The sequence below is a fragment of the Lupinus angustifolius genome, chromosome LG08 (assembly GCF_001865875.1).
Source record: "Lupinus angustifolius cultivar Tanjil chromosome LG08, LupAngTanjil_v1.0, whole genome shotgun sequence".
Lineage (NCBI taxonomy): Eukaryota > Viridiplantae > Streptophyta > Magnoliopsida > Fabales > Fabaceae > Lupinus > Lupinus angustifolius.
In genome coordinates, this window is record NC_032016.1 from 19,152,809 (window position 1) to 19,224,897 (window position 72,089).

General features: G+C 32.7%; 7 protein-coding genes across 13 annotated transcripts; 2 read left to right on the forward strand and 5 right to left on the reverse strand.

The window, feature by feature from the left end:
- LOC109355007 (protein CHROMATIN REMODELING 35-like) lies at positions 2,907-9,875 on the reverse strand. Its single transcript, XM_019597892.1, has 6 exons — positions 9,755-9,875; positions 8,477-8,985; positions 6,459-6,743; positions 5,596-5,748; positions 3,422-5,157; positions 2,907-3,194 (listed from the first exon to the last, which is right to left on the reverse strand). Exons 1-6 carry the CDS (start codon positions 9,807-9,809, stop codon positions 3,191-3,193), a joined length of 2,742 nt encoding a protein of 913 aa, XP_019453437.1. The 5' UTR covers positions 9,810-9,875; the 3' UTR covers positions 2,907-3,190.
- Positions 12,822-19,101, forward strand: LOC109355008 (SUMO-activating enzyme subunit 2-like). Its single transcript, XM_019597894.1, has 11 exons — positions 12,822-12,925; positions 12,999-13,088; positions 14,480-14,563; positions 14,644-14,862; positions 15,537-15,638; positions 16,125-16,583; positions 16,704-16,933; positions 17,668-17,761; positions 17,856-18,035; positions 18,106-18,203; positions 18,439-19,101. Exons 1-11 carry the CDS (start codon positions 12,887-12,889, stop codon positions 18,761-18,763), a joined length of 1,920 nt encoding a protein of 639 aa, XP_019453439.1. The 5' UTR covers positions 12,822-12,886; the 3' UTR covers positions 18,764-19,101.
- Positions 20,382-23,560, reverse strand: LOC109353460 (probable receptor-like protein kinase At4g39110). The gene has a single exon (XM_019595750.1). The coding sequence runs from the start codon at positions 23,374-23,376 to the stop codon at positions 20,776-20,778; it is 2,601 nt and encodes an 866-aa protein (XP_019451295.1). The 5' UTR covers positions 23,377-23,560; the 3' UTR covers positions 20,382-20,775.
- Positions 24,427-32,208, reverse strand: LOC109355009. The gene is made up of 5 exons (XM_019597895.1): positions 31,865-32,208; positions 29,572-29,618; positions 29,435-29,468; positions 25,312-26,250; positions 24,427-25,032 (listed from the first exon to the last, which is right to left on the reverse strand). Exons 1-4 carry the CDS (start codon positions 32,178-32,180, stop codon positions 25,334-25,336), a joined length of 1,314 nt encoding a protein of 437 aa, XP_019453440.1. The 5' UTR covers positions 32,181-32,208; the 3' UTR covers positions 24,427-25,032; positions 25,312-25,333.
- On the forward strand, positions 44,290-45,347 carry LOC109355010 (proline-rich protein 4-like). Of its 3 annotated transcripts, none has more exons than XM_019597897.1 (3): positions 44,290-44,468; positions 44,560-44,831; positions 44,868-45,347. In XM_019597897.1, exons 1-3 carry the CDS (start codon positions 44,360-44,362, stop codon positions 45,054-45,056), a joined length of 570 nt encoding a protein of 189 aa, XP_019453442.1. In that variant the 5' UTR covers positions 44,290-44,359; the 3' UTR covers positions 45,057-45,347. The 3 variants fall into 3 exon arrangements, with proteins under 3 accessions (XP_019453442.1, XP_019453443.1, XP_019453441.1); XM_019597898.1 differs by having other exon boundaries at positions 44,560-44,672; positions 44,895-45,347; XM_019597896.1 differs by having other exon boundaries at positions 44,560-45,347.
- On the reverse strand, positions 52,043-68,708 carry LOC109355011 (repetitive proline-rich cell wall protein 1-like). Of its 5 annotated transcripts, none has more exons than XM_019597900.1 (3): positions 68,534-68,708; positions 67,897-68,391; positions 52,043-52,264 (listed from the first exon to the last, which is right to left on the reverse strand). In XM_019597900.1, exons 1-2 carry the CDS (start codon positions 68,631-68,633, stop codon positions 67,913-67,915), a joined length of 579 nt encoding a protein of 192 aa, XP_019453445.1. In that variant the 5' UTR covers positions 68,634-68,708; the 3' UTR covers positions 52,043-52,264; positions 67,897-67,912. The 5 variants fall into 5 exon arrangements, with proteins under 5 accessions (XP_019453445.1, XP_019453446.1, XP_019453449.1 ...); XM_019597901.1 differs by having other exon boundaries at positions 52,043-52,260; positions 67,890-68,391; XM_019597904.1 differs by lacking the exon at positions 52,043-52,264 and adding an exon at positions 66,111-66,176 and having other exon boundaries at positions 68,096-68,391.
- On the reverse strand, positions 52,266-52,785 carry LOC109353964. The gene is made up of 2 exons (XM_019596315.1): positions 52,612-52,785; positions 52,266-52,486 (listed from the first exon to the last, which is right to left on the reverse strand). The coding sequence occupies exons 1-2, from the start codon at positions 52,697-52,699 to the stop codon at positions 52,266-52,268; spliced, it is 309 nt and encodes a 102-aa protein (XP_019451860.1). The 5' UTR covers positions 52,700-52,785.

Here is a 72,089-nt window from a genome sequence, read left to right on the forward strand (position 1 = left end):
CCGATTTAAATTATAATTACCTACGCTAACTAAAGTAGTGTGTTTGACAACATAACATTAGAAGATTATTGGCATATTAGATTGAAAAAGTAAAGATCTGGTATTTAATAAATGTTTATATTTCCTCTCAACAATATAATTCTATTGTGGAGTTTCAGCAAATGAGTTTTGATTAATTATGCTTAAATCTTTGTAGAAGAAATAAAGTGACTGCGACCGGTTCTCGACTCGAAGCGAGGAGAAAGACACAATATGAGTCATAATCTCGCTATTGAATCCCAAAATAATTAAAACATTTGTTATTATTTTTTATATGGTAAATCTTAGAAATTTGTTTGAGTTTAATTGAAGTGGAGGAATTAATAAACGAAGAATCAACATTGATTGCTTACGCTCTTCCCACTTCGATATATAGTGGAAGCAGTACAAGTAATTCCAACCGGTTCTCGGTTCGAAGCAAGGAAAAAGATACAATACGAGTTATAACCTCACTACTAAATCTCAAAACAATAATTTGCTATCAATATTTCAAACATTTAATTAATGATAAAATGTAAGTAAAATTTATCACATTTAATTATATTGCTATTAGAGATACACTGTAATCCTTGTTACTTAGAACAAACAATATGCTAATGTGATTATAAACTAGTATTATTATTGTAATATTTAACATGGGCCCTACTTGGGTGAATGAGTTTGTTTGAAGAAAGTTGGTCTTTCACATGTACTAACACTAACAGGCCCTAGTCTATCAAGCATGTATACTAAAATAAGCTTCAAACAACGGCACATTAAAGCTTAAAAGCGCCTTGTTAAAGAATATGTTATCGTATAAAAAATCAACTATCTCTTCACTATCAAGTAAGTCGTATATAACAAGTATGTAAGCTTGGCTATCCAGGTATAAACTAACCTTCAAAGGGCCCATAGAATATGCTTTGCTCATTGTATTTTGGATTAAGGGAAACTAACACAGGAACTTTATCAAAGTCATACAATACCATGAGATCCTTTGAAAAATCCTTTGCCATAGAAAACCATGTCTTATATGACAGCAGAATCTTATTGGTGCTATCAGTGGACTCTTTGAAGCTTCCCTGGTTTTAGCCCAAACGTGACACATAGTTGAGTTGTGAGAGATGTGGAGTTTGCGGTGGCTTTGATCTTGAATGTGCATGAAGTGAGACATGTGATCTTTGAGGAGTAGAGTTTTAAGGACTATGGAGATTGTTGGAAGTAATGCATTTTAAGGTAGTTTTTTTTTTGTGCACCATTACTCCCCTCCCTTTTGTTGAGCATTAGATTTTGGGGACATGTATTGGAAGTTGGGTGTGCGTGGTTGTATTGGAGGGAAAGTTGGTGCTATAGTGTTCTCTTTTTAACTTAAAAACCATAAACCACTCCCCTAAAAATAAGGTAACTTCTTTCCACCATCACAAATTGTCATTCACTACTTCAATTTGGTAACAGCTTCTCTTTCATCTTTTTTATTTAACTATTTGTAATTTTTACTATTTAATTTAATAAATTTCGAAATAATAATTAAATATAAATATATTTATTTATTTTAATAAAATTCCTGATGCTAAAAAATTAGTTTTAGGTTTTTGTGGGCCGAACAAAAATTGGGTACTCACAGTACCAAATTGATGAAATTAGAACAAGACCTATAGTTTGAGCTTTGGGTTTCATAAAAAATAATAGTGTATATCTCTTGAAATTACCTACAACAATAAGAAAATACATATGGCTATGAATATAGGTAAAAATAAGAGTACCTCATATATTCATGTGAATGACATTAAAAGGTTCTTTACTCTTATGTGTACTACTAGAAAAAGGTGATTTGGATTGTTTGGCCATATGATAAAAACCACACACTTTGTTTGAACTAAAATATATATAGGGAAATACTTTACATACATTATGTAAACCAATATGAGAAGGGTGACCTAGGGGAAAATGCCACAAATGAAAGAAAAGAATAATATGGTTAAAAACATTTGCAATGTGAAGATTACATTTATTTAGCGGCGAGGGTATGTTAAGTACATACAAGTTACTCTATATTTCAGCACACTTTGATTGTTTCGCTTTATTTAAAACTTTTGAATTTATCATCTCAACTTGTGAACTTAATCCTTCTACAGTGCCATACTTTGATTTTTTTAAATTGGTGATAAGGTAGAAATTGATGTTTGAAATAGCAAGTTTATATCAATGTATGCCATAAGAACTAAGAAGTACACATCTATTGTATCCTCTTCCACCTACTTCTTCATATGTTGTATGGTATACCTCTCTGATGAAGGTTTAAAGCCTTGTTCATGTTCTTTAGCATTAAAGATCAATTTACTTTCAACTTGTACAGCAGGAGATGAGACTTTATTTATGGAATGCAATTGTTCCATCAGAGGAATCTATGACTTGGTAGTATGAAAATGGTGATTTAATCCTTTTACAAAACAAATTCCTCTAAATCTTCACAGTTTTGATCTTACAAAATCTCAGAGTGCAGTACAGAATCCTTATTTTCATGCTTCTATTTCAACCTTCCAATAATGCTCTTCTTTAATGGTGCAACAAAACAAAGAAATTGATAGACCGGTGAAATCAAATGAAAATTAACAAGTTCAACTTTCAATTAAAAAGAAATTGGAGAAATTCTTTCATATTACCAGAGATATTGTTCATTATAATCCAAGTTAACAAAATCCAAAAGAGCTAAAGCTTTTGTATTAAAATAAAAGTTTTAGTTTATCTTTTTGGCTATCAAGCTAAAACCACATTGAATGATTGCCTGAACATGCATAAAACACAGTAATCTCAAATAAAAAGGATAGTCCAATGTACTAAACTCCCACCTAGTAGAGTCTGGGGAGAGTAGAGCAATCTTGAATAAGTTGTTGTAAAATTTCAAACAAAAACAGCTAATCAGCTGAGGCCATAGAGACACATGATTAACTAGATTGCTGGCTTTAGTATTAACAAGTTAAGAATTTTTAACACTATACAGCAGCAGTTTATCTTTAAAGACATGGATGAGTCACAATTAACTAGCTAAAGGGATATCAAATTCAATTTAGTAATTCCTACATTGTTCTGAACCAAAATCCAGTGCCAAAAGTACTGATATAACAGCAAAAGACATTTGCATTCCCAAGTCCATTGAACATAATGCCACATTCTACCTGACATGTACAGAAAAAATAAATGTTAGGAAAGAAACACAGTAATGATATTTTCACACACAAAAACTATCATTCTTACATCACTTTTTAGTAAGGAAACAAATAAAACACACTTTCTCTCAAATAAGATAGGAATGAAGTAAATATTTCGAGTTGCGAATATTGTTTTTGAAAAGTGAATGCCATACGAAAATATAAAAAGGTACTACGCATGAGTGATTGCTAACCTTTTATACAAAGCTTTAACATCTTCACCTAAAATCGGACTTTCAAGAAAAAGATCTCCACATTCTTTCACAGGAACTGTCTCAACGTCAAAAGCTCGATCACCACAATACTCATTCCATTCAAACCACATTTTTGAAATTAATTCCTTCTTAAAACAAGTACTGTGATCATCTTCTTCTGGAGAATCAGCAGCTATCAAACGATATACAAAAACTTTCTTTTTCTGGCCAGGTCGAAATGCACGGCCGATAGCTTGGCGAGTAACTGATGGGTTGAGATGAACATCCACAATAATGATACGGGATGCCCCAACCAGTGATATGCCTTCTCCACATGCTTTGATTGAGCCAAAGAAGATTTTGGCATCAGGTGAATTGTTAAATTTTTCCATGGACAGCTCTCTTTCTTCAGTGCTTGATTCTCCTGAGATGACAAAGATTTCTTTCCCGACACTCCAACCCTTCCATTTCATAGTTGACCTTTCTAAATATTTCAAAGGTAAGAGATATTGGCTAAAAACCAGCAGCTTCTCCCCAGCCGATTCACATAGGTTCAACATGTTGCGAAAGAATTTTGATTTCACGCCATCTTTCACATCCAGTTTCTCTATCGTATCATCCAGTTCCTTTGTATTATCAATTTTGCTATTTTCACTACATTTTTCAGCTAGGGGCTTCAATTTAGGATGAAGATACACAGCACTGCCCACAGAACTAATCTTAAACTTCCTGGATAACTTCTTTAATTTCTCAGTTTCAAGCTTCTGTCTAGGGGTAAGATTGAGCACCACAGTAAATTCAACAAGACCGGGAAGCTCATCAAGAAAATCTCCTTTATAATAGTGAAGTACCTGGCTAGTCATCTCACGTAAATCTTGTATGACAGCTATTTTCCGTCTAAAATCTGGGTCCTTTTGCAATGTGTCTTCGACCAAATCAAAGAAACCTCTTTTACCAGAAGGTATATGTACTCTACTGAAAATGCGTTTGACAATAAGCCTCGATGTTTCCATCTTCAAAAACTTCGGCCTCACAAGATTTAATATGTTAAAAACCTCCTTGACATGATTCTGATACAAGGTTCCTGACAATACAACTTTTCTAGGAGTTTGTACTTTGGCAAGGGAATGTACCATATCAGTATTATCATTCCTTGGATTGTGTCCCTCATCTAAAATGAGAATTGAAGGAACCTTAAGCAATATCTCTTGGCAAGCTGTTGATGAGCTGTTATTTCCATTCTCACATATGATCGAAGAGAACTGTTTATATCCTAAGAAAAGGATGCTTTTATGTTCCACCCACTGTTTCAACACTTCAAGTTGCTGAGATCTACTGTCTGCCTTCACAGTGTAAAAGTCATAGAGCGGTATGTCCTCCACTTGCCATGTCTGGAACTCCTTCTTCCAAGTCGTTAGTATCCCCTTAGGAAGCACCACTAGAGGTCTAGCATTAGGATATTTGCCAAGAAAACTCTGCATGAAACTGATTATCATGAATGTCTTCCCAGATCCTGGAGCATGTGCCAAGATACAGCCCCCAGGGTGGTCACCCGCAAGGTTTCTAACAAGAAAATTGAATCCTTCGACTTGATGAGACTTCATTTGTTTCATATGCCTAGGGTGTGCAGAGATATCAGTTACCAAGAGATCATCCTCAGCAACCTTAATTCCAAATGCATCTTTTTCTTTGGTATTCCATGAATCAGATACATAAGTTCTAGTACTCCTTTTAACCTGCAATGAAATAAAGATGAAAATAATTATAAAAAAAACTAATTTTGAACACATTAGGTCCCCAACTATGAGTAGCATTAAATCTTACAACAGAACATATATAATGAGAATTATCAACTGCTATTGTTTTTAAAAGCAATTAAGCGCATGATACTACAGGCTATCTACTTGTTAAGTGTTATTTATATTTTTTGTTTAGTAAATCGATTCCTCAGTGTTTACTGGAAAGTAAGCTGAATAAAACAAAATAAATCACCAAATCATTCCAACAAAATAAGAGGTAAGAGAGACCACAAATTAGCACAAGAGTTTCTGTAACACAAGAAGTTTAACATTTTCACATCTCATTCTCAACCCCTGCACAAATATTTCATTATGCGTCTAATTTCAAGTTCCATAATTGTGACGAAACCTTTAACACAGAGATGAGAGTCTAACCTTGTACTGGAACTCAAATATGGTTTCGATTCCTCTGTCGATAACCCCACAAACGCGACAAACGTAACCAAGATCATCTTTTAAAACAAAAGAATGATCACAGTCCTCATCCTTTTCGGGTTCTTCATCAGGCTGAGGGTTCACAGAAACATCCTGTAACAAGTACAATTAAAACAAATTATGGCATGAGAAATTCTACAACAAGCTATTAGTGTGTGCAAATAAATTAGTGGCAAAAGAACTCTAGGTGATGCTATAAGTCAAAAAAATAAAAGTAACTGATATACATGGCTAAGTAGCCTAACTCTGTAGAAGGCTGCAATGTAAAGTACAACACATGAGTTGAGTCAGGTTTTAAAAACAGAAAAAAATGTTCCTAATACAGTAAAAGCTAAATTATCAAGCTATGTGCATGATTAATAATTCACAAGGTTTCAACAAATAAAATTACATTCAATATGCATCCGCGCACCGTGTCTCACATATACATTAAATAACTTGTACTAAACTTGGCTAATAGAAATGGGCAAAACATTTTAAGTGTACATCTACAAAAGTACTAAAGTCTACTACATAAATTGAATAAATCGGCAATTTTAAAAGTAACAACCCCATTTGATGAAGGGATGGCTCTTCATCTATCAATTTATTCCCCCCATACTGGTCCATTCTTATGTAAATATTTTCTCTTATCTTCACAAGAAAAATGCTTAGACTCAGCAATCCTTAACATGATACAATTATTATTAGGGATGTGTCACAAACGAAATGACATGAAAAAAGTGCACAAATGAGTAGATGAACGGATTGAATGAAGCCAGCAATTTTTATTGAAATATGAAAACAAATTAAAGCAGTCATACTTTGGAGCATTCTATTGCCATTGACATTTCCCTCCATATATCATCTAGTTCTTCATCTTTTGTATCAACCTGGTCATCTTCTTCCTCCTCAACACCAACATAAACACCTTTATCTCTGCTGATGTCACCTTTATCTTTGCCGATGTCACCTTTATCAGCAAGATGTTTACCTTTATCTCTTCCTCTGTCACCTTTATCTCTTCCTCTGTCACCTTTATCAGCTAAACTAGTCTCAAATCTTACAGCTTCATTTCCTTCACTGTATCGAGTGGGAGGATGAGACTCCTATAAAGCGTTGTTGCACAAAGAATAGTTAAGGATGCCAACAAAAACCCCACATTATTAAAAAAAGGGATAACTTCAGTGTTGTTTTATGTGTTTGTGGTGGTGTTCTCCAATAAGAATATGACAAGTGTCATAGCTGTTACACGTTATATTTTCATTGGTAAACCGTGACACATGTCTTGTTTTTATTAGAGAACACCATCACAAGTACGTAAGTACCTATGTAACAGCACCCAAGTTTTGTCCACAAAAAAAAAGTATCTAATCATGAAAGGTAGCTACAGATTTAAAACCCAGATACAGAGAATCTTATAATGAGAGGGTGAGCTTGGCACAACAACAAGATTGCTGCTTAGTGACCATGCGATCACGGGTTTGAATCCTAGAAATAACCTCTCCACTTGCGGGGGTAAGTCTGCTATATCTACCCTCCCCAGACCCCACCAAGTGGGAGCCTCATGTACTTGGCCACCCTTTTACAGAGAATCTTACAAAGGAAGGTAGCTTAATATACATGTAATCCAAATGAAAAAAATGTACAAAACATGTTCTGGAAATCAATTGAAAACCCATATATATGATTCATCTAGCAGCACTGAGGGTATGCTTGAGAGTAAGGAAAAATTAAAGAAAAGTAGATATAGAACACCATTTAGTTTAAATATAAATCTAGATACAACCTTACTTTCATTTTTTACCTTCAGACTTATCATTTTAACAACTACTAAGCATCCTATAAATGACCAAAGTTCCAGGAAATTGTATGATGTATTGGAACGTTAAAGATTAGCAAGCCAGGCACTTATTACAGAACTTGAACACTTGGAAAAAAGTCAGACTTGGGTAAATCAGGTATCTTTTGCAGAAAAAATGAGCTATGATATGCTTTAAGGAAAACCCACTAACTTCCAGAATACAATAGAATGGTAATCACAGTCAACTATTAAACTTGTTGGGGAAATGGCTCTAAAAAATGAACAAGGTTCAGTAGAGAAAACTCATGAAATGGCTAGGAGAAATGCAACATTCAGGCACTGCAATAACATATCACTATAGTTTAAAGAATAAGGTAAAAGTTGTGTACTATAACGTATATGTGGCTCACAAACATAACATGCCAAAAACATTTAGTCAGCCATATGTGAAAGTTAGATCTTTAAAAATATACACATTAACTTTTAAAATAGTATAACGACATCTCCAAAAATACATGTGGAACTAAGCTATGGCTTTAGCCTTTTCAAAGGAATAAAAAATATAAATAATTCAATAGCAAGTGCGACAACTACAACCAAGCCTTAATCACATTAGATGTGATCGGCTACATGGATTGAATGACACCATAATGCTCTATCATAAATCATTTTTTTTCAATAAGTAAATGTATTTTAGATAATATCAAGTAAACGATATTTAACAAGAATCTTCTGCCTCAAATGTTAAAATGAAATACTATAGTTAAATCTCCCTCAGGGTCTGTTTGCGAGCTGAATTTTGGAGGGAATAAAAGGAAATGGAAGGTTTGAGAGCTATAAAATAGACTTAAGAGATGGCTCTAAAGTCTTCCATTTCCTTTCCCTCCAAAACTCAACTTGCAATTGGACCCTTAGAGGGAACATACTACTGAGTACCGATACATTACACGTCAATGTAAAAGCTCATCCATACTAGTATCCACTGTTATAATCAGTGTTGATATATTTAAAGAATCACAAAACCAATGAAAAACTTACAGTCATTCTCACTGCAGGAGAAGCTTGTTTCGGCAACACAACTTTATGAAATGGAAGGGATGAAATTTGATCTCTATCATCCTCCTCATCTGAATCAATAATCACAACAGACAATGGTGCTGAAGGGACATTCTTTTCAATGTGCTTACCCTCCAAATCATTGACATTTTTCTGTGCCAGAACAGCAACTTGTTGACTTTTCGGCGTATGAGTTTCTTCATCATGCTTCACTGCCTCTTTCAATAAGTGATCAAGAAGCGTAGGATATTTAGCAAAGTAAGTCCCCAGTATTTGCATTTTTCGAGCTAAAAGGGCCTCTATATCCTTTGTTACACTTCCAAATTTCCCACTGTCAAAACAATTAAGGAAGTCAGATACTGCGAACGGATTGCTGTAATCCACAACATTTGACAATTTCCCGGGTGTCTTATGCTCAGTCCTTTCATGTTCTGATGATGGCGGACTATTGCTCGATAAGTTTAGCTTTTTTTGCCCATCAGAAGAGAACCCTGGTTTCAGAAAATTAAGCATTTTCAGATAAACTGTACATAAGACAGCACAAAATATGTGAATAAATACATAATTTTTTTAATGGGAGAGATGACAGAAGCAATATACACAGTCTAAAAATCCTTACCACCACAGTTACATTACAATATCCACAATTGTTTTGATATATCCATGAATATAAGCAATGGAAGTCAAACCCAACATTAATTTACAGAAAACACACTGCTTTCCATGAACTAAACAGGATCACGGTTTTTTTTTTACATAAATCATGCAAATAAACAACATAAAAACAGAAAATGAATCTGAAATCACAACCAAAATACATTATATTGAGAGGAGATGAATCATTTTTTCAGATAAACTGTAAATTAGACAACATGCAATCTACAAATAAATACATAAATTTACTAATGGGAGAGATGACAGAAAAAATATACTCATAAAAACTTGGACATTCACACTAAAAAACGAGCTCATAGAAAAACCTATATTGTAAACATAAAGTCACAACCTTTTTTGCTATATCCATGAATATAAGCAATCCAAGCCAAACCCAAAATTAATTTACAGAAAACACACGGGTTTTCATGAATTAAACATAACCGCAATTATTTTACATAAACCATGCAAATAATCCGCAAAAAAAAAAAGAAAATGAAACTGAAATCACAACAAGAAAAATACATTACATTGTACCCAATCATCAAACTAACGGCAAATTCAATAAAAAAGGAAGAGAATTGGGAAGAAAAAAACGAAGAATACCAGTTGAAGCGGGGCGTTTAGCCGGTAAAATATGAACATTGAACGGTGACTCCATTAATTGGTATCGAAGAATATGAGAATCGGAATCGTAATAGGAATCGGGAGAGAAAATTGAAAGAAGGGTGTTGGAGAAATGAGAGTGAAAAAAATTTGATTGGGTTGTGGTTATGATTCGAGAGTGAGAGTGTTGAGTTTTTTTGTTATTGTTGTGAAGAGTTAGATGAGGTTTATATTTGTGAATTTGTGTGAAAGCTAACAAAATTGGTAATAGAATAGTAGTGCTGCCTTTTTCTAACACTGTAGCAGTCGATTACACCTAAAGGGTTTTTCACTTGGTGCTTCCTCAATCCTCATAGATTTCTTGCCTTTTTCACACTTTTTAATCAAAAAATGGGCTTTTAGAAACAGATAAATGGTTGGATAAGGTTAGCCTAAATGTTAATCAAATTAATTGTTGAACTTATACATGTCAAAAATAGGCGGATCTAATCAGGTCGGCCCACTAAAGTTTGGGATTTTATAGGATTTGTGTATTATATTGGTTATTTTTTATTGAGTCTAAATTTTTTAATCTAAAATGATCGGATTATATTACAATTGGGTTTAGGTTGAGCTTACATGATCAGATTTGAGCTATCCATTTTTTCCTTTTTTTAGGATGTAGACATTATGTGAAGATTGTTTTATAATATATTGTGTTATGAATTTATAATAAAAATAAATATTAGTATTATGAATATTAAAATAAAAACATAATAAAAAACAACATAATTTTTTGTTTACCATATAAAATTTCATACAACCAAATTCAATTCCTATGATTCACAAAGGATGTGTAGATAATAAGCATATAAAAGATTTTGGTACATAAAGTAAAGAATGATAATAATATATTATAATGATGATATAGAGTTCGTTAGGAATTTAAGTTATACTACCTTTACTATAAATTACCATGAATTTATTTTGATATTGTCCAAATATTTATATATTAAAATGAAATCACAATTATGTAGGTTGGGAAATGAAAGTCTAATGGAAATGAGAAATTTAATAATTTTTTGTGTTAAAAATCATAAAACCACAGTTGACATCATATCTTAACTCAAACACAATATATTAGGTATACGAGTTTAGTTGAATTGGACATAACAAATGTGTTAAAATATATATATATATATATATATATATATATTAATATTAAATAATATATATTTTTTAGACAAAGTTTGAATATACTACAATTTAAATAATTATTTTTTAATATTATGCGGATCGGTCTGCTACAACTCGCTTAGGATGAATTTGGGTGACAATTTGATAAACATAAATTGAATTCTGGTTTTTTAGCCTGGTCCGATTTAACCTAACTCTATGTAAGCTAATATGAACCCATCTAAGTAGCTCATTTTAGCACACCTAGTTGAACTTGAATATGACCTCAACCATATATGTTTAGTTCACTCTAAATTTTAATTGGGGTAACTATTTGACTTGGATAAGACCCCATTACCTTATAAACCATTTATTCCACCTCTTTAGGAAAAATCATCCTAAAATTACATATTTTTGTGAATATATAAAATAATTGAAAATGTTAGATATCGATAACCTATAAAATGATATGCATATTGTGATAGTAAATTATTTGCCCAAGAGTGTGATAAATAACTACTAAAAGCAATTGAAAAAACATTGTTAAAAAGATTAAATTATATGAGTAGATAGGTTCTTGAAACCAAATGTATTATCTTCTTTATATGAAACTCAAGAAAGATTTATTTGTACTTATCTAAAATATTGATCGAATTTATTTTTTAAACCTACCCATAAATATGATGTAGCTAAATCATATATGAGTTTAATTAAAACATTGTGTAAATTGGACGAGCGAATAGGGTATTATCACTAACCTGATGACATATTATACAACACTACTCCTAAAGTATCTTGTGGTGCGCTCCAACATTAATTTATTTATTGATCTTTGATATTCTTCTTTTTTACTTATAGTTCACTATCCAACGTTGTTTGGATGATAAATTAATTTGGTTTGGAGTAATAAATTGTTTTTTGAGTATAATATTAACGTATTGACGGTGTAAAGAATTATACATCATCAGTGTATCATTCACCATTCATTTGGATTAATTTTTTTGAAAAGTCAAACATAATTGAAAATGAATGGTAAATAATACAGTAACAGTGTAAAAATCTCTTACACTGTCAGTGCATACATTTTTTTTCTCTTGTTTTTTTCAAGAAATATCACTTTAACGTATTAACATCAGCAATTGTCTTTATACCTTAGTCAGTTTTGTCTAACCACTGGTCCAATTTTTTATTAGTTTTGACTTTTGATATTCTTCTTCTAAAAAGATGAAAAAAAAAATATATATGTTGACCACTTTACCCTTAATCAAGAACACAAATTTAAGTCTTATTAATTGAGAAAATTGTCACCACGAGAACTAAACCAAAACCATCATATAATATATATATATGTACAGTTCATATTTGGATTAAATTTTTTTTTGGCAACAATCAATTATAATTAAAACATTAATTTTCTTTTTTGTTCTTTAGATTGTGGCAATACACCACGTTCGATTCTCAGCACCCACCCTACACGACACCACACCCACCCCTTTTCTATATAAAAAAATGTTGCGATAATTATACCAGACGGTCTAACCAGTTTGATCATTGACGGATTTGAAAACAGTAATGGTCTATAGTTTTAATTGAATGAAGGTTAGACAATTTTGAGTTAGAGAAATTCCGAATTGTGTTAAATATGGTTGAACCAAAATAAATCGAAAAGTGAACCAGACAATTCACTTAAAAATTTAAAAAATACACAATACTAATATGTTGTTTTGTTTTGTTTTAGTCTTATCCAAAAAATAAAAAATTATTATTTTAATATAATTACACATAAATGAAATCATTATATCCGACTAGCTAATTTAATCATTTACATCGATTAAAGCGCTCTAGTTTCATAACATAATTAAAAACACACACTTTTGTTTTATTTTTCCTTAATTAACTCTTGTTTATGTTTTTTGGTTTTCAACTTTCAACGATTCTTCTTCTTCCCCCTCCGCATTTACTCGCACAGCCACACCAATGGCTTCTTCTCACTCTCATTCTATTGCAGATATTAAGGTAAACAAACCCTTTTCTTCAATTTCACCCTTGTGTCGTTTTAATGCCTCAGATGTCGTTTTTGCATTTTCAGGGAGCAAAAGTTCTCATGGTCGGTGCTGGTGGAATTGGCTGCGAGCTTCTCAAGACCCTTGCTCTCTCTGGTTTCCGTGACATACACATCGTGAGCAACCTTTTCTTTTTTGTTTGGGTTTCAAAGTTTCTTGCTTTTTTGAGGGTTTGTTATTACTATTTTTTGAAATTAAACGTTTCGGTTGCTTTGCTAGGGTTTTTGTTTACTTGGGGTTTTCAGTATTTTGTTAAAGCTTATAGCTTTATTGTTGCTTGAGATGGGTGTTTCAAAAATTTGGCGCCTTAGTGTTGTTACTTTGTTTTTTTTAATATTCTTTCAAGTGAATGATTTGTTTGTTAAGTTAGGGAAGTGTTTATGAAGGTGATATGTGAGTGGTACTTGTGCAATGTATAAATCGGTGAACTGTTTTGAGCACTTAATTTAAGTGTTTGAATTTAATATTGGATTTTTTTGTTTGGTTGAGTTGGTAGCTTGCCTTTTGATTTGGTTGGCAATTTCTGTGTTCTGCTTTGAATTGCCAAACTGAGTGTTGGTGGCGACATTTTTGGTAGCCTCGAGCATTTTTCTGCTTTGGCGCAAGATGTATTTATGTGAAAAGAGCACATGGTTGTCTGTCTTGTGTGGGATAGCAATTTTAGTGCTTACAGTCTGTTGGGTTTAGTTGCTTTTGTGGTAATAGTGATGGAACTAGGTATTGGTTAGTAGGGTGGTTGTCGATCTTGCTATTTTGGTTGGGGATCTTGAGTTTTAGTTATTATAGTTGTAACTTGTAATCTACATGGATCTTTGAAATATTGTATTTTGAGAGTAGTTCATGTTTGTGACTGTGGTAAGGAAGGTGATGGTATAAATATATCGAACATGTTATGACCGTTAGTCAGAAATCAGAAGTGAGGGTTGTCCGTTGATTGAAATGGCAGATCTGTTGAGTGTTGGAGGATGTTTTATTGTTTTAAAAAGAATGAATTTCTTTCTAGACTGTAAATGGAATTGCTAGGAGATAATGCCTTTATGTCATACATATTTTGAACAAGGATCTGTAATTTATTGCTCAAATCTTACCTGTTTGAATTGAGGCATTATTGATAGCCAAAGTTAGTGATGTCATTTGGTTTTGCAATTCTTTTCCAGAGATCAGTTATCCTATAGTTTAGAGAGCTGCGGAGTGGTTTAAAGGATTAAAATTGTTTGAAATCTGTCTCACATGCTGGCACAGGAGAAATTTCTTTCTAGAATTATAGTGTACTAATTTTGACTTGTTAGTTATACTGTTAGTAACCAGTTAACCCACCCTGAGTGGGAGCTGTAGTATTGGGATCTATTCATGTGTGAGTGAGTGAGTTTCGTGTATATGTGATTTGTTAGGAAGGGGCTCACTAAAATATGCGGTTTGCACATCATCTCTTGAATTATCTGCATGGTGTTAAGAGCTAAGATGTTTTTTGACACATTAAAATGCCTCTTTTATTTCCAATGTGCAGATTGACATGGACACCATAGAAGTCAGTAACCTGAACAGACAATTTTTATTTCGACAATCTCATGTTGGGCAATCCAAGGCTAAAGTAAGTTAATCCATCACTGCTATTAACGTTCACTGGTGTTGGTTTTAGTTGTACATCCATCTGATGAAGTTCTCAACCAGGTTGCTAGGGATGCTGTTTTAAAATTTAGGCCTGATATAAGCATTACGTCATACCATGCGAACGTTAAAGATCCCGACTTCAATGTGGACTTCTTTAAGCAATTTAGTGTTGTTCTAAATGGACTAGACAATCTAGATGCACGCCGACATGTGAATCGCTTGTGCTTGGCAGCTGATGTTCCTTTGGTTGAAAGTGGAACTACTGGGTTCCTTGGACAGGTAATTAATTATATTTATTGGGTTGTTGATACATTTTTTTTCCAATAATAGGTTGCGTTTCAGCAGTATTAAATATGTTTTCCTTATCTCTTTACAGTTTTGCATGGTATTTAATGGGTGCTTGATAACTAATTCGTTTCCAATTTCCATGCTTGATGGTTATTTTCATATGCTTAAGAGCAGCCTTATTGACTTAATGTTGATTATCTGGGCATCTTTATAACTGTGGTTGTGAAGACCGGGTGTTTTAACTAACCAATCACTGATTGTGTCTCCCCCCTAGAACTAGATGAGGAATATCTTAACTGGGAAAAGCAAAATCAAATTTTTTTGGCATGCTAAGCTCCAAACTTTTTTTTTGTTCAGTGATTATCCTGTTAGGTCTCAGTGAAGGATCCTTCTTTACACTTTGTTTTGAAGTTATCTCTGAACTAATTTGTGGTTACATGATTTTGATTCCTAATCTTTATATTATTTAGTTTTAATTTGTTCCATTATATTTGAGATCTTTACCCTTGGGGAAGTGCATGTTAAACTTGCTTATGACTAACATTTCATTACATTTGGTGGTTGCACATGATGTCCACTTCATTATACAATTTTATGGTTGATTTTGTGGTATTGTGTGATGCAGCTTTTCCAACGTATTTTTATATAGTTTTAGTTGAAAGCAGGTCACTGTACATGTCAAGGGAAAAACAGAGTGCTACGAGTGTCAGCCTAAACCTGCCCCCAAGACATATCCTGTTTGTACTATCACAAGTACGCCGTCTAAGGTATGAGTTGGCTTTCATTTCTGTACCATCAAAGCTATGAGTTGTATCATATGGTAGATCGTTAAAGATGAGTTGAGTCTTTACCGTGCATATATTGACTTTGTTTGCCCTCTGTTTTGTTAATTCCTTTTGCTAGCCATTTTTTTATAAGCCTATTGTTAGGCAATTAACTAGTTTGTATCATGGGACTAGAGTATGAAGCTGTAGGACACTGGGTCATTTGTACAAATTTGAGGTTGTGTAATGTGGATTTTCATTGAATGGAATCTTTTAGAATGCATTGATATATTTTGATCTATGATTATTTAGCAGTCACTTTTTTGCATGATATTTTATTCTATTGCTAATTTTATCTTGCACAAATGTTGTTAAAATCAAGCTATTAAATTACCGTTGTCAAATTGGGCATCACTTAGTATTATGATTTTTTTATTTTTTCTTCAAACTTCTGACTAATGGATTCTAAGCTTTCATGTACATTGGCAGTTTGTTCACTGTATTGTGTGGGCAAAGGACCTACTTTTTGCAAAGTTACTTGGTGACAAGAATCAGGAAAATGATTTAAATGTACGATCAAGTGATGCTGCTAGCTCATCAGAAAATGTAGACGATGTATTTGAACGTAGGAAAGATGAAGACATTGAACAATATGGAAGGAAAATCTTTGATCATGTGTTTGGGTATAACATTGAATTAGCTTTGTCTAATGAAGAGACATGGAAAAATCGTTATAGACCAAAACCTATATACAGCAAGGATGTCTTGTCTGAGGAACTTGCTCCACAGAATGGAAATGTGGACGAAAATCATGCATCAGATGGTGGATTATCAGTCTCTGCTATGGCATCTTTGGGCATGAAGAACCCACAAGATATCTGGAGTGTTAACGAAAGTTCTAGAATATTTCTGGAAGCGCTGAGACTGTTTTTCACAAAAAGGGAGAAGGTGAGATTTGACACATGTTTTGGTGTACTGAGCCTATTATAATCTTCTATGTATCTCCACCTAGATGCTTAGCTTTGAACCTTTTTGTGTACTCTCCTTTTTAAATGTATTTTTGAACAGGAGGTTGGCAATCTGTGCTTTGATAAAGATGATCAGTTAGCTGTGGAATTTGTTACCGCAGCTGCAAATATACGGGCTGCTTCATTTGGCATCCCTCTGCACAACCTTTTTGAAGCTAAAGGTATTGCTGGTAATATTGTGCATGCTGTTGCAACAACAAATGCCGTTATTGCTGGTTTGATTGTTATTGAAGCAATCAAAGTGCTGCGAAATGACATAAAAAGTTATAGGTACATGTGATTCCCGTTCCTGCATATTCTGTGTTTTGGATTGGTTATGGACTTCTAGTGCTCTTAGGTGTCTCTGTTAACAGCAAAAATGGAAGAGTTTTATTGCGGTATTTATATGTTTGAGATGCACTGCTAATCAGTCATGCCTCGGGGCAGACTGATGTCTTCTGGCAAAAGTTTTGACAATGGAAAACAGATTTTGTTTTAATCACGCTGCTAGTGTTAAATCAAAGAATATACATCTGATTTGCTTGTATTTTGTTTTAGTGCTTCATAATTATTTTTCTTGTGATGAATAAGAACAGTTTAGTTTATGTAGTTAAATTAGACTGAGTAAAATTATCATTGAGGATGTTGGCTTAATCATTAACTTCAAAGAGCGCACGAGTAGTGTTGTAAATACAAGCAAAATGCATGGACCTTTTATGGAATGTTTGATTTGGGACAATTGTTTTCACGGTCTCTTTATGGCAATGGCAGCACATGATATTTTCCAGAGAATCCTATTATCAGATGTGCAGTGGGACTCTGAGCTCTTTTTCCTTTTTTCTGTATCTTATTTTAACCTTAAGTTCTGTTTGGAGGATATCTTATCTTCTCTTTTATGTCCTTATACTAACTTCCTCTTATGAATTCTTCATTAATGTACTATTCTTTGTAGTTTACAAGTCAGTGTTAACTTAAATTTAAAATAATGTATTTTTTTTTTCTAATCTTATTTGGACATCTCATAGAATGACATATTGTCTGGAACATCCATCAAGAAACATGCTGCTTATGCCTGTGGAGCCATTTGAACCTAACAAGTCTTGTTATGTTTGTTCCGAGGCATGTCAAATCTCCCGTCTCATTTCTTGCCTAAAAATAAAAGCATTCTTACAAATAATATGCTCACTGAATATATTGTGTATGTGGGAAACAGACACCCTTATCACTTGAAATAAACACAAACCGTTCGAAGTTGAAGGACTTGGTTGAAAAGATTGTCAAGGCAAAGCTTGGGATGAGTCTTCCTCTTATCATGAATGCTTCATCTCTTCTTTATGAAGCTGGTGATGTTGAGGATGACATGGTTGCAATTTATGAAGCCAACCTTGAAAAGGTAAAAGCTCCTTGCCTTTGGGTTGAACTTGGCATGACGTTTTATTTAACTTGCTTTCTCGCATTTTCAGGTGCTCGCTGAGCTTCCTTCTCCAGTAACAGGTGGTACGATGCTTACAATAGAGGATTATCAGCAGGAACTCAAGTGCAATATCAACATCAACCACAGGTTTTTACTCATCCATATTTTGTATTTTTAGTCCGAAGTATATCCTTCCATCCCTATAGCTCGGAAGCACATACTGATATGGGATATGGATACATTTTATAGAGAAACGTCATAAAATATTTGAAAAGCTTGTCGAGACCAAAATATCTAACAAGTAATGAAATATCTGATGATACGTAACCATTTTGGAGTACTGTGCTTTGTAGCCCGTTTTATTGATTTTTTGTATTTGCAGAGAAGAATTTGATGAGGAGAAGGAACCTGACGGGATGGTTCTCTCAGGATGGACTCAACCTGTGTCCGCCCCAGAAAATAAAGACAAGTCTATTGGTAATGGTGCAAGCACCTCAGATGCAACAATAGCAGCTGCAGAATCTGAGAAGGACGATGATATAGGTATAGTTTCTCCCTTAAAGAAGAGAAAACTTCCTGATGATTCCGATATTTCAAAAGCTGCTGCCGAAACAAAGAATCACAAGCAGTTGCAAGTGATCGACGATGAAGACGATCTTGTTGTGCTTGAGGGGAACTTAGATGGCTTTAAAAAGAGAAGATTGTGAAGTTGTATGCATAAAACTAAAATCGGAATGAGTTCTTACATCCTAATTTTGTATTGATAGGGAGGTTTGGAGATTCTTTTGGCCATAGATGTTAGGTCTGCTGCTATTAGCTTTTTACTTCTGATAGTTTCAATCATTCTTCTCTGTTTTTCTCTATACTTGACAAATTATAGCAGCAATATCTATTATTTCTTGCTGACACCTAACAAGAGGATCACTGACCTCACAGATTGACTCTCACACCTGAGATTAGTGAACAAAGTTTTGCAAACTTGGCATCTTATTCAATTATTCTCATGTATCTAAAATTTAGATTTGAATGTTATTTGTCTTTCATCTGAGCAATGTGTTATGAAATTCTTGAAGGATAGCTTTTTTGTTACCAAAGCTTCAATTTTCACTGCTTGGAGATTGCCGTATAAGATTTATAAATATTGGACAAAATAATACCAAGGAAATCCAATGGTATTAATGGGATAATGATGTTTGGTTCCTGTGAATGTTGAACTGGGGGTAGCAGCAATATCATCATTATGTGAAAAATGTTTCTTCCCAAGTTATTCCAAGCATTTAATGTTTGAATATGCACAAATGGGTAACCTGATTTGCTAATATTTTCCTTGAATTTACTTGATCACAAGATTTTATTGTTAGTAGCAACAACATACTATGAAGCCATTCTACATTGATAGTGAGAAAGGTCATGCAGTTCCTTGTTTTTCTTCCTATACCCAACATGGATGATGTTGAGAAAGATGCAGTGGGGTTTGGGGTTCAGAAATATAACTGGTTTCAATAAGGCCATTTTAGAAAGCAATGGTGGAGATTGATGAACAATGACTCATCCATGATGCAAGGAAAGGCTCCTATCCTAGTTTCCCTTAGTCTAGTCTAGTATTTAGTATTTTGTCTTCAAAATGGATAATAGATCAAGGGTCATAAAATGGATCAAGGATAAATGGTGTCCCTATGTGCATGATGGCTTAGCTTAATTCATTCATCAATCCAATGGGTTACATATCTTATTGACCTTATAGTTAAATTTTAAAGTGGTGAGTAAAATGTAAACTTAACTAGTTCAAGTTTACCAAAAAATGACAACTTTCATTCATGTAATTTCATTGATTTCAATGTCTTTTTGATTCCATCTTCAAAGGAGTAATGATTAGAGAAATTTATAATATGATGACTAAAATATTTAGGAAGCAAGCATGAGCGTTCAGATTATTAGATATGGCAGAAAGTTTGTCCTGAAAGAAAAAAAAAATATATACTCACAATATAAGAGATTTTTATATTGTCACTGCACTATTGACCATCCATATTTTATTACCATTGACTCTTAAATAAAAGTAATCCAAATGAATGATATATGATAAATTGATTGTATATAAATATTTAAACTGTTAATGCATAGATATTACACTTTTATATAGCGATGTACCAAAAAAGATATGCAGTCATTTAAGAAGGGAATCAATGACTTCTGCATTTAGTTTTCACCTTAAAAAATTTAGATCCTAATACACTTTTGTCTATGAAAATTCTAAGAACAAAAAAAAAATAAAGCAAGTTGAAAATGTTAATTTAGATTTTAAATACTTCAGAGAGTTCAGACCCATCTCCAATTTGGAATTTTATTATTTCAGTTCAATTCAAATCAATTTCATACAAAAGGTATTTTGCTACTACAATTGTTGGTACATTGCATAAAAAATCAAGCCAATTTCACTAGCTCCAAGTAGCTAGTTTCATTGAATTTCCTTCTACAATTACTCTCTCAAAATTACCTGACTATATACTACATTTCAATTATATGAAGACCATGTAATTCATGGTACTAATGCATATATACTAAGTATCTGATGCATATGTTTGCTACCATGAAACATAGTGTTCCACACATATAGAAAAACAGATTAAACAATATCAGACACCAATGTTCTTGGGCAGAAACCTTTGAGTCTGTATGAGGAATGCTACAACATTCATGGAGATAAATTTGGATATCTTCACCTGCCATTAAGATCACTGAACTGTGCAAATACTGCAGTTCCAGAATGGCCATCAATAGTTTGTGGTGCTTGTGCTGAACTGTTGTTGTTTACTACTGGTTGTGGATTAATAGTTGCAACTTGTGGTGGTGTTTCATGGTCATCTAAGTTGGTGGAAGGTGTAGAAGCATGTGTGGATTTGGCATCATTCTCATCTTCAGTTTTTCCTTCTGTGGAAGCTTCTTGAAGCTGCAATGCATACTCCAAGTTCCATAATACATCTCCCATTGAAGGCCTATCAACTCCATAATCAGCCAAACATTTCTCAGCAGCCTCAGCAAATTTTTTCATTGATTCCGGATTGATGTTGCCAACAAGAAGAGGGTCAATGATCTTGTCAATCAAGCCCTTCCTCTTCCATTGCATCGCCCAATCGGCCAAGTTTACTTGTTCGCGGGGCAACTGAGGGTTAATTGCTGGCCTTGCACAAAGTGCCTCGAGAAGGACTACGCCAAATGAGTACACATCGGATTTTTCGGTCAATTGTTGCCTTCTGAAGTACTCAGGGTCTAAATAACCAAAGCTACCTTTTACTGCTGTGCTAACATGACCCTGGCCCATAGGTGCATCCTTTGAAAGTCCAAAATCAGATACCTTGGCTGTGAAGTTTTCATCAAGCAAAATGTTTGTAGTCTTGACATCACGATGAATGATGCCTTGTGCTGCACCAGTGTGAAGGTAGTGAAGGCCTCGAGCCGATCCGATACAGACCTCTAACCTTTGCTTCCAAGAAAGAACAGGCAAGTTCTTTCCATAAAGATGGTCCCGGAAATGTCCATTAGGCATGTACTCATAAACCAGGATCATCTCTTCATTCTCGTCACAATATCCAATCAAGGACACCAAATGCCTATGTCTAAGCTTGGACAACATTTGAATTTCTGTCTGGAATTCTGTTATACCTTGTTCTGATTGTGGATTTCCTCTCTTCACTGCCACTTCAGTTCCCTCATCAATCACACCCAAATACACATTTCCAAATCCACCAACACCAATAATGGCCTTGGAATCAAAGTTCTTGGTTGCTTCCTGCAATTCTGCAAAGGAGAAATACCTTCCTAACCCCATAGTTGAGGAGTACATGTTGCTCTTGCTGCTAGCGAAGCTTGTATCGCCGGCGTGTAGAGGAAGTAACCATGAAGAGAAGCTATTCCTCTTTTGCCAATCCTGAGGCCTCCTGTGCCACTTGACCACCATGGCACCTAGACCAACAAAGGCTCCAAACATCATGGCAAATCCAGCAGCCGCCACCGTCCCACGGTTAGAACCACCAGCCTTTCTTCCATCAACACCGAATTCTCCATCCAAACTATCAACTGAGTTGCTCAACTTCATAACCTCTATTCCATTCACAATAGCATTGGCATTTCCACCTTCAGCCTTTGCTGGCCCAACCTGAACTGTTAGTCCCTCAGTCATCAATGTTACATTCACCACAATGTCTTTGTAGTATGGTGTCGATAAGGCGCCAGTAGTAGCCGATAAATCCAAATTTGAAATTGCCATTTTCCCATTAACATAGACATTAAAGTAGAGTTCATTAAGCCCTTTGCTGACAATATCACAGAAATGCAGCCTAACAAGGTAACTAAAAGAAGTATCCACATCAAATTTCCATGACACATTGAAATTTGGTTGATTAACACCAGCATCACCCATCTCAGTAGCAGAAGCATACACAGATTGTGGTGCAACCAAAGGAGAAATTGTTGGTGTATCAGTAGGGAACTTAATTGCATTGGTAGCCACCGAAACACTCTTCGCCAAATTCTTATTTGTGAGGAAAGGCTCATCATTTTCCCAAATTCTTCCAAGGGTATCATTTGATGACGTGATCAAGGGTCCTCCATTGTTGAGCCTGTAAACAGGTTGGATAGCATAACTTGTTAGGCCAGAAAATTCGCCGACCGGGAAAAGGGCAGCCCCAGTGTCAAATATCAGATTATCAGGAGCTGAAACAACCTCAATAGCATTGATGAATGCAGCCGAGTTCTTTAAGGGACTGAAGATCAATGTGAATTGTGATTCATTTGCATTGATGAGGTACTCCTTGAGGATTGGCTTATCAGTGTTATTAACATTGAAACTATGAAGAAGGACATGCACATTTGTGTTAACAGAAAAAGTGGCCTTATGAAGATCAAAGACATTGTTTTTTACCGGATAAAAATGAAGCCGAATCCAATGAAATCCTGGCTGAACCAAATGGAAGGAATATTTAGCTTCCTGAATGAAGATCCTTGCAGTTTTATATATAGGTGAAGGAAGCTTAGGATCATCACCATCTGAAACTTTATAGTCATCTTTGGCTTGTAAGAAAGAATTGGCTTGAGGGTCTGATTTGAATAGTCTTCCATCAGGGAGAGTAGGTGGATTCTCTGCACCACAATCAATGAGAAAGTTATCCTTTGGAGTGAAAGATGAAACAGGAACTGCTGAATATGCATGAGAAGAAAAAAAGGCCAAGAACAAAATGGCCAGGAGGATAACCATGTTGAAAGATAACAAGGAGGATAGAAAGGGCACTGAAAAGTTCTGTTTTTTTTCTATCTTCCCCATACCTCCTGTGTTGAGGTTAGGGGATGGTTTGAATATTTAGAATTTAGAGTAGCAAGAAGGTTGAAAAAGGGTGTATATGGATTTCTTATGATGAGGTTTGTTGTTTTCTTTGATTCATTTGGAGGAAAAAAGGAAGGGATGAAAAGTATGACAAGACTTTGAATTCCATATAGTTAGGCAAAGAATGTGGAGGGAGCAATGTATTTAAGGGGAATTATGGTACATGAAAAATTTGGCTTTATTTATACATTTGATTACTATATAGAAGCAAAAGAAATAATGGTGAAAAATAGTAGATTTGAACAAGTCAAACACACCAAAATGTTGTAGCCACTTTGGAATTTGGATTGCTTATGCACCAAACATGAGTTTTGGCTCATGCTGTTTGGTGCTGAATGTTATAGATTCTCTCTCAGACAGCTTTTAACTTTTGTCTACCAGTTTGAGTTTCATTCTATGCATCAAGAGCAACTTTGTCCAACATGTTGTGCATATAATTTATAGTTATTTTGTTAAAGGAAGCTAAACCAAACTAATATAAATTGATTTTGTTAAGCAACAACAATAGTTAAGTAATCCACAAAATAGTCTTCATTAGAATCTAAGGTTTTTAAATCTATGAAATGAATTTGTTTTTATTAATACTTTGTTTTTAACTAAAGATGTCCACCAATCCTATAAGTAGGACTATTATTTTTTGAAGTATATAATTCTTTCAACAAATATCGCTCCAAGAGATCAAAAATCAAAACTAAATCTTAGCCCTGATAATAAAATATAAAACTAGATTATGATATGTTCTCCCAACTGACCATCAAAAATTAATTCCTTTCATAGTATAAAGTGAACTCTATCCTAATCACATTTCTTTCGGTCAATAATTTATTCTTTTTTTGTGGCCAATAATTAGTAGAAAGGATCAATTGGTAAATGTCTTATTCTCGTGTCAAATCATGAGTTATTTGGCCCGCAATAACATATAACAAAAGTCATGAAAATTAGAAACATAATCCTAGTACAAACGTGCACGAAACACTTTATAGTCACAAGTAACATTAATGTAAGAATATATTTGAACTTTTAAGGCTCGGTGATTCAATATACATTCAGCAAGCAACAGAATGAACACTTTAGTCTTAGAAGCCATGCATGAAAAAGCTTATAATTCAATCTTCTACCAACAAAGACCATAAACATAATAATTCTACAAACAAAGACAATGCTTGACTAGGGTTCTTCTGAAACTATATTCTTTCACTAAAAGCAACTTAAGTCAACCAAAATAATTGGTATTGCCTTACAATCTGTGAAAACCATTGCCCTAACACCCAAGAACTCCTAAGGGCTAATGGCATGTATATGTATAATGTAATACATATCAGCAGAACCATAGACAACAGAACATCATTTGTGTACATGAATTAAATCCATGCAATAAACAAATTGATCTGTACAAAATAAAAAGACCCTTGTTCTTAAAACATTATGTCTTCTTCATATCCTTCTGTATGTTCTCCATTTTTCTTCTTTACAGGTAACTCCAGCTTCCAGTCCTGTTGAAATCAAGGTTTAGTCTATGGAGATGCTAAAAAATCTAATAAGTTTGATGAATGGCATCATGCCCTTTGTTCAGTCATTTATCTGAGATAATGGAACCTGCTTTGAAGGGAAAATAAAACATGAAAAAGTCAAAATCAACTTTTGGGGATTTCTGGCATGTTATAGTCTAGAGCTCAAGTTTATCAAACTTTTGAAGTTAAATTTACATTGCACTGAGAACAGAACCTATAAAAATCTAGATGCAAGTTAACCACTAACTATAACGGAAATATTGAAAATCGTTATGTTTTTAATGATGACGTATGTACTAAGACAACTTTAAGGATGCAATTGCTAAACTGGTGAACGCAACACGATGAAGATAATGTAACTCACCTCCCAACAACCAAGAAGCAGCTTATTGCTTGCTAGATTTCCCCCAAAAGAATCCCTTCTTTTTTGTAGGGTGATTATGTAACATGGATTTGGAACTGTTTGAGCCAAATGAGAAGTGTCTCTTCAGAAATGGCTTCCCAAAGAATCTTCTCCCACTGGAACTAGAATCCATCCTAGGACCTTTACCTTGACACCCTCCATCTTTAACGCGATCAAACACAAAATCATCTATTTCACTGTCCACAATTCGGTTCTTTGATTTCTTGTTTCCAGCCTTCAAATCCATTTCAGCTTTCAGAGCTTTTTCAAACAACTTAAGAGTTTGTTTCTCACCAAAAGTGCAAACTGGACAAGCTGGATCATACTTGCTGATTTCAGGTGTCATACTCTCCAAACATTCAGCATGATAAACATGGCCACAAATAAGAACAGAAACTACAGCAAGGTCATTACTTGCAATTATCTTTTGGGAGCTCCAAGAAGACTTCTCAGTTAAAAGTTTTGAGCAAACACCACATGTTTGGAAATCAACCGGAGATGTTGAAAACCGATTACTTGATCTATGTAACCTTTCAGGGTTAAAACCAAATGATTCACTATCAAACGACCATCTTTCTCTACGAGAAGTTCCCATCAGCTCAGAAAAGCCAGGCACAGACCAACCATCTGAAGATCCATCACGGGAGTGCATACCCAATTCATTGTTCCATGAGGGAAATACTGGCTTTTCTTCAGACACGTAGAAGCTGCTTGGTGACTTGCATCCTGGGACTCGGCTGTTAGAAACTTGCCATAATAGTTGGTGTCCTGGGGACTGGTAGGGCGACCTTGATGGGGTTGAGCTGGAGGGTGCAAGATGACTTTGCGATGGCAGAGGAGACGCCGACAGCGAAGTAGAAGGTAATGATGATGGCGGCTTTGTCGGAGATGTACCTGACACTGTTGATGATTCTTCCAACCCCTTCACCTATAAAGTGATTCATAAATAGGAAGTTTGTCAAATAAACCACACATAAAGAACAAGCAAAAACATAAAACATTAACAGATTCCTTCACTGCTATAACCTCACCTGTTCCACGTTCACATCCATGGAGACATTCGTAGAAATAGATTGATCTGAAACAAACATGTCAGATACTATAAATCAAGCAGTTGAGTCAATAATAATTACCACTGGATCAATAACATGAGCAGTTTACATATTGTTAACAGCAGGATCAATGTCATGCATGGACACACAGGATGCATATATGCAGAAACAAATCATATGAACTTCACAATATATAGTCATTGCTTAGCCCTCATGCAAGGAAAACATAAGTTGCAAATGTCAACAAAAAATAATTTTCATCCAGGGATTTCCATTGTTAATCGATCTGTAATGTCACTATAAAATCTTGCAAACTTCTAGTTAACCCAAAAAAAAAAATTCAGACCATCATCATCCATGATTTTTTTTATAAGGGAAACTTCCATGACCATAGCTTACAATATTTTCTTTTTCATTTACATAACCACATACTGGACTGTGATGAACCATTCCTCACTAAAAAATACAACCATCTCTATATCAAATTATCAAATGCCAACAGTGAGGAAAAAGTTTCAATAATCTATTCAAACGAAGAGGCAAACCTTTCTATCCCACTTGACTTGAAACAGACTGTCAATATACACTCTGATAGAATTTTATACTCAAGGTCAAGAGTCAAGATAACAAGCACTAGGGCTCAAGGCCAGTTATTGCTTTGTACTGCAATGAATAATCAATAAAGGGGGCAGTGCAACTTATACAGAAATTAGAAAATTGTGGGCACTGTTAACTTAAGATGAGTCCCATTACATGTTCTACTAACATGCATTATGCTACACTATGCAGAGAGTAGATACAGGAAGGAACATCAAAACACCTATAGAATATTGAACATCTCTGCATGGTAATATATGACTAAGCTCTAAGTACCATGTTCTCCCTGCTTTTCTCTTGTTTCACCCATTTTAAGATATAAAATGCAGATAAAGGAATTTTTATGTCTTTTTTGGATAAGCATCCAGAAGAAATGGGAATAAAATATTTGTAAAAACCCAGATAACTTATCAGAATTCAGACATGCTGATGTACTGATGGTCTACTTTTTCCTAAACCACAAAATGATTACAAATAAAGAGCCGCCTTCAAATTTTAGGCCAGATAAGCCCTCTTGATTAGTGTTTAGGCCAGATAAGCCCTCCTAATTAGAGTTTGTCTACCACATTATCATCTATCTTTCTCCAGATTGGCTAGTACATTAATGTCATAAAAAGTAATCTGTTCCATTTATGGATTCATTATTCTTCTTTGTTACTAATTTTAAAATTTTCTGTGTCTGAAAGCCCTAATGAAAAAACATGAGAAGACATCATGTTTCCAGATTTCATGTAGCACAGTGAATATATTTATATCTTCCACACAGACTTGCGATTATATGTTTCACTCTGAGTAGTAGATGGTGGTGCTATTGACCGCTATAGCAGAATTGTGACATGGATTACATTCTCTCCACTATGATTCACATGGAGGGGGCATCACAGTCGCATTTGCGGCCAGAGTCGCAGCCCATAGCAGCCTGTAGCCGCTGATGGCTGTGACAGTGAAGAGGTGTTAGGGTCATTCTTTCCTGATGACGGCAGTCTTCTTTTCTGATACAATCAGGGTTTTAACATTTCACATTTCTGTTTCCCTTGCCTTTTTTACAACTTTACTCTCACATATCAATATTAGATTTTAACCCTTTAACTCAGTAAATCTCTATTTTGCTCTCTTCTATCTTTTTAAATGTCCTACCCTCATTTAAACTTGATAAAACTCTATTTTACCCTTACTATCACTCTTCCCCAAGACCAGCTTTTTCACTCTATCTTCTTCTACTTCCTCTGTTTTCTCTCACTTCTTTTGCTTCATTCTTCTACTTCCTCCTCGCCAAAACCCATTGCAGAGACCAACTCTGTTCTGGGTCCTTCTTCATCACACCAGGGCTAGTCAAAGTCTCCAAGACACTGCGTTCTTCTTCTACAATGAGTGGCATTTAGGTCATAATTGCCACCCCAAACGTCTCAATAGTGACCATCCCGCTAGTGTCGGCTGCTCCGCTCCACTATTAATGATTGACTACTTAGATTTCATTCTATTTAACACTAGGCTTCCCACTTATCTCATATCAGATGGTAAATAGTACAAGAATGAAGTGAATAACAAATATCCACAACAACCAAGTCTTAATCCTACTAAATGAGGTCGGCTTTATGAATTGAACGACGTTATAATGCTCTATCATAAGTATTCCAACCCAAGTAAGAACATGGTTAAAACCATTGAAAGTTACCTGAAGTAGAATTTATTACAAGTCCAGCACCTCCTTCAGAAATTGGGTACTTTTGGCATCGTTTCCTTTGATCACTCTCCAATGGGCTTCCACCCTCTGATACATATGATGATTCATTTTTGCTCTCCGATCCATCATTCCTGCGGATACCATCAGAAAACCAAGTTACAGGAGCATCTTCACCAGCTACACGGGCTGGATGATCCCACCGGAAACTCCATGACGGAGAACAGCGAATGTTCCGATGTAAGACATCATAGGTAGATCCACTTTGTACAGTTTTCAATTATCTTTTGGGAGCTCCAAGAAGACTTCTCAGTTAAAAGTTTTGAGCAAACACCACATGTTTGGAAATCAACCGGAGATGTTGAAAACCGATTACTTGATCTATGTAACCTTTCAGGGTTAAAACCAAATGATTCACTATCAAACGACCATCTTTCTCTACGAGAAGTTCCCATCAGCTCAGAAAAGCCAGGCACAGACCAACCATCTGAAGATCCATCACGGGAGTGCATACCCAATTCATTGTTCCATGAGGGAAATACTGGCTTTTCTTCAGACACGTAGAAGCTGCTTGGTGACTTGCATCCTGGGACTCGGCTGTTAGAAACTTGCCATAATAGTTGGTGTCCTGGGGACTGGTAGGGCGACCTTGATGGGGTTGAGCTGGAGGGTGCAAGATGACTTTGCGATGGCAGAGGAGACGCCGACAGCGAAGTAGAAGGTAATGATGATGGCGGCTTTGTCGGAGATGTACCTGACACTGTTGATGATTCTTCCAACCCCTTCACCTATAAAGTGATTCATAAATAGGAAGTTTGTCAAATAAACCACACATAAAGAACAAGCAAAAACATAAAACATTAACAGATTCCTTCACTGCTATAACCTCACCTGTTCCACGTTCACATCCATGGAGACATTCGTAGAAATAGATTGATCTGAAACAAACATGTCAGATACTATAAATCAAGCAGTTGAGTCAATAATAATTACCACTGGATCAATAACATGAGCAGTTTACATATTGTTAACAGCAGGATCAATGTCATGCATGGACACACAGGATGCATATATGCAGAAACAAATCATATGAACTTCACAATATATAGTCATTGCTTAGCCCTCATGCAAGGAAAACATAAGTTGCAAATGTCAACAAAAAATAATTTTCATCCAGGGATTTCCATTGTTAATCGATCTGTAATGTCACTATAAAATCTTGCAAACTTCTAGTTAACCCAAAAAAAAAAATTCAGACCATCATCATCCATGATTTTTTTTATAAGGGAAACTTCCATGACCATAGCTTACAATATTTTCTTTTTCATTTACATAACCACATACTGGACTGTGATGAACCATTCCTCACTAAAAAATACAACCATCTCTATATCAAATTATCAAATGCCAACAGTGAGGAAAAAGTTTCAATAATCTATTCAAACGAAGAGGCAAACCTTTCTATCCCACTTGACTTGAAACAGACTGTCAATATACACTCTGATAGAATTTTATACTCAAGGTCAAGAGTCAAGATAACAAGCACTAGGGCTCAAGGCCAGTTATTGCTTTGTACTGCAATGAATAATCAATAAAGGGGGCAGTGCAACTTATACAGAAATTAGAAAATTGTGGGCACTGTTAACTTAAGATGAGTCCCATTACATGTTCTACTAACATGCATTATGCTACACTATGCAGAGAGTAGATACAGGAAGGAACATCAAAACACCTATAGAATATTGAACATCTCTGCATGGTAATATATGACTAAGCTCTAAGTACCATGTTCTCCCTGCTTTTCTCTTGTTTCACCCATTTTAAGATATAAAATGCAGATAAAGGAATTTTTATGTCTTTTTTGGATAAGCATCCAGAAGAAATGGGAATAAAATATTTGTAAAAACCCAGATAACTTATCAGAATTCAGACATGCTGATGTACTGATGGTCTACTTTTTCCTAAACCACAAAATGATTACAAATAAAGAGCCGCCTTCAAATTTTAGGCCAGATAAGCCCTCTTGATTAGTGTTTAGGCCAGATAAGCCCTCCTAATTAGAGTTTGTCTACCACATTATCATCTATCTTTCTCCAGATTGGCTAGTACATTAATGTCATAAAAAGTAATCTGTTCCATTTATGGATTCATTATTCTTCTTTGTTACTAATTTTAAAATTTTCTGTGTCTGAAAGCCCTAATGAAAAAACATGAGAAGACATCATGTTTCCAGATTTCATGTAGCACAGTGAATATATTTATATCTTCCACACAGACTTGCGATTATATGTTTCACTCTGAGTAGTAGATGGTGGTGCTATTGACCGCTATAGCAGAATTGTGACATGGATTACATTCTCTCCACTATGATTCACATGGAGGGGGCATCACAGTCGCATTTGCGGCCAGAGTCGCAGCCCATAGCAGCCTGTAGCCGCTGATGGCTGTGACAGTGAAGAGGTGTTAGGGTCATTCTTTCCTGATGACGGCAGTCTTCTTTTCTGATACAATCAGGGTTTTAACATTTCACATTTCTGTTTCCCTTGCCTTTTTTACAACTTTACTCTCACATATCAATATTAGATTTTAACCCTTTAACTCAGTAAATCTCTATTTTGCTCTCTTCTATCTTTTTAAATGTCCTACCCTCATTTAAACTTGATAAAACTCTATTTTACCCTTACTATCACTCTTCCCCAAGACCAGCTTTTTCACTCTATCTTCTTCTACTTCCTCTGTTTTCTCTCACTTCTTTTGCTTCATTCTTCTACTTCCTCCTCGCCAAAACCCATTGCAGAGACCAACTCTGTTCTGGGTCCTTCTTCATCACACCAGGGCTAGTCAAAGTCTCCAAGACACTGCGTTCTTCTTCTACAATGAGTGGCATTTAGGTCATAATTGCCACCCCAAACGTCTCAATAGTGACCATCCCGCTAGTGTCGGCTGCTCCGCTCCACTATTAATGATTGACTACTTAGATTTCATTCTATTTAACACTAGGCTTCCCACTTATCTCATATCAGATGGTAAATAGTACAAGAATGAAGTGAATAACAAATATCCACAACAACCAAGTCTTAATCCTACTAAATGAGGTCGGCTTTATGAATTGAACGACGTTATAATGCTCTATCATAAGTATTCCAACCCAAGTAAGAACATGGTTAAAACCATTGAAAGTTACCTGAAGTAGAATTTATTACAAGTCCAGCACCTCCTTCAGAAATTGGGTACTTTTGGCATCGTTTCCTTTGATCACTCTCCAATGGGCTTCCACCCTCTGATACATATGATGATTCATTTTTGCTCTCCGATCCATCATTCCTGCGGATACCATCAGAAAACCAAGTTACAGGAGCATCTTCACCAGCTACACGGGCTGGATGATCCCACCGGAAACTCCATGACGGAGAACAGCGAATGTTCCGATGTAAGACATCATAGGTAGATCCACTTTGTACAGTTTTATCTTTGGCTGCAACACAACAAGCAGCACCCATTCCGAGATAGACAACAGTATTTAGCTTTTTATAGTAACGCAACCGGTAATAGCATCCCCAAACACAAGTCTACAGCATTCACTGTTAAACACAGCTCTATCCCTGTAACAGTAATGAAAAAGGTATAGCATCAATTGCAATAATCAATAATCCGGCAGTCAAATGCATGAGCAGAAAAAAGAACAAGAGTAGTTATAATCATTACTCAACCAGGGTACGTGGAGCGCCAATATACACAGCCTTACCCCACAAGTGCAGAAGCTGTCTACATACCTAAACTTGCTACCTCCAGGTCATATCAAGGCAGCAATGTTAACACTGTGCCGAGCCTCACACAACATAAAAACTAAACAGGAAAAAATTTGAGAAACAAACTGGTACAGAAACATAGTTCATCTAAATCCACAATTTTGAATTCCAAAAAGGGATAGTCTTCAGTTTATAGGGTTGAAAAATTGTAGAAACTCAACCCAAAATTTTCACCACAGTTGTAAGGATATACTAAATAAACTAAATCTAATTTGGGAAACAACTGCAAACACAATCAAATCAAAATCAGATAGAAATCATCAGTGAAATTAACACCACGCAGAACAGTTAAGCATAGAAGAAGAAGCTGCAGAAAGCATAACAAATAGTGTATATGAAAGATTGGGGTTACCAACCTCAGATAAAACTAAAGAAAACAAAACATCACGAACCTAATAAATGGAATAAAAGGAGCAAAACAATTATTTAAAATAAAAATTTAAATTATGGATATGATCCAATCTAGGAAATCGAAGAACCTCAATACAGAAAAACAAAGAAACAAAAACTCATAACTCATATTCGATCATAGAGTCAGAATGATCCGGAATTAATGCTGAATAAACGGAAATCAAAGTCAAAAACCACAAATCAAATTCTCCGTATAAATAATAACAAAAAATAAAACAATTTCATTTTATAATATCTCAATTTAATAACAATAAATCTTCCAATACTCAAACGCAGAAAATAACCGAACCGTAAATAATAGAAGCCGTACCTGTCCTGAAAGGAAGGGTCCACAGTTCCTTCAACTGGGAACGTTAGAGAGAGAAAGCGTAGAGAGAGAAATTTTAGAGAGAGAAACTGTAGACAGAGAAAGTGGGTGAGAGTGATGCTAAGGTTGAGAGAGAAGAGAAGAGGAAGAAGAAAACGGGACGGGGCCGTTTAATTTGACGCCGTTAGGTCCTATCTTCGGTGCGGTTCCTCTGTTTTTAGATTTCCCGTCGAATGTTACGGCGTTAGTTGTTGGTGCCTGGTTTCTGGAAATTATATATGCCGACATGTGATTTTTTTTTTATTTAAAAAATATAGATAGTGAATTAGTTTGTTTAGAGATGCATTATTTATGTATTGCACTTTTATTTAAGAAAAAGAAAAAATATAATTAACACGTGATTTATTTATACTAACGTGTCATCAGTCACTCTGTATCTGCTGATCCGCATTTTTACTTTTTAATATTAAATATTTAATTTGTATATATTTCATTTTAGGAATTATATCACTTTTTTGTACATGGTATTATAATTTTTTGATAAAAATATAAAAATATTTTTCTTCTAACCTTCATATATATTTTTTATTGTATGGAAAAATATTGTAATAATTATTAATTTTAAAGGCAAAATAGGTAAGTGAAAATTATGTCATATATGTAGTTATTATATGTTTTGGTTTTATATATAGTATAGATATAATGCTCCAGCACTTAAATTCCAACTTGTACTTTTTATTTAGTACTAGCGACTTACCCGTACATTTGCATGAGTACTATTTTTTGCCGCATGACAAAGAACATACATATTACATGTGGATTGTCTCTCTAAGTATAAGAAAAAATTAAAATTTTCTTATTTTGAAATTGATATATCCTTCAAAATTCAATGTTCCTCATTGTTCAACTTGACAAAGTTTAAATATATACACTATCATAGTGTTGTTGAAGAACTTAAGTTTATGATATGGAAAAACAAAAATTGTAAATGAGTTTAAAAATTGATGAGTTAATATGTTGAATGTTTGGTCCTCGTTAATATTACACATATCAATAGAATTAGAATCGTTGTGTTCTTTTTCATCACCTAATATTATTAAGTTTAAAAATATTGCATCAACAACTTAATAATTGATTGAGTTAGATTACAAATATTTTTACTTGGAATTAAACTCAAAACATACTCATTTATTTGATGAATAATGAATACTTTCAATAGTTTATTCAAGTATTATTATTGTTTATAAAAACTTTTCATTTTTTAGTGATATTTAGATTTGGATAAGTACTTTGAACTATGACATCTATTGGCTTATCAAAATTAACACATGTATATGTATTAGAAAGGGAATGAAGTAGTTATGAAAATTGTAAAGAAAAAATAGATAATATAACTCTAAATAATACAACCCAATGTTATTATATGTTGTGTTAAAGCGATTATGTACAATTACTAATGAATTATTATGATATTTTAAAATTATAACTTTGTCTTGATTATATATTTTCACCCATACAATTTTTACACAAGAATATTTTAATGATCTACAATGAATGATAGATGACACATAAAAATGACATAAATTGAGAACATTTTAAAATCTATTCAAATACGTAATTACTACATATTCCAATTTACTATATTTAAAATTCATAGCAACTTTAATACATAACTTTAAAGTAGAAACTAAATCATCATAATTAATGTCAATAATTCCTTAATTTTAGGAAAAGAAGCATTTGAGAACTATCAAGTTTTCTTTTTAATTAGTATTAAAAATGATTAACTTTATGAAATAAATTAAATATCATCAAATTTCCTCACTAATTGTAATATCACAGTTCATTCTATTAATAATACGATTGTAACTTCATATTAATGCACTTTAATGATATTAAATGAGAATATTTTAAGATCTATTTAAATAATTAATATTAAACATTGTTATTTTTATGAAATAAATTCACTATGTATCATTTTTTAGTCAGACAGAATAATAACAAATTTCCTTATTAATTATAATATAATAACTCATTCTTTCTATTAATAATAATATTAGATTTCTGCTATTTAAGTTTTAAAAAATGATTAAATAATAGTAATTGAGAATGTTTTAAGATCTATTTAAATGCATAATTACGACATATTTCATTTACTATTTTTAAAATATTTTTTCAAAATTTCATAACAACTTTAAAATATAATTTTTAAATAAAAACAAAATTATCATTTTTTATCGGCAAGGTTAGGATGTTACTATTTTTTGTGGGCGATACTCGAACTCTCAATCTCCTTCACTCCAACCCCAACCTTCAACTACCTTATAACTCATTTGTATTTTTATTAAATTTGCTACAGGTGGGGCTTGAATCCACAACATCCTTCGTTACATTTCTTAAATTTTTTCACCTTAATCATTATGACTCACGATCATCGTTATATATTTGTTAATATTTATTAATTACATTATATATTCTATAATTGTTACGAAAATTCCTTATATATTTCATAATTGTTCTGATAATTTATTGTTATAGTTTTTAATCTTCTTAATCTACTATCATTAATATATTTTTTATGTTATATTTTATATTGTTACTATTATAATATAGCAATTGTAAAATATAATTATAAATTTCTTAATTACACTAAATATTTCATAATTGTTACGAAGATTCCTTATATATTTCATAATTTAGTTGTTCTTTCTGATATGTTTTGATTTATGTTGTTAATTGGTTCTTTTGATTTTGTACCTAATCCCCAAATTTATATTCTATTTTTGTAACTGATAAAAAATTTCCAACTATTCTATTTCTTCATGAATTTCGAATCATATGTTATAATTCTACCAATTTATATCCAAAATGAGAATTGCTTAAAATATGGAAATCATAAATAATTTAAACAAAATATATTTTCTATTGTTACTATATTATAATATTGCAATCGTAAAATATAATTATAAATTCTTTATATACTTCGTAATTACGCTATTTATTTCATATTTGTTACGGAGATTCCTTATATATTCCTTAATTTAGTTGTTCTTTTTGATAGGTCTTGATTTATATTTTTAATTGATTCTTTCTATTTTGTAACTGATCACAAATTTATATATTATTACTGTATCTGATACAGAAAATTCCAACTATTATATTTTTTCATGAGTTTTGAATCATATGATATAATTCTACCAATTTATATCCATAATGAACATTGCTTTAAATTTAGAAATCATAAATAATTTAAACAAAATATAAATCAAATCAATTGGTTATCACAGTCAAAATTCATTAGTTATATTTCTGTAAATTTATCTACATAATAAGGAATGCCTAAAATTTGGAAACCATAAATAATTTAAATAAAATATAAATCAAATAAAAATAAAGACATTATTCTTCTCCATATATGGGAAAGCCAAAAAGTCCACAAGCAAAGAACGAAGATATTATATTGCATTATTGACAACCCAAATAATACAAATTTTTAAGAAAACAATAAAATAAGGTAATGATATTTAAATAAAATTTTCAAAAGCACAAATATTGAGACAAAATGAGTGTGTTAAAAAATATATATATTAAAAATCATTGAACAGAGAAAATAAAATACAAAATCTACAGGTGAGTGAACAACTAATTATGAAACAAAAAAGAAGGTATCAATAACTAACTATGATTCTTACCTTATTTCAGATACAATCTAGATGTTTCTGAAACATGCAAAACAAAAATTAAAATGGTGATTTTTTGAATAAAAAAATGTATAAGTAAAATAGGAGAATGCATTATTATTTTTTTATTAACTAGATAATAAAAAAAAATTCATCTCACATTATCTATCGTCACATGTTAATTTCTTATTCATTTTTCTTCTCCAAAATAGTTCTACCTCCTTCATATGTTCATTCACACACTATATATTTATTTTCCTTATTGTAATAATATAATAATATTAAATCCGTTATTGTATTTCTTAATAATTTCAAAACAAAAAATATGTCATTGAATATTAATCTATGATGACTATACTATATATTTCATTTCCTTATTATAATAATATAAAAATATTAAATCTATTATTGCATTTTTTAATAATACCAAAACAAAAAACATGCATTACTATAAGAATTGCTGTAATTTTCACCATATTAAAGGTACTTTTCAGACTGAATTTTAATATCACAGTTCAGATTACTTGAATTTTAATATCACAGTTCAGATTACTTTAATTTTAATTTTTCCTTATTATAATTGAAAAAATCAAATTCGAAATTGAAGTTTTTTTTATAACTTTTAGAGAGAAAATTAAGGCGCAAAAATATTTTAAGGGAAAACCAAATTACAAAGAAAGAAAAAATGATTAAAATAAGATAAGATGAGGAGATAAATATATTAATAACAAAAATAACTTGAGGAAGATACCCTTACTTATCAGACGTTAAGAAAGAGAAATGTTGGAAGAACAAATCTACAAAATAATGAAATCAGTGAGAACACATCTACAAAATAAGGAAATCAATGAAAAAATAACCAAAAAAATCAATGATAAAAATAAAAACAAATCTACAAAATAAAAACATATCTACAAAATAAACAAAAAGATAAATGGTAAATATATTATTAACATCAGATTTACAAAATAAGAATAGATATGCAAAACAAATAAAAGAATGCACTTTAAAGAAAATGATTGGAAGAGAAAGAAAAAAGGACGATAATGAAGAAACATAATGAAATGAAACCAAAGAAAAAGAAGATTGGTGGGAGAGTAAGATTGTTGGAAGAGAAAGAGAAAGTCATGTACCTCAATAACAATTCAAATACAATTTAAAGTGTAATCATATAAAATACAATAATTGTTTATTAAATTATTATTATAATTAAGAAAGAGAAAGTACAGTGTGAAAAAGTATATATATGATAACCATGAAACCATTTAGGAGGGATGAAAGAGAAAGTGACATGTGACAAATAATAAGGTGGTAGAAGTTTTTTTTTTATATATAGGCAATATATTATTATTATTAATTGTTAAGTGTGTTTGGATGACTTGGTAGGAAGGTTAATGAAGAGAAAAAAATGTATGAATTCATATTTTATAAACCATAACTATATCATTCATATTTTATTGTTATTGGTTATACAAAAAAATATAAATATTTACACTAAATTTATAAAATGTAATGAATTGGGATATAAGTGAAGCTGATATAAATTAGCTATTTTTTGAAATATACCTTTTATATTTATATATATAAAATAATATATATATAGATATATTATATTAAAATTAGTTTTTTTTTATTCAACCAAAAAGTAATTGATTTTATTAAAAGTGGTTTAAAAGTCATCTTTTTCATAACATATATAGATCATATGAGTTGATGAGTTATATAAGATTGAACTTGCTATTCGTTCGAAGTTTTATAAATTCTAATCAAGTTGAGTGTGAATTAATTTTTTTTTACATTAACCTTGATTTGAAACTCAACTCAAACTAATCCTAATTAAATAGAGTCAAACTCATTTGGACTCATTTTCATTACAAGATATAAAAGTGAATAAAATAATCTTTTTATTTTTATTCATAAAACTTTAAATGTTTTGACAAAATAAGTAAGGTAAGAGTTGCTTTTTTAAAGTAAAGATTTATAATAAAATATAAAATATCAATAAGTGATTGGTTCGATGTCTATTTTCTCTCAAACAAAATCGAGCTGGAGTCTTCTGTATAAAGGAACATATGTTAAAAAAGCTATACTATAGTAGTTTCTATTTTAAATATAATTGTCTTCATATGAGGATACTTTGTGGTCTAAGGAGAGCTCAAATTAAGAAAAATTTAGGAGGTTTGAATCAAACATTTATAGTCCATGTTCTATGCTTAACTAACTGACAACAAATTAAATAACATACATATATGAATTGAGCTAATTTTATTTAATTATACACTACTTTCTTCATCAGACTTCATGTTTCGATATGCTTTTATCTTTAAAAATAATATTTGTAAAAATGAAGATAATAAATTTTGATTTGCCAACAAATCTATAAAACTCAATCGATGAAAATAAAATCTCTTTTTCTGGGGATAAAACTACATAATATATCATCTTAAAGTCCATTAAGTAGGAGCACCTTAAAATATAGGAATAACACTTATTAAAATTAGATTGGTCACAATATCATGTAATAGATTAATTTGTCATCTAAAACGCGAAAAATACACCCTCAATGACCTAAAAACTCATTTAAAATTTCAATATGTATCAATTAAACTCTAATTAATTGATATTACATTTTTCAATTTTTATTCAAGGAACTAAGTTAAATGATTATTTTTGTAGAAAAATTACATCTAAAGAATTTAAATTTAGGATATTTGAAATAGTATTAATTTAGATTATACAGAACTAAATGTTTTACTATTTATTAATAGTGATAAAATTTCATATTAGTAATGATTTAAAGTTTTACTTTATAGACACACAAAAAAAACAATGTTAAAATTAAAGAACTTTAGTGGGTATGTCACTATGTGGGATGAGGTATAAAGAGAAGATGCTAGAAGCATGAGATGTGACTTGTGCTCTACTCGGAGTAGGAGTTAAGCAATTTCCATTCCATCCTTGGCTCCTTGCCTCTGGTTATACTACAATATAATAAAAAACCTAACAATTCTATAAGATATAATAAATTACGACTTTTTAAAAGGATTAATTATTATTTTAAAAAATGTAATATATATGTACCGTCAGTGTAAACAGTTTATTCACCATTCATTTGTATTATTTTTTGTAAAAAATCAATAATGACTAAATACAAATAGTAAATAATGCCAATGTATAAATCTCTTAATAAACAAAAAGCATCAATGGTTTAAGAATATGACTCCTCTCAAGTACATACTTAAGACTAGGATACATAATAAAAATAAAAAATATCCAAAATTTTATTTTTTAAATTAAATATTTAAAAAAAATTCAACCTTATATTCTCGAATAATGGAGAGAAATCCATTTCATTATTTAATGGATGGTATAAGATTATCTATTCCACTTTTTGTATCTCATTTGTATATTAATCTAATTAACAAGTGACACTCATGTAAAAAGAAAATAAATTTTTTATACTACTTAATATAATATGATTAATTTGGGATATGAAAATATAAATTTTTGTGAATTGCAATCCATATCCCCTGTATATATATACACACTTTTAAAAAATCCAACGTACAATATCACCAATATAATTAGGTACAAATTATAGGAGCAAACACTAAGACTTAGGATCTAGGTTAAGACCCATAACCAAATTAAAATGTGAAGATGAAAGACAACTCATATTTATATTATGATAAGAAAATTTTGAAGTTTTCAATCCAAAATGGTACGATGTTGAAGCAATTTATGCGGGACAAGGATTTATTGTCTATATCTCTAAGTCTGTTTGAACCAATCAAAATATGACACATAAATTAAAAAGATTAAAAATTTATAATTAATTCTATTTTTACTTCATTTTAATTGATTCAAAATAGACTTAGAGATATGCTTAAGGATATGAGATCCTTATCTATTTATACAAGTACCAATACAAGGATGAGACTCAGCTGTCTCATAATCTATTATGTTATTTGTCTCATCCATTTACATATTGACATGTGGAAAATAATTTAAAACTTTTTTGCACCACCTTATTATATTCTCTTCATTAAATTTAAGCCCTTACACTTTCTCACTAATTACAAAAATCACTATACTCGATACTTTCGTTTCTCTTTCTCCTTCCTCTTTCTTTCTCTTTACATTTTATCTCAAATCCCATTCCCCTTGTTTCTAGAGTTTTACTAATTACAATTTCTTTAATTCTTTTGCTTATGCGATTTGAGTTTTTTTGTTGGATGTAAAATGCAATAACTAAGTTTTTATTTATTAAAGATTTAGTGTTTTGATTGAAAGGAAGGTATTTTTTATGAGGTTGTTACTTTAATTTGTGATAAAAATGAGAGCTTACCGTATATTTTGAAGAATGTGAAGGAAATGAGAGAGGATGGTAATTTAAAGAATTGTTATATCACCATTGTTGTTCTCCAAAAAGAAGCTCAGAGAAAAAGAAACGAGAAAGAGAAATGAAAGTATGGAATGTAGTAATTCTATAATTAGTAAGAAAGTGGAAGAGCATAACTTTAATGAAAAGAGTATAATAACTTGCTTTAAAAAATTAAATTATTTTTCACGAGTCAATATGTTAATGAACGAGGCAGGAAAAATATAGGATAATGGGACGACTGATTCCGATCTCCAATACAAATGTGTCATATATGGATTGGTCACATTCTTTGAAGTATCTATATAAGTACTAAAATATTTTGTTCCAAAAAACATATGTCCCCCTATTCCTAGCCAATAATATAAAATTGTTAGTTTTTATTTTTATGAATTTTTATTTAATGTAAGTGTTATTTTTCAACAATCTGGAATAGTAAATGAGTATAGAATTGGAGACAACTGATCTATCTCCTCCCTCCAATATAAGGTAGGATATATGTCATCTAAGATACATGTTCAAATCAATTCAAAAGTAAAACTACATAGCAAACCTATTAAGTATTAACTAATAATAGCATGGAACCTTATTGTTACTTAGTGTCTGTTTGCAAGTTGATTTTAGGAGGGGAAAAAATAGAAAGAAAAGACTTAAGAGTTATCTTGTAAGTATATTTCATAGCTCCAAAGCTTTTCCATTCCCTCCATTGTCATCCAAAAACTAACTTGCAAACAAACTCTTAGTCTTCCTTTGGTGTGCAAGAATTAGAGAGGAAAGGAGTTGTGAAGAGAGAAATAAGAGAGTTTGTACTTTTCTCCCCTTTGGTTGACATGTGAAATAGGGAAGAGGAAATAAAAATTTGTGGGACTCATGCCCAAAATCACTCTCTCCATAAATGCAAAGAAAGTATAAGGGAGAGGAGAAATGGTGAACAATGGCAAAAATACCCCACTTATCTTATTTTCTTATACAAACTACTACCCACTATATTAATTGATTTAATTTAAAAAATTGTGACAATTGCATTATAGTAAACAAGTTTTAATATCTAATATTACAATATTTAATTTTTTTTACTATGTTGAGAAGGTATTTTATTATTTATTTATGTTATAATCTAAATTATTCAATTAGAATACAACACTTCTTTATACTCTCTTTGTTGTATGAATATTTTTGTCATTTAAATATTTATTTTTATCTCTCTCTTTTCTCTTTCTCTTGTCTTTCTCTCATACCAAACAATATAAAAATCTACTATAATTCTTCTTTATCTCTTTCTCCCCTCACTCTTTCTCACCAATCTCTCTTCTCTCATTTTCTCTCCCTCAACCAAACAAAGCCTTAAGCTTTGTTTGAGAGTGAAGTTTTAGAGGGGAAGGGAAGAGATAACTTTGGAAAACCTTCCCCTTCTTTGAGAGTTGAGTGAAGGAGATAAGAAAGTTTTGGAGGTTTCTCAAACACTTCATGTGTCTATTTCATGGCATAAATTGTTTAACGTGTATTTTACAATTGAAATCCTTGCTCCATGCTTAAGTGCAATCATTTCAACCTAGACTTTATACGTAATCACTATCATTATCATATGCATTTTAGCTTAGCATGTAGCCAAATAGGATTGGTGAACTTATGGTGATGAACCATTAGCTTTGAGTAGGGATACTCTCATCACTAGAGAGAGAATTGATCTTTTTACACTTAGTTTTGGAATAAAAATGTCATTACAAGTATAAACAAAAAGATATAATTGTCTTTTAACATACTTTTTGTTTTATTTTATACCGCACTTCCATCTCTAGTAATAAAAAGGAGTCGACTCATTAACTTTCCATGATAAAAAATAATAGCAGTCACCCAAGTCATTTCTAGGACACAAAAGTCTCAACAGTGAATAGAGGGTTAGGTTAGCAAAAAATGAATATTAGTAGAAAAACAGCTAAACTAATTTATGGAAAGATCATGTTGATCTTTCATAGGGAATTAATCATGGTATCTTTCTTATTTATGGATCTAACTTCCATCAACTTCACTAAGTGAGAGCATTATGCACTGGATAACCATTTATCTTTCTTATCTTCAATAGCTTTTACTATGTTTTCTCCTTGGTTTAGGTTCTTCAACTCTTCTTGAATTTGAATTAGAGACACAGCTCCTACACAAGTATTTCAGTTCAATTAGAATCTTCTACAATCTGAGAAGTGCGCATATATTTTCAACTTGATAGAGTACCCAAATATTTAAGAATAAATAGTCAATTACCTGAGGCTGCAGTCACTTGTGACTTTGTCGGGTGTCCTCTGTCTATTACCCACTCCACTAAAAACGGAACAAGTGGTAAACAAACTTATTATAATAGTAAAATGAGAAAATATATAGTTTATGCACGTATGATTTTTTTACAATATTAATATTATCTGATATTCAAATGTTAACCATCATTCACTCTTCACTTTTTAAATAAAATGTAAATTATACTTAGTATAAAAAACCTTACATTCACGGGGTAGAGATATTAAAATATGTTATAATTGTTTTATCATCCTTCTTATATATATATATATGAACCTTGTTGACTTTATCATCATTTTCCCTAAGGAGAACTGGTTTAAGGAATGGGCAAATAAGAGGATGTTGAACCTCCTAAAGGGCACACATGATCTTAAAAACATGAAAACAGGTAAGTACATAGGTAGAAAAAACATCTTAATCTTGCCACAGCATTATGTGGTGAATTGAAATGGAATCCCGAAATGTTAAAGCATACAATAAAAAGAAGATTTAAGTGAAAAGCTATTTAATGGCCATTGATTGAGTATTGAGCAACAAAGTCGGTTGAAAATTAGAATTTGCTATTTTCTATTTCTCTCTAAATGCATTCCAACTAACTAATTTTATCGGTACCTAAAATTACAAGCTTAGTGTATTCACATTTAATTTATTGCACGCTAGGCCACTTAAAGTACTTTTAATCACAAGCTATAGCTATTATAAATAACACTAGGATCATTGGAGTATAGCAATTCATTCAAGCTTTTTTCTTTTCAGCTTTTACAGTGTTGCCATACCTTGGTGTGGCCTAGTTGTTTTCTCAATGACAAAGGTCTCCACTTTGCAATATGCACTACTGCATTTCTGGGTTCCATTCTTGCTTGTTGTGAGTTTCTGCTATGCTAATTCTGCTGCAGCAACAGAAATTTCAGGTTGGTGATCCATTCTATATTCACATATTGATACAATATTTTACATTTTTATGACTTGTGTTTTTTGACCTTTTGTGCAATTATTATTCAGGAAATGAAGAATTGGCAAAGACAAGCTTAGACTTTCATGATGAAGAAGCAAAATTCAAAGGGTTTTTTCATATAAAACCATTAGTCAAGAAGCCATTTTTCAAGAAATCCATTCCAATCGTTAAGCCTATACCAAAGCCATATCCACTAGTGAAAAAACCTATTCCTATTCTATTTAATAAACCTATATCAAAGCCATTCCCCATTGTTAAGCCTATACCAAAGTCATTTGGAGTGAAAAAACCTATCCCTATTCCAGTTTATAAACCAATTCCAATTGTTAAGTCCATTCCAATTGTTAAACCAATCCCTATTGTTAAACCAATTCCAAAGTTCATTCCAATTGTTAAGCCTATTCCTATTGTGAAGCCTATACCAAAACCATTGATAGTGAAAAAACCTAACCCTATTCCTGTGTTTAAGAAACCATTCCATAAACCATTTTCTATTCCTAAAAAGCCTTTCTTCCCTCCACATATTCCCTCTGTTGAGCCATAGTAGTTATATATAAAGCCAAAGTCTCTCTTCAAAAAACCTATCCCTTAACAGCTTAACTCTATAACAAGATACAACTCTTACTTCACAATCCCTTATGTTTCACATGTATGCTTAGAATGTTTATACACATTTCTAAAGCCTTTATATCCAGTTATATATAAGGTAAACTTGTATCTCGACATGATTGTGTTTGCATAATCTAAATTGTACCCTTAATGTGTGTTGTAATCGAGACATATATATGTAGTTAATGCTTTGCATCAATAAAATTCTCAGTGTTGCAATCGTAAATCCAGTATAAAGAATGTTAATGATTCTCAGTATCGTTCAACTAATATTTTCAGTTTTTATCCCTCTTATTAATACCGTACCGATCATCAAATCACAAGTTAGGGTAATAGTATAGTGGTTCACTAATTGAACCGCATATCAGTGAAATTAGAGATACATATGTAATATATTTTTAATGTTGAAAATCAATAAAAAAACTATTTTTTTTATTTTCAATAAAAATTATTGTTAAATATAAATAGGTCGGTATGACCGATATGATTCAATTGAAAATCGACTGGTATCATTGATTTTGAATGATATGATTATATGACCGATATAATTATTGTACCGTACCGATATTGAAACTGGTTCACCAGTTTATTTGTTGAACCGACATAAACGAGTAGTTTTTAGAACAGTCTCTTTTTATTCTCTTTTAATGTTACTTTGATTACGTGCATGCATTTAGATAAAAAAAACTAAAACATGGAAATTGGTGTATGAAAGAGTGATTGTTTAGTTGATTGTGAAAAGTGATTACAAAAAGCCACTCAGTTCATAGCACAATCAACTTATGTCCTTAACTAACAGAAGTAACATATTTATAAATGAAATAATATTTAGAAATAAGTTTATTTATATTTTATGTTACTATTATTTCGTACAAAATTTTAATTAGAATTCAATTATTAATTTATTGTTAATATTCTATTAGTTGTCTCTATATAAATATATTATCATATAAATTTATATTGACTCTAATCACTTAGACTAATAATCAGTTCTATCATATTTTATCTAAATAGTTATGACTAAACTGCTAGGTGGGGATTAATGAAGTCAATCACTATCCAACCAAATCAAATTCCCTGCCATAAGAAATCAGTTAAGGTAGTTAAAGAATATGTGTAATCCTAGCACTCATGATTCCTAGTTTATAGGGAAATCTCAACATTCCTACTGTATAGAAATCTGATTGTTTTCAATCATTATGGATCTCTATATATATTTATTATACACATATTGAAAAATATGCAAAAATCAATTTTCCTCATGGTATTAGAGCAGTCTAAGCATAACTGCATTTTTTTTTTCTCGATCCACTCTTGTTGTCTTGTACACAACACCATGAATTTATCCACATCTGAGACTGAAGCCACTCCAAACAACACTCCCTTTAGCAACATTTATAGATTTATTGTTCTCAATGTTGGCTCTCAACTTTACATCAAGCTTGATAGATATAACTATCCAGCATGACGTCTACAATTCATATCCCTTCCAACAGGATATGATCACTTAGGCTACATCAATGGCAACATACTTTGTCCAACCTTGAAAAATCATCCCTCATCAATCTAATATACACTCACTGAATTCGTCAGGACCAACTCATTCTACATGGAATTATCTCATATGTGGCTGCAACTGTTGTTACCCATCTTGGCACAGTTCAAACTGCCAAACAAGCATGTGAGACTCTGAAAACTATGTCTGCAAGTAGATCTAGAGTGTGTATCATGGCCCTACAACAACACATCACTACTTTCACAAAAGGCACACAACCTATGGCTACCTATCTTCAAGGGATCAAAGCTATTCCTAATGAGCTAGCCATCATTGACAATCCTCTAGACAATACATATTTAGTTATTCACACATTAAATGGTTTGAGTACAGACTACAAAGAAATATCTGCAACATTATGTAGCAGAAAAACTCCAATCACCTATGCTGAACTTCATGAGAAGTTAATGGATTTTGAAACAATTCTATCTCGTGACAACCAACATCAATCCAGCCCACTGGTACCTACAGTAAATGCAACTACAAGATTCAGAGGGCAACAAAGGTATAAACCTCAATTCAATGCTCCAACACCTTCAATCACACACAATTCCGATAAACAAATCATCTGCCAATTCTGTGAAAGACCAGGCCATAGTGCAAAAAGATGTTACAAAATTAATGGTTATCCTAAGAAGCATGGACCAAGACCATCAGTGTACATGGCTACTCATCACCCACCAATGCAAAACTCTAGTTGGATCATGGACACTAGAGCATCATACCACATTACTCTATATCTACAACAATTGACATTGGCAAACACATATCCAGGATCAGATCAAGTTATTGTTGGAGATGGCTTAGGTTTGAAAATCACCCACATTGGCCACACTACAATACCAACAAACACTAAATTGTTATCTCTTAAACAAGTCTTATGTGTTCCAAATATAACAACTAACCTTGTATCTGTCTCTAAACTATGCCAAACTAACTAATGCTCTGTTGAATTCTTCTATGACTGCTTCATTGTCAAGGACTTGAACTCGGGCCAACCACTACTACAAGGACCTCATAAACAGGACCTCTACCATCTACCTTCAACCACCAACTCCACTGCTTCACCTCATGCTCACCTCACTAGTCTTCACTCTACTTCAACATGACATCACAAACTCGGTCATCCTTTAGTTAAAATAATCAAGCATATGGCAAATCACAACCTTATTCCAATAAGAGCTCATGTCACATATGATTGCACCTCTTGTCATTGTGCCAAAAGTCACAAGCTATCATTCTCAAGTCACCATCTTCACAACACTAAACCTTTGGAACTCATCTACTCTGATGTATGGGGCCCTGCTCCTACCAAGTCTTTAGATGGCTTACTTTATTATTTAGTTCTAGTTGATGATTTCTCTAAATATGTTTGGTTATACCCAATGAAAAATAAGTCAGATGTATTTTCCATCTTTGTTCAGTTTAAAACTATTGTTGAAAAGTACTTTAACTTGCCAATTGTGACATTATTCTCTGATAATGGTGGAGAATTTATAAAATTGAAACACTTCCTGGCTTCACAAGGCATTACTCATCTCACAAGTCCACCTCGCACACCTGAGGTCAATGGCACAACAGAGAGAAGACACAGGCACATAGTAGAAACATGTCGAGCCTTGCTACACCGTGCCAACCTACAAGCTCAATTTTGGTCCTATGCTTTCCTCACAACTACACATCTCATCAACAGGATGCCCACTGCTAAGCTAAAAATGCAGACCCCCTTCACAGTGATGTTCAAACAAGCACCTGAGTACAACAAACTCCATTCCTTTGGTTGCTTACGCTTTCCATGGTTGAGGCCTTACACACACAATAAACTTCAAAATAGATCCCTACCTTGCATTTCCTTGGCTACTCACAAAATCAATGTGCATATCTTTGTCTTGAACCTCTTTCAGACATATTTTACATCTCAAGACATGTACAATTCATTGAGAACTCTTTTCCTTATGTCTCCTTAATCACACAAACCAATCCAAATCACCTTGCACCTGTTACTGAAGCCATACTTCCCTCCATTATTCCTCTCAAACATACCACATACCCACCCCTCCAACATAGCACAACCACACACTCTTGACATCCAAGACACTAACCAACCCACTACCACAACACCAACACCATCTCCACCAAACCAGACCTACATTACCAACCCACCACCTCAACTTCCCTCCAACAGAAGCCACCCTATGACCACCAGATCACAAAACAACATCTTCAAGCCCAAACAAATACTCACTACCACAAAACATGCCCTACTAGAAAATCTTGAACCTTCTACAATCACTCAAGCTCTCAAGATTCCTCACTAGAGACAAGCCCGCTCAACAGAATTTGATGCACTCATGAACAATGGTACATGGAACCTAGTACTTAGGGAGGAAGCAAAGAACTTAGTTGACTGCAAGTGGCTGTTTAGAATCAAAAGAAATCCAGATGGTACAATTGCAAGATACAAGGCCAGACTATTTGGCAAAGGCTTCACGCAAACACCTGACATTGACTTTAAAGAGACATTCTCACCAGTGGTTAAACCTCAAACTATTAAGGTTGTCCTCACCCTTGCTCTTCATTACTAATGGCCTATGCACCAACTAGATATCAATAATGCATTCTTACAAGGCTCTCTCACATAATATGTTTACATGCAACAACCACTCAGATTTGTGCACAATGATTTCCCTCATCATGTTTGCAAACTCAGAAAGGCCATTTATGGTCTGAGACAAGCACCTCAGATTTGGCATGAATCATTCAAAGTATTTGTTCTCTCATATGGATTTCAAACTAGCCTTAGTGATAGCTCCCTGTTCATCTACAATACAAATGAAATTAAAGCCTTCATCTTGGTCTATGTTGATGATCTTCTCTTAACAGGCAACAACAACAACTTCCTCAAAAATTTCATGGCAGAATTATCACTCAAGTTCTCACTCAAATACCTTGGCTTTCCTCACTACTTTCGAGGAATTGAGCTCATTCCAACTAAGCAATGTCTTCTACTCACTCAACATGGCTACATTCATGATTTGTTGGAAAAATTCAATATGGCAGGTTCTAAGCCAACCTGCACTCCTCTTGGCACACCCACATCCCTTAAACTATAGGATGGCTCTGCAGCAGCAGATGCACAAAGTTCCAGAGCAATTACTGGTGCACTACAATACATCACACTCACTCGTCCAGATTTGTGCTTTGCAATCAACAAGCTCTCACAATTCATGCACCAACCAACTCAAACTCATCTTCAACAACTTAAACATGTACTCATATACCTCAAGCTTACACTCAACTATGGCTTAACACTCAAGAAACCAAGTTAGCTAACACTACATGCATTCAGTGATACAGACTGGGGAGGGAATTTGGATGACAAAACCTCTACCTCTGTATTTGTCATTTACTTTGGTGGAAATCCAGTCTCATGGTTGTCCAAACGACAAAGAATAGTAGATAGATCCTCCATAGAAGTCGAATATATATCAGTTGCCAACACTTCAACTGAAATAATATGGTTACTCAACCTTTTTGGAGAACTTGGCATAAAACCACACACTCCTACTCTATTCTGTGATAATATTGGTGCCACCTATCTATGCTCTAATCCATTGTTCCACTCTCGCATGAAACACATTGCCATTGACTATCATTTTGTTCGTCAACTTGTTCAAATGGGAAAGCTAACAATATCTCACATATCAACCAAAGATCAAATAACAGACATTCTCACAAAGCCATTAACTAAAGCCAAATTTGCTCCACTGCGAGACAAGCTTGCTGTCACCAGTGGTGACCCAATCTTGTGGGGGTGTAATGAAGTCAATCACTATCTAACCAAATCAAATCCCTACCATAAGCAATCAGTTAAGGTAGTTAAAGAATAGGAGTAATCCTAGCACTCATGATTCCTAGTTTATAGGGAAATCTCAACATTCCTACTTTATAGGAATCTGATTGTTTTCAATCATTATGGATCTCTATATTACTTGTTGTACACATCTTGAAGAATATGCAAAAATCATTTCTCTTCAAGGATATCATTTGCTTTTGGAGTGGTAGTGAAGTTGGCAAGTGTCTCAAGTGCCAAATGGAAAAATTGAATTAATAAGAAAAACCCATATGGAAATGGTCATAACATATAGGTTTGGTGTTAAAAAAAGTTGGTCCCCTGATTTAATAATTTGAAGTTTGAATATCAAAATTAGAATAAAGTTGAGGATTTAAAATAAATTGCCATTGTATATCATATATTTTAAAATATCTATCTTCTAATTAAATTAATTTGGGGTGTTATATTTGGTGAGTGAAAATCACCTTGTACTATTTTTTTGTCTCCTTGCACTAGTCTAATAGAGTCTTAACACATAAATAAAATTTATATCTAATTTTATTTATTATTTATCAAGAAATAGTAACTACTATTAGTAGGCATAATTTTATTAATTTGATATAGAAATAGATAAATATTGATATAAAAGATATTCACCCACATTTGGTGCCATTTGATCCGAGAAATCCCATTTCATTAATTTTATACACACTTGTTTTTATTTCATTTGAAAATGAATTTAAAATAATAGTAAATGAATAAAGTAAATTACATAAAAGGTACAGAGGAGCCTTAAATTCCCATTCCTTAATAGTATTGTAATTGTAATATCATATAAATTTGTATTGTAATTGTAATATCATATAAATTTTTTGTGTGTAGTTATTATTTTCTCTAATAGCTTGCTTTAATTTGTTTAGTCATATATATCTTCCACATAAAACAATTTTTCATATGCAAAATTCTAACTTACGTCATTGTTTAAAGGGTAGCAGACATGTTCATGTTCCATCTATATCATCTTTATCATCCACCCACTTGTATAGTCCTGCTCTAATTGTGACCACAGAAATATTTAAATTAAATTAAAAATAGACTAAATTATTTATGCCCCGACTAAATAGAAATGATTAAAAAATGTATGTAGAGAAAGTGTAAAAATTTTATACATTGTCAACCCATTATCTATCATTTATCAACTCTTTAAAATAGTATTACCAATGAAAAATAAATAATGTAAAGATTGTGTATAGATCTTTATGCCGACGAAACATATATATAAATTATAAGAATTTTTTATATTGTTAATTTTTTAAGTAGGACCTATTCTAATTGCATAACTATTAAACTCTTTATACACATTCCTTATTATATCATTTATCATTTATTTATGTTACTTTTTTGAAGAATTAATTAACAATCATTAAATATGAATTATAAATTATAGAAGAATAATATATAAACTCATTCTATATATATATTTTTCATAGCACAAAAGTGAGTAGAAAATAAATATCATTCTTTACAATCATTTTACAACGTCAATATACTGACAATTTATTGAGTGGACTGAAAGCATTAACTGTAAGAGATATTCCAATAAATTACACAAAGTGGGTACAATTATTTATGCAAACACAATTATGTTATGCAGAGAGATACAAGGATATCTATATCTATATATAAAAACAGCTTTATAGATGGAGTGGATAGCATTCTAAGCATATATATATATATATATATATATATTGTGATTATGGGTTGTGTGGAGGGAAGAATGGAAAAGGTGAAGTTGGATATGGCTGTGGAAGAGGCTCATAAATTGGAGTTTCTTTCTTGTAAAATGGCTTCTTGAGTTGTGGGAATTTCTGATGATAAAATCCTTTGAATTTAGCTTCTTCATCATCAACTTTAGGGCTTGTCTTTGCAATACCTTCGTTTACAAGCTTCTCAGCAGTATTCACTTTATCCCCAGCTGCAAAATAAATTCAAAAGAATTATTATTACATAATTTACAGACATAATATTTCTATGATAATTATAAACTTGAATATGTCTACATGTGGGAGTATGAGCTAGTAATATGAAGCATGCACAAACCTGAAACTTGAGTTGTTGGTAGAGCTGAAGTAGCATAAAAGAAAGTGACAATAAGCAACAAGTGCATAAGTGCAGATGGCTTTCCCATTGAGAAAACAAGGTAAGGTATGACAATTATGATAGGGGAATGAATACCTCAAAGCCTGAGTTTCAATATTACATTTACTCTTATTTATAATAGAAATACCCACCTACCTTGGAATCTTCAAATTAATTATACCACTGTTTGTTTTTGAGATATTTTTTAGTGAACAAATGTATTTCTTAACTTAAGACTTTTCTTCTTCTCTATTGTATGCCATCTAATAACCAACTCATAAATAAACCCTACTTAAGTTCATTTGTGAGCTGAGTTTTTTTTAAATGAAAGAGAAAATTTGAAAGTTATGAAATACACTTATGAGATAGATCTGAAGTCCTCTCTTGCCTTTGTTTTCCTCAAAAACTCAACTCGCAAACACACCCTAAAGTTATGTTTGCAAGTTAGATTTTGGAGGGGAGAGAAGAGAAATAGAAAGCTTTAGAATCATTTCATAATTGTATTTTATGATTTACAAACCTTCGCTTTCCCTTCTTTCCCTTACAAAACTCAAATCGCAGATGAAATCTAAAGGTTTGTTTGCGAATTGAGTTTCGGAAGAGAATATAAGACTTCAACCCTATCTCACAAGTTTCATGATGTTGGAATCTTGTCTTTCTCTTGTTTTCCCTCCAAAATCTAACTCGTTGTTTTGTGAGCTAGGGTTTGAAAGGGAATAAAAGGAAAAATAAAACTTCAGAATTATCTCATAAATTGTTTCATGACTTTGAAACTTTCTTTTTCACTCACTTCCCTCCAAAGTCTAACTCGTAAAGAGACCATACTCACTAATGATGTTAAAATTACATTAATGGCCATTGCGTGAGTATTGAGCAACAAAGTCAGTTGCAAATTAGAATTGCTATTTTCTATCTCTCTCTAAATGCATTCCAACTAACTAATTGTATTGGTATCTAAAATTACAAGCTTAGTGTATTCACATTTAATTTATTGCACATAGCTAGGCCACTTAAAGTACTTTTAATCACAAGCTATAGCTATTATAAATAACACTAGATTATTGGAGTAAAGCAACTCATGCAAGCTTTTTTCTTTTCAGCTTTTACAGTGTTGCCATACCTTGGTGTGGCCTAGTTGTTTTCTCAATGACAAAGGTTTCCAGTTTGCAATATGCATAGTACATTTCTGTGGTCCGCTCTTGCTTGTTGTGAGTTTCTTTTACGCTAATTCTGCTGCAGCAACATAAATTTCAGGTTGGTGATTATTCTGACACTCACTGATACCATTTTTGTTCATTTTTATAACTTATGTTTTGACCTTTTGTGCAATTATTATTCAGGAAATGAAGAATTGTCGAAGACAAGCTTAGAAGTTCATGATGAAGAAGCAAAGTTCAAATGAATTTTTCATATAAAACCATTAGTCAAGAAGCCATTTTTCAAGAAACCCATTTCAGTTGTTAAGCCTATACCAAAGCCATATCCACTAGTGAAAAAAAATATTTCTATTCAAAGTTCTAATTCAACAGCGCGTATTTTAGATGTATAATAGTGTTTTCATGCGCTTTCTATTTGATCACAGTAGATATTATCATGATTAACAACGCTTCTCAAACGCTGTTGTATTGATATATACCACAACACATCATATAAAAAGCGTTGTCATTTATTGCATAAATACAATAGTGCTTCTTTCACACAATGCTGTCATATATGTCTTACATAAACAACGAATGTTATAGGTATTATTAACAACGCTTATTGTTGCGCTGTTGCATTACATATATATATAACAACACATTAAATATTCTCAAACAACAACTTAATACAACCGCGCAACACACACGTAACGTTGTTGTTGTATTAAGCATGTCTATAAAAAGCGCTCTTGTATTAATCATTTACAACAGCGCATGTCAGGGTTTCCCCTAGAATTCGTTTGTTGATTTATAGAAATTAATATTTGCATATACATCTATTAGCAGCACAAACATTCTTAATAGCACATACATTTATACATTCTCAACAATACAAACAAATTAATACATATGAGAAGTTTGTTTTATTAACATCAATACAATATAATACAAACTACAAACAATGAATATCATGACAATTATATTTTGACAAAGTACATAATTACAACAAAAAATATGCAAATTAGAAAGAAACAAAATTATACAAATTACAAACAATCAAAATTAAGTTATAATTATACAAAGACTACTTGTATCTACTTTTTCCTTTTCTTTGATTGTTTTTGGCTTGTACGTTCATCATTGTTTAGAAGAATATATTGATTCACCCAGAACCCTTCATCGTGATCATCTCTTGTATATAAATCATCTTTCGTAGTTGGTCCGCTCTCACACGACTCATGTATCCCAAAAAGGATCACCTTCATCAATATCTTCATATTTTTGGTCATCAATATTATTGATGATTATTTTGTTAGTTAAAAGAATAATGAACCATTTCATATCAGCTGTGTCACTATCATAGAATATTTGTTGAGCTTGTGATGCTATAATAAATGACTCATCTTTATATCCCGATCTGTTAAGATCCAACTACATGAACCCTAATTCATTAACTCAGAAATCATTGTTGTTATCAATCCACACACAATAAAAAACCGGCATCTGAAATATTGTGTACTCCAATTCCCATATTTGTTCAATCACACCAAAGTATGACATGTTCGCATATATTGAGTTTATATCTTTTGTACTTGACATGTGTAAAGTTCGAGCAACAAGAGTCACACCACTATTTTGTATTGTACTTTGATCATCTTTTTTTCCGTATAAAATGTGAACTCATCAATTATGTAACTAGTATAAGATAAGACATGAATACTTGAATCATTAGCTAACCATTTCAATATTTCAGAAACTGAATGTGCATTAATATTCAACTCCTCATTAATGTGATTTTTAGCCACTTTATGAAACACCGATTATGCTATTTGGAAATCCAATTTTCATTCTTACTTGGGTAAGACTTCCTTAGCATCTCCTTGTGTATTTCAACATATGAATCAACCTCGTCGGCATCATGTAAAACATATAAGCGTGCTTACTCCAATACGGTTATTTTTATAGTCAATATTTCATTCCTAGTAATACCTCCACCAAATGCTTTTTTGCATATCGAGGCTTTGGAATGCCCATGAAATCCCCATCGGTGACGTATTCGATACAAAAATCAAGAGTTTCTTCAACAACATATCGCTCAACAATACAACCCTCTGGTCTTGATCGGTTCTTCGCATACCCTTTTATTGTCTTCATATAACACCAATACAACTCTTTGGTGTTGATCGATTCTTCACATACCTTTTTAATGTCTTCATATAACGCTCAAAGGGTACATCTATCTTATATAGGTAGGGCCACATAGTTGTGTATCTCGAACAAGATGAATGCTTAGATGAATCATTATGTTAAAAAAAGAACGTAGGAAATACATTTCAAGCTCACACAAATATATGCATGTCTCCCACATTTGCTTGAAGTATTCAATTAATGAAGCCAAATATATATATATATAAATAAATGTCATTTCCTGGTTGTTTAGGTCCAGAAACTAATATAGATAACATCATATTTGTGCTTCATACATAGAGAAGGAGGTATGTTGTATATCACCAACATCACTAGTCATGTAATGTGGGAGAAACTTTGAACACTATGTGAGTTAATTCCATATGTTGATAATGTAAGACATAAATTTCTTGATTCTTGACCAAAACTAGGATAATCATGATCAAAATTTCACCATTAAGGAGAATCTGCAAGATGCCGAAACTTGTTATTTTTAATCCTTTCTTTATCATGTCATGTCAACTTCTTTGCATCATTAGTATTGCTAAACATATGTTGAATCTTGATTTGATGAAAAATACCATACAACCTTTTTGGTAATTGAGTCTTCCTTCTTATATCGTGATGCATTATATTTAGGACAAAACTTTAATGAAAAATATTCATGAAAAAATAAGATGCAATCATTTTCACAAGCATGTATCCTAGTGTAATTCATGTCAATGGAGCGTAACATTTGTTTTGCATCATAGCTTCGAGAAGAGAGTACATTATCCTCCAGCAACATATCCTTCAAAATTGCAAGCAAGTCGGTGAAACTCTTATCAGTCCATTAATTAATAGATTTCAACTTATACAACCTTGACACCGCTGCCAATCTTGTGAATTTAGTACAACCATCATATATTGGTTTCTTAGCATCACTTATCAACCGCTGAAACATCTCAGGACAATCCTAAAGACCCTATTTGATAGTGTTTGCCATTTCCTCGAAACGATCGTCTTCATATGCATTTGTGTAGTTTTATTTCATATACAACTCATCATCACAGTCCATAATGTCTCTCTTCTCACCATGTCTTGTCGAACATGTGTAACTTTGATCAATACCGTGACACACTAAATGAACTTTTAACTCATTTGGAGTAATTCGGCAATGCCTCCTTTTCTTTTAGGACAACCTGATAAATCAAGAAAAAACATAATGTTAATTAATCATATTTTGATAAATAATGTATGGAAATTAAATATAATTAAAAAAATGAGCACTTATAACACGTTTTTCCGCTTCTTGAACTTGCTCATTGTCGATGACTTCATCCTTGTTCTTACGGGCATCAACACATAGAACATAACCGATAATGTAATTATATATATATGCATACAAAACATAACCAATAATGTACTTACATATTAATAATACTTACAATTTTTTCTTCGATTCCTCTATACCCCGCTCGAGAAGCCCTCTAGCAGTTTTCATTACTTACTTTCTGCAAAAACAAACAACATTAACATCAACAATCATATATATGTATATAAAAAACATATATAAGAATAAAGTCAATACACAGAATATGATTTTACGAAGAAAGACTCGTCTTGTATGTAATAGGGTGACAAAAATCTTCCAATCCTCATCTTCAACGACATTTACATATTTCTTTGGAGGTTTTAGGTTGACATTCCACCAGCATCTCTGATACATTTTCCGGTATCGGTTCTAAATTGTCGGAGAGCCTTGTCATCAGATTTATTGATATAATCTTTATACTCCTCACCAACATCAAAAGTTGACTGAAATTAAAACACATATATATTATATTGCATGCCAACATATGAATATATGTACTTGCATGCAAACACATATACGTACATTGCATCAAAACGCAAAAACATACACTGAAAAGTAAACTTACAGTTATTTCATTCCAAATACGTTCCTTCACGATATTCAACCTAAAATCAGTATATTTGTTGAATGTTAGCGACACATTTTGCCTAACCACGACCCTAATAATATAGCTTACCAATGAGTTGTCACCATTCGAGTTTAATGTTTGGCCTTTTGAGTTTCATTGAACTTCTATCTTCACATCCTTATTTCTTGTCCGAATGACATTTTTATGGAAGTCATTCCACATGGAGTTCGTTTTTTTAGCAATGATTTGCTTGTCTTGTGGATTCGGTGTAGATTCGTCACCATTGTGAGAACCATGATCACCATTTGGGGAAGCAATTGATGAAGTTTTGTTTTAGGGTTTATGAGAGTATGTGGGTTTATGAGAGTATGAGGTTTTTTTCCGAGTATGTTTGAGAGCGTAGAGGGAACTGAATAATATTTTAGATATTTAAACTGTAATAACAATTCAACAACGCTATTTACATAAATCACTATTAATATGACCTCTTCAACAACGCAAAATAAAGGATGCATTGTTGTTATTGCATCTTCCATAACGCATCCTTGAAAAAGTGTTGTTATCAAGTGTGAATCCAGCTGTTGACTGCTTATTTTCATAGACACATATTCTACAACGTTTCCTTGATGGTGTGTTGTTGAACATAATCCAATTGACAACACTATCTCAACTATGTGTTGTTGAATAGAATCTAATTGACAACGCAATCTTAATTATGCGTTGTTAAACTTAATTCATTTCCCAAATTAACAACATATCCCTAATTTTGCGCTGTTAAATGAACATATTACATTACAGGTCAAAATGCAACATGAAAATAAGTTAATTAACATGAAGTTGTCATGAAGTAAATTACCATGTGTTTATTAATATGAAACTAGAAAAATATTAAACATTAAGTTTTTTTATAATTTGTTTATTATGTTTTGTTAATTTGCTTAATGTGTTTATTAATATATGGAACTTAAAAAATATTAAACATTAATAACTTTTCAAATAAGTCACAAAAAAATAGAAATTAACATCCAAAATAATTGTTCATTCTTCATTCAAAGAGTCAAAATATATTCTAATGAACTAAATGATTTGGTAGAAGACAATATAATGAAATAAATGATGTAGTATTTTACAATGAACCAATGAAGCAAATTAATGAACTAAATGATTTAGTAGATTACAACGAAGGAAATTAATGAACTGAATGATTTGGTAGATGAATGAACTTAATGATTTTCAAATTAATTTTTCATCTCACGTAAATCTTGTATAACAACCACTTTCCTTTTGAAATTTGGGTCATTTTGCAAAATAAAAAATTGTTAAAGACCTTGTTGACATGATTCTGATATAGGGTTCCCGACAATACAACTTTAGCACTTTTAACACTTCGAGTTGTTGAGATCTATTGTCTGTCTTTTTTCTATTCCTTTTAACAAAACTTACGTTTTTCTTTTTATCTTGTATTGCTCTCTTTTTTCCTATCTTCATCGCTTTGGATGCCATGACAATATGAATGAGACAAAAGAAAATATACAAAGCAGAAAAAAATAATATATAGAAACACGTACTCTTAATGATGAACTAGAACATGGAGTGAACCACAATTTATAGATGTGCAACCATTAATATTTGAAGAAACAAAGAGACGCATAACCGCTTAACCATTAATATTTCTAGAAATGAAGAGACATATAATCACTCAACCATTAATATTTCAAGAAACGAAGAGATACATAATCACTTAACCATTAATATCCTTGATACTTAAAAAGTCGTATACAATCAACAACGCATAATTAAGAAAGCGTTGTTACTATGTCATCTTCAACACCACTTATTCAATGTTGCGTTGTGGAATTGATGAACATTAACAATGCTTCCTATCACATATGTTGTTATACATAACTCATTCAAGTCAACGCTAACGTTAATGATGTTCAACATCGCTGTTGAAGTTACTCACATTGACAATGCTTGTTTTAGTATGGGATGTCGATGTTCTTCCACCTCGTTTTCAACAACGACATTCAAAATTGTGCTATTGAATGATCATTGTTAATTACGATATATGGCGTAATGTATTCTATTTAATAAACCTATATCAAAGTCATTCCCCATTGTTAAGCCTATATCATAGTCATTTGGAGTGAAAAAACCTATCTTTATTCTAGTTTTTAAGCCAATTCCTATTGTTAAGTCCATTCCAATTGTTAACCCAATTACAAAGCTCATTCCTATTGTTAAGCATATTCCTATTGTGAAGCTTATCCCTGTTCCAACTTATAAGCCGATACTAAAACCATTAATAGTGAAAAAACCTAACCTATTCTTGTGTTTAAGAAACCATTCCATAAACCATTTTCTATTCCTAAAAAGCCATTCTTCCCTCCACTTATTCCCTCTGTTTTTTTATAAGTAAAATTGTATTAAAAAGAAGGTACTAAAGGTATGAGATTTACAAGGAAAAGTCAAATAATCACATAATTACAACAAGAGCTTTTAGGAGCAATAAGAGTTTAAACATTCACATGGATTACAGATCCATTCGATGTATTACATTATTGTGTGTTTACTTTTGTCTCGAATCTAAAGTCATGCTTTCACATTTGCAGTATCTACAATTTGTTAGAAGGGGACCTTGTTGTTGTTGAATATGATGTCATTCCTTGCTAGCCAGATTGACCATATCATGGATAGTCATATGATGCTCTAGAACTTCCTACTCTTTTTATTGGTAGATAGACCCATATGCATCATGAAGTGTCTTCTCATATCTTATGGAAGTGTAATATCAAACCCCAAATCTTTGTATATCATCTTCCAAAGTTGGTAAGTAATACTGCATGTTGACAATAAATGTTGAGAAGTTTCCAGTTCTTTGTCGCATAACTTGCAAGTGGTAGCTCCTTGTAGTTGTGAAATCCTCAAATAAGCAAAGTGTCCATGGTGGATATTCTGTCTTGGCCTTTAGAGGTGATTTGGACTGCCATAAGAGTTTGTAAATGTTTTGATGATGATATGTTGATTTAACAGTATATTAGCTCGACTTGTCATGAATCCACAACCAACAATCTTTTGCATCTCTCTTCATGGTAGTTTGTTGTAAGACATGCATAAGATTATCAGTTAGTTCAAATTACCAAACAAAAAGTTATCTTCGCCAAGAAAGAGACTATTCCCAATTTTCATTCGACCAATGTCCCAAATCTCTTATATTTGCATCCCAATCTGGTGTTAAATTATAACATATTTGTAAATGGAGTAAAAAACTAAACATATAATGTTAGAAGATAAGTGAATTTATGTTTTTTGGTACTATTATCTAGAACTAAATTTTAACTTTAATTAGAATTCAATTATTAATGTATTATGTTGTCAATATTTGATTGATTATCTTTACATAGATATGTCTTCACACAATCTTTATTCCTCACACAACAAGCCTTTTTGTACCGTAATAACTTAGATTAATCAGTTCTATGAGATGATATCTACATAGTTATGATTAAACTACCACGTAACGATCAATAAGATCAATTGTTTCCAAATTGCATCCTCAACCTTATCTCATCCAATCATATTTTGACATTTATCAAAAAGAAAAATTAAGTAGTGGAAAATAAATTTTAAATTGCATGTTATTATTTTTTTATTATATATCAAAATCTATTAGAGAATACTTGAGTGAAGTTGTTATGCTACTAGTTTCAGTCTAACTGATTTTGTTATCAGTTTAGTTAGTATGTTAAGTAGTTTCCCTTTGTATAAATAGGACTTGGATCTATTGTTGTGTTCAATGAATTCATTCTAATAAAATACAAAATCTGATTTCATCTTTTCTCTTTGTTTCCTTCCTTTTCTTGCTAACTTTACATGGTATCATGTCACCTATGACCTTCGTCTCCGATCCTGATCCTCATGGTGATTCTTCTCCTCCTCCTCCTCCTCCTGCCGCTGCTGCTACGTCGTTTCAATCTTCGTCCACACCCGCTGCTGCGTCGCTACAAGCTTCGTCTCCATTACTGAATCTTCCATTGCCGGCAATGAAACTTACCGACAAGAACTTCCTAGTGTGGAGTCAATTTGTTCTTGCTGTTCTACGCTCTAATCGGTTTCAACGATTTATTTCATATCTTGATCTTCCTCCTCAATTTCTCACTGATTTGGATCATCTTCATAATCATGTTAATCCTGCCTATTTGAGTTGGGATGAACAAGATCAATTAATTTTGTCTTGGATTCTCAATTCTCTCTTTGAGGAACTTCAACCATGAGTTATCGGTTGTTCTACCTCGCGACAATTGTGGCTGGAAATTGTGGATCACTGTCAAGCACAAACAAAAGCTCACGGTAGATAGTTACGTTCTCAACTCAAATCTATCACAAAATGATCAAATTCCATTTTTGAATATTTTACTCGGATTAAGGTGCTTGTTGATTTGTTAAGTTCTATTGGCTCTCCTATTTCTCAAGCGGAGCATATTGATTTCGTTCTTGATGGATTACCGAAAAAATTTCATCCTGTTATTACGGTTGTGAAAAGTCACTTGGATCTTCCAACAGTGAATGCTCTTCAATCTTTTCTTCTTACTTTTGAAGCGTGATTAGAACGTCATCGTAGTCAGTCAATCTCGGATGCATTATCGGTTAATGTTGATGTTGCTTCACCAATGAGCTTGTCGGAAACTATTTCCTCCGGATATCTGTTTCCTCCTACGGTGTCATTGCCCTTCCCTCAACCTCATTCTGCTATGGTTAGGGCATCTGCTCAAGGTTTTGGAGGGCCTCGTGGTGGTTTTCGTGGATTTAGAGGTGGTTCCTGTGGTTACAGAGGCTTACGTGGTGGTGGAGGTCGTTTCTCTTCCAAGAACAATTACTTTTGCACCTTTTGCAACAGGTATGGTCATGACCTCACCTTTTGCTACTATGCACCCCCAAATTTTGGCACACCTTACTCCCAACACTATGGTACACCTTCATCTACTAGATATCCATCAAGTATGCCACGTCAGCAATTTAATCCTAGTCAGAATTTTAATCCCAGTCAGCAGCCTCATCATACTTTTTATTCTAGTCAGCAGTGGGCACCTCATTCCTACATGGATCCAACTTATCCATTTAACCCTCATTCAATGTTTGCATTGCCTCCGTCTTCCAAACTTGACCATGAACTCTCTTCTTCTCATCCCCATGGCTTACATCCTCATACCATGACTGCCATCTCAACTGTTAATGTTTCTGCTAAGCCATCAACCTCTGTTTGGTATCCGGATTCGGGTGCTACTCATCATCTCACTCCTGATCCAATATTAATTCAAGAACCATGTGAGAAGTTCAGTGCAGATCAGATTTATATAGGTAATGGCACTAGTATTGGTATTAAGGCTTCTAACTGTTAAATTTTGTTCTCCCACTTGTCCTAATGTTGTGTTTTTTCTTAATATTGTTTTACTTGTTCCTTCCATTACCAAGAATCTTCTCAGTGTTTCTCAGTTTTCCAAAGACAATTCATGTTATTTTGAATTTCATTCTAACTATTGTCTTGTAAAATGTCAAGGTTCTGATCACATTTTGCTGAGAGGAACTCTTACATCGGAGGGACTCTATGCCTTCTATGATCTTCGGCCTCTTCATCTTGCTAAGCCTTCATCCTCTTTACCTAAGCATAATAACACTGTCAAATCTAGTTTACCTAAGATTTACAATTCTAGTGCTACTGATTCTAATAGTCATGGTTCTTCATATTTTCTATGGCATTGTCGCTTAGGCATGTTCATGAACGTGTTGTTACTTATGTATTGAATCAATGTAATGTTTCTCGTATGAATAAAATTGTTCTTGATTTTTGTTCATCTTGTGTACTTGGTAAATCTCATAGGCTCCATGCTACTACTTCCACTTCTGTTTATACTATTCCTTTTGAACTTCTGTATCTAGATTTGTGGGGACCTGCTCCAATGGACTCGATAACAGGATTTAGATATTATTTTTCTATAAATGATGCTTCCACTAGACACACTTGGATATTTCTGCTTAAACAAAAGTCAGACACCTTATCTATGTTTAAGCATTTTGTTACAATGGTACAAATTCAGTTTCATCATTCTGTTAAATTTGTATAGGGTGATCAGGGGGTGAGTTTAGGTCTTTTCCCTTTTATTTGTAGTCCCTGGGCATAATTCATAGAGTCATATGTCCTCGTACTTATCATCAAAATGGTACAGTGGAACGTAAACATGGGCATATTGTTGACACTAGTCTTACTGTTCTTGCCCATGCTTGTTTGCCAATGATTTTTTGGAATCATGTTTTTCTCACAGCAGTTTATCTCATTAATAGACTTCCCTCTCCTTTGTTGTCAAATAAGTCACCTCATAAGCTTTTGTTTGATAAGGATCCTGACTATTCTTCTCTAAATGTTTTTGGATGTTCTTGCTTTCCTCATCTTAGACCTTACAATAAGCACAAGTTGAAGTTTCAGTCTTCTGAGTGTATTTTCCTTAGTTATTCCACTTCCCACAAAGTTTACAAGTGTCTTTCAAAAGAAGGTAAACTTTTCATCTCCAAAGATGTTATTTTCAATGAGTATTCATTTCCTTATGCTTCCTCCACTAATACTGGTTCTACTTCTAAGTCTCCTCCCTCATGTCCACTTGCCACTTATGTGTTTCCTATCACTAGTGAGTCTGTCATGCCTGTTAATCATTCTCCACCCGTTGCTCCCATATCTCCTAATGTTCCAATCATTTCTAGTGATCCTCATTCTCATAACGTCTCTCCTATTGTTCCTATCATTTCTAGTGATCCTCTTTTTCCCATTCTTGTGTCTTTTGGTATTTCACCTCTTGGTCCATCCACCTCATTGGACTCTGGGTCTCCTGGTGTGGTGTCTTCCAACAGTCCACCTGTTGTTTCCAAGTCTCAATCTGTCCATCCAATGCAAACTAGATCCAAGTCAAGTATTTCTAAACGGATTGTTCCTCGATCCTTTCTCACTCATGTTGAACCTTCTAATGTCACAATTGCCTTAACAATACCCATTTGGAAGGATGCGATGACTGCTGAATATGATGTTTTAATGAAGTTAGGCACTTGGTCTCTTACTTCCCTTCCTCATGGAAAGCAAGCCATTGGCTGTAAATGGGTGTTTATAGTAAAAAAAAACCCAGATGGCTCAATAAACAAGTATAAATCTAGGTTGATTGCTAAGGGATTTCATCAAAAATTTGGTGTGGATTATACAAAAACCTTTTCACATGTGGTCAAGCCTGTCACTATTTGGATTCTGTTGACCTTGGCTTTGACCTATCACTGGCCTATTAAGAAATTAGATGTCAATAACGCCTTCCTGAATGGGGACCTCACTCAAGAAGTATATATGCAACAACCTCTTGGTTTTAAACATTCTGACAAGAACTTAGTTTGCAAGCTTCACAAGGCTATTTATGGCCTCAAGCAAGCACCAAGGCAATGGTTTGACAAACTCAAGCACACCTTGGTTTCTTTTGGTTTCTCTATCAGTAGGTGTGACAACTCTCTCTTTATCCTTCATACTTCCACCTAAAAGATTTACGTTCTAGTTCATGTTGATGACATTATAGTCACTGGATCTTCTTTAGTTCAGGTCAAAAAGGTTATTGATCAACTTAGTTCTGTTTTTGCCCTCAAGTAGTTGGGAATTCTTGACTATTTTCTTTTAATTGAAGTAAAGTCATTACCCAATGGCTCCTTATTTCTATCTCAATCCAAGTATATAAGGGATTTATTGGAAAGAGCTAATATGAGCTCTGCTAAGGCCATTGCCTCCCCTATGGCTCACACCACCAAGCTAACTAAAGAAGGAGCAAACTAATTTGAACAACCTTCTTTGTACAGGTTTATAGTTGGTGCTTTACAATATACCACTGTTACAAGACCAGACATTGCATATTCTGTCAATAAAGTTTGTCAATCTCTGTCTACACCACTTGAGGAACATTGGTCAGATGTGAAAAGAATTCTTCGGTATCTAATTGGGACTGTCACTCATGGAATTCTTCTCCAACCTGTTTCACCAGCTTCTCCTCTTCCTCTCACTGGTTTCTGTGATGCTGACTGGGCATTTGATTGTGATGATAGAAAATCTACATCTAGAGCTTGCTTGTTTCTAGGGAATAACCTTATCACTTGGTGGTCAAAGAAGCAAACTACTATTTCCAGATCCAGCACTGAGGCAGAATATAGAAGCCTAACTCTTATAGCTCAAGAGTTTCAATGGGTGCAATCGCTTCTTCAAGAACTTAAATTTAGTCACACTACTCCTCTCTTGTTGTGTGAGAACCTGAGCATTGTTGCTCTTGCTCATAATCATGTTCTTCATCAAAGAACAAAGCACATAGAACTTGATCTATTTTTTGTTCGAGATAAAGTTCAGTCTAAGTCTTTATTAGTGAAGCATATTCCTGCAAATTTTCAGACTGCCGACATCCTCACAAAGCCTCTGTCTTCATCTCGTTTCAGTTATCTCAGGAATAAGCTTCAAGTTTTTGATTTCCATGATGTTCAATCCCACCGTCAGTTTCAAGGGGGAATATTAGAGAATACTTGAGTGAAGTTGTTATGCTATTAGTTTCAGTCTAATTGATTCTGTTATCAATTTAATTAGTTTGTTAAGTAGCTTCCATTTGTATAAATAGGACTTGGATCTATTGTTGTATGCAACGAATTCATTCTAATAAAATATAAAATCTGATTTCATCGTTTCTCTCTATTTCCCTTCTTTTCTTGCTAACTTTACAAAATCTAATTGAATACTATATATTATTTTTTATTATATATAATATAATAAAGTCTAATTGAATATTATTTTTTGTTATATATCAAAACTAAGTAGTGGAGACACAATTTGAAGACAATTGATCTCAATTAGTTTGATACCATTTGCTTTTGGAGTTTTAGCTAGTAAAGTTGGCAAGTGTCTCAAGTGTCAAATGAAAAAAACCTATATGGAGATGGTCTTGACATTGACATGTAGGCTCGTTGTGGGGGAAAATTGATTCCGTAATTCAATTATATGAAATTAAGAATAAATTGAGAATTTAAAATAAAATGTGATTGAATAGCATCTATTTTAATCTTCTTTTTTTATAATCAAATATTAAAATGTTAATATTTTGTTGTGAATGAAACTCAAACTTACAACCTCATAAATTACATTTCTTAAACCTTTTATATTAAACCATTAGACTACTTTACGACTCCATAAAATTCCTCTTCCTTAATAGTATTGTAATTGTAATATCATATAACTTTTTGGTAGTTATTATTTTCTATAATAGTTTGCTTTAATTTGTTTAGTCATATATATCTTCCACATAAAACAATTCTTCATATGCAAAATTCTAATCTAGATCATTGTTTAAAGGGGAGTAGACATGTTGATGTTCCATCTATACCATCTTTATCATCCACCCATTAGTATAGACTTGCTCTACCACACAAATATTGAAATAAAATTAAAAATAGATTAAATTATTTATATGCACATATTATATAAGAATCATTTATATTGTTAATTTATTATGTAGTAGCTATTGAACTCTTTAATATAATAATTCATGTGAAATATTTATAATTGTTATTGTAGATATTTATACATATTCACTATATTATTGTTTATTCATTTGTATTAATTTTTTGAAGAGTTAATTAGTGATAGTTAATTATTAATTGTAAATTATACAATAACAATATATAAAACTCATACACTTACATTTTTATCTCTAATAATACAAACAGAAGTAGAAAATAAATTTCATTCTTTAGAATCATTTTACAAAATACTGAGAATTTTATTGAGCTGACTGAAAGCATTAACTATAAGAGATATTCCAATAAATTACACAAGGTGGGTACAATGGTTTATGAAAACACATTATGCAGAGAGATAAAAACATAGCTATATCTATATATAAAAAAGCTTTATAAATGGAGTGGATAGCATTCTAAGCATATATATATGAAATATATTTGTGACTATGGGTTGTGTGGAGGGAAGAAGGGCTTCTTGCTAGGGATAGGAAATGATTTATGGAATGGCTTCTTGAACAGTGGAATAGGCTTATGAATAGGAATTGGTTTATAAACTGGAATAGGCTTATGAATAGGAATTGGTTTATAAACTGGAATAGGCTTATGAATAGGAATTGGTTTATAAACTGGAATAGGCTTATGAATAGGAATTGGTTTATAAACTGGAATAGGCTTATAAATTGGAATTGGTTTATACACTGGAATAGGTTTATAAACTGGAACAGGAATAGGTTTTACGACTGGATATGGCTTTGGAATAGGCTTATAAATTGGAATATGTTTCTTGTAAAATGGCTTCTTGAATAGTGGGAATTTGTGATGAAAAAGTCCTTTGAATTTAGCTTCTTCATCATCAACTTTGGGGCTTGTCTTTGCAATACCTTCGTTTACAAGCTTCCCATCAGTATTCACTTTATCCCCAGCTGCAAAATAAATTCAAAAGAATTACATAATTCAAAGACACAATACTTCTATGATAATTATAAACTTGAGTTATTCCACAATAATTATTATATACTATATATTTACGTGAGGGAGTGTGAGTAATATGAAGCATGCACAAACCTGAAACTTGAGTTGCTGGTAGAGCTGAAGTAGCATAACAGAATGTGACAATAAGCAACAAGGGAACACAGAATCGCACAAGTGCAGATGGCTTTCCCATTGAGAAAACAAGGTAAGATATGACAATTATGATAGGGGAATGAATACCTCAAAGCCTGAGTTACACTATTACATTTACTCCTATTTATAATAGAAATACCCACCAACCTTGGAATCTTCAAATTAATTATATCATGTGTTTGTTTGATTTTTAAAACCTGAATTTTACAAGTGCATTGCATGACTTTCAAGCTTTTTTTTTTCTTTCCCCTCTAAAATCTATCTCGCAAACAAACTCTTATTTTAAAGATGTGTCGAGGTAAGAAGAAAAAAATGACTTTATAATCATCTAACGAGTGTATTTTACAGCTTTGAAGTCTCCTTTTACACATACTTCCTTCCAAAAACCTAACTCGTAAGTAAGGGATAAGTGGTTAATGATATTAAAATTACATTAACGTATGGCAGTTGGAAATGTGTTTAGAGATCAAATGGTGATTAACACCGCTTTTGCCGCTGATCGACATGAGTGTTCTCTCCATTAAATGAGCCTCCTTTCTTGGGTATCAAGAGAATAATTAATGCATCAAACAGCTGAAAGCTTCAATCATAAAAAGTCAAACACTCAAGCCTAAGTTCATACAATTAATTGAGTGAACTACATAGATATATCTTACCCATTTACCTTTGTATAGAAAAAATGCTATTTCTTCAGTACATTTGACTGCACACTATTATGTTATATATGTACGAAACATATGCCCTGGTTTTAACCTGTACGTGAAACAATTACTTCAAAGGGTTAAGATTAAACAGAAAAGGTTGAAAACGGAATAATATCAAAAGGAGAAAATGTATAATTCGGGTATAGTATTAAAAGTATGTAGCTAAAGTAGATAGACATTTAGTTGAGGACCATTTCCATGTGCCATAATGAAAATATCATTGCAATTGGCAGCTTGTGAGAGCTGTGAAGAAAGAGACATAAGATCTGCCCCAAAGAAGAAAAGGGTTTGGGACTTGATATATTAAAACCGTCTAATTAATCGTTGAAGAGTCAAGAGTATAAAGTTTTTGGGTTTAAATATGTAATTTATTGTAATAGTGAATGTTATTAATACATTACCTGTTTTCAAATAGGTCAGAGATACTAGTATAATGGTATAATAGTTTAACAGATGATTCACTAATTAAACCGTATATCAGTGAAATTAGATATACATATATAATATATTAACATTAATGTTGAAAAATCAATAAAAAATTAATAAATTTTTTATTTACATTAAAATTAATTTTAAATAAAAACCGACCGCTATGACTGATACAGTTTTGAATTGAAAACAGGTCAGCATAACCAATTTTGACCGTTATAATTGCATGATCAGTATAATTGTTGTATTGTATTAATATTGGGACCGGTTTACTAGTTGAATCGGTCGACACGAACTAGTTTTTTAAACACTGCTAATAGTTTTACTTGAGTTATGTGTTGTGAGAACTAGACCGGACAAGATGGTCTGACCGGTCCAACTACTGAATGAACCAGAAAACGGCTCTGGTTTACAGCCTTAACTGAATGGGGATTGAATCGCTTTGAATAAGAGAAATTCTGGTCCGACCATGTTTAATCCGATTAAATTAATTACATAGTAAGTAAATCAGACGCTTCACTAATAATTAAAAATATTAAACACTACTTTAATCTTTTGTTTTACTCGAGTACGCAAAAAAAAGGACGATACTTCAATATAATTATCCATAAATTATTAATTATTTAAATTTTTACATTTATATATAATTATGTATTTATAGATAAAAAATATTATTATATATGAAATCACTCGATCTGACTAGATGATTTAACCGTTTAAACCTAATACGAGATCTCTTCTCATTTAAGGTTTTGTATGGATTTTAAAACATTGCTTGAGTTGGACTTTGGTCTCGCATTATTGTATGTTTGATTATAAGTGATCTCTAGTTTCATGTGGTTATGTAGTATTTCAACTATTATATCTGGAACACATTAGCCAAATTAATTTACAACTTTTCACTTTCTTCTTCTCTGGTGAAAAGCCATACCTAAAACAAAAACTTGAGAGGTGTGATATGTGGTTAAGACTTGATCTTGAGACCAACTTTCGTGGCTAGGAAGAGAAAGATGGTGATGGTGGTAAGTAAGGTAGCAACATATGAATTAAGTGGACAATGAATAAAGGTTTTGGAGAAATTAGATGAGCACACCTATTCCCTGAAGTATCCTAAGAAAACCCCACCATTTTTTTGTTCAATCTAAATACAAAATGCGTTTATATTAAATGCATGTTCATGGGAGACAAAATGGCGATACTATACGGCAATTAGGTACCTATTATTTTGCCTGAGTGTGGTTGCTTAAGGGTATACGATGGTACCAGTGGTGGGGCTTGAAATTTTTCAGGGACCAAGGTAAATGTATGATGTGTAATTCTTCAGGTCGAAATTAGTTTTAGTGCCAACTATTATATATGTGAAAAAATGGAAAATTCACTTGTCACATACGATGTCCCATTTTTTGTTTCGAGTCAATCATAATGTTAGTTTTTGTTTTATAAAATTTTATTTTATTTATATGTTCATTTATGATTGGTTTGAGACAGGAAATGAGACATCGTCGAAGATAAGTGATATAAAATTATTCCTAATTATGTAATACAGAATGACTTTGAGAGGTTGGATTTATCTAAGAATTAGGTTCTTGTTCTTATGTTTTACATATTCATGTGATTGAAGTAACCTTCTAGCTTCAACCTTTTAATAAATAAAAAAGTCAAAGGAATAATTTTAGAAGCCATTTTTTTTCTCCTAAACAACGATATTAATAAGGTGCAACACAATCACAAGATAATAATGTTTCTCTAAGCATGATACGAAGAGATCTATCTTTCTCTTCTAATACGAGGTGATCGATCGATATCCTTAGTGTAAATTTTACTATCTTAAACAAATGGAACTACTATCAAAATAAGTATCAGCAAGTGCAACTATCTCAACAAGTTATTAAATTTAATATGTTCTTATAAGTCCTACTCTATGTTTGAATGCAGGACATTAAACACTTGCAGTGCAGAACAAAATCAGGACACAAGGGAAGATGAAGCTAAGCACATGACAGAGCATGAGTATAACAATTTCCCCAACAATCTGATTCATCAAGGCTTCACCTATATAACTCAACATCACTCTCTGCTTGATTCCTCAATCAATAATCACAGTGTGATGATCACTCAATTCATTGAAGCCACTGATGAGAAATGCAGGCTTGAGTTATTGAGTGTTGGGCCAATCAAGGCCTTCATGGCCCAACCTTATAGTATCACAAAAATAGCAAGGCTTTGTATCTTGGCAGTTATATTAGTTAAACTGCTTCTATTTTTAGTTAGATATTTTTTCTGTTTTTTCCCGCCTTTTTAGGGTAGTTTTCTGTTTTTCTCTTTACTTCTATATTTAAGAGAATGCTCTCTCGGTTTGTAAT

Coding starts and splice junctions, on each gene's coding strand:
- LOC109355009 (XM_019597895.1), bottom strand. CDS start 32,180: ATGGGTGCTGCTTGTTGTGTTGCAGCCAAAGATAAAACTGTACAAAGT. Junction 29,619..31,864: donor TGTAATAAATTCTACTTCAG/GTAACTTTCAAT, acceptor TGTTTGTTTCAG/ATCAATCTATTTCTACGAAT. Junction 29,469..29,571: donor TGGATGTGAACGTGGAACAG/GTGAGGTTATAG, acceptor ATCACTTTATAG/GTGAAGGGGTTGGAAGAATC.
- LOC109353964 (XM_019596315.1), bottom strand. CDS start 52,699: ATGGGAAAGCCATCTGCACTTATGCACTTGTTGCTTATTGTCACTTTC. Junction 52,487..52,611: donor ACCAACAACTCAAGTTTCAG/GTTTGTGCATGC, acceptor TTTATTTTGCAG/CTGGGGATAAAGTGAATACT.
- LOC109355007 (XM_019597892.1), bottom strand. CDS start 9,809: ATGGAGTCACCGTTCAATGTTCATATTTTACCGGCTAAACGCCCCGCT. Junction 6,744..8,476: donor CTCCTGCAGTGAGAATGACT/GTAAGTTTTTCA, acceptor AACGCTTTATAG/GAGTCTCATCCTCCCACTCG. Junction 5,158..5,595: donor TATTTGAGTTCCAGTACAAG/GTTAGACTCTCA, acceptor ATTTCATTGCAG/GTTAAAAGGAGTACTAGAAC.
- LOC109355010 (XM_019597896.1), top strand. CDS start 44,360: ATGACAAAGGTCTCCACTTTGCAATATGCACTACTGCATTTCTGGGTT. Junction 44,469..44,559: donor TGCAGCAACAGAAATTTCAG/GTTGGTGATCCA, acceptor ATTATTATTCAG/GAAATGAAGAATTGGCAAAG.
- LOC109355011 (XM_019597900.1), bottom strand. CDS start 68,633: ATGGGAAAGCCATCTGCACTTGTGCGATTCTGTGTTCCCTTGTTGCTT. Junction 68,392..68,533: donor ACCAGCAACTCAAGTTTCAG/GTTTGTGCATGC, acceptor TTTATTTTGCAG/CTGGGGATAAAGTGAATACT.
- LOC109353460 (XM_019595750.1), bottom strand. CDS start 23,376: ATGGGGAAGATAGAAAAAAAACAGAACTTTTCAGTGCCCTTTCTATCC.
- LOC109355008 (XM_019597894.1), top strand. CDS start 12,887: ATGGCTTCTTCTCACTCTCATTCTATTGCAGATATTAAG. Junction 14,863..15,536: donor CTACTGGGTTCCTTGGACAG/GTAATTAATTAT, acceptor AGTTGAAAGCAG/GTCACTGTACATGTCAAGGG. Junction 17,762..17,855: donor CTTGTTATGTTTGTTCCGAG/GCATGTCAAATC, acceptor TGTGGGAAACAG/ACACCCTTATCACTTGAAAT.